Genomic DNA, 72,089 nt, shown 5'->3' on the forward strand with positions numbered 1-72,089 from the left:
TTAAACCTTACTAGTATTAATGGTGATAATTGGTTGACCTATGATGGCGGTTAATGTTTACTTTAGAGTTTTGCTTGAGGGCAAGCAAAAGATAAGTCTGGGGATGTGATGTTCAGTTTTTTTGTACATATTTTAGTATGTTGACTTAGTTGTTTTAGTTGTTTAGTTTAAGAACTTTGGTACTTCATACATGTTTATTGTGTTTCAGGTCACAGGGACTTAACACGTTTAATTTGGACCTTTAAAAGCATGGAATGAAGACCCGGGATGTCCAGCACGCAAACCAAGGCATTTATTTGGAGTTGCTGAGTGAAGCCACACATCGCGTAGCGCGATGGGTGTGGGAGGCAGGGCATCGCGCTACGCGATGCCATTCATTTTGGACTGCGTTGACTTTTGGTCCATCGCGTAGCGCGATGGACCAGGAGAGGAGACCATCGCGCTACGCGATGGTCCCCATAATCGTGAAAGTTAGGGGTTAAGTTTATATTTCGTTTTGATGAACCTAGACGCCATCATTCACTTTCCAAGCGATTTTCAGAGCAGAAAAGAGGAGAACCATCACTTCCAATCATCTCAAGGCCCCGTACATGATCCTATCCATCATAATCGAAGCCCAAGAGATGCCAAGACACGGCTAGATCCTTCGAGTCATGCCCAGGATGTAGAGTATTGTATCTTTCAGTTTTTCTCATGTATTAAGAACGAATTAATTGTAACCATCTTTGATTAATCTAAGAGTATTGACGTCTAGTATTATTGTGCACTCAGTCAGTTTAGGTTTATTTCGATCAGAACGATTATTGTGCCAATTGTTATGATAATTGCTTATAGGATTGTTTTGACTAGTTGAATATGATGAAGCATACGTTTGCCCTTAGTTGAGTCACACTGGCAGGGACCGTTTAATAACCAGTGCCGTGTGTTAGCGAACGTGGATGCCTAAGATTTATCTAGTTAGTCAGTCTGTGTTGATCATTGATTTTTAATATGTTAAGTTGCATGAGATAGCTGTTTGTTTGCTTGCTTGAATCCCCGGGTGTGACTTGTCTTTGTTAATTGCTTGAAAGTTGTTTACTTGTTTGATCAATATTAAAACCAAACTATTTGCTAGTGTGATCAGCACTTCGTTAATTGAATCACTTCATAATGTTAGGAATCAGTTTCACTACACACTGACTACATACTCCTTGTGTTCGACACCCTACCTACCCTAGCTTGCTTAGGTGATTATGACACTGAATTAATTGTTTTTGACTAGATAGCAACAGTCTAGCATCAGGTATTTAAGTCTACTAAATACTTGTTTTTTTATTATAGCACGGCATCTACATCAATGGCAACCTACGCTTTCTAGTACTCCGGCTTTGTGTCGAGAAGAACGAAGGTTTTCATTATATTATGTATTTACATTATGAATGGTTGTCTACATGTATGATATATGGGTTGTTATTTTTAAATATTGTATATTTACAACCCTATGATTGTTCACTAACCTTGTGTTAACAAACTTTATTTTTACAATGCTACAGGTTAAGTTGCTTGATCAAGTGAAGAACACCTAGATACGACTCTAACATATTTTAATAAATTTAAACTTGGAGTATTGTTTGGATTACTGATTATTTGTTTTTTTTAATTGTTTGATGTCATGTAATGGATGTTTTCTTTTAATATGAAATTTAAATATATTATCACTTTAATAGTGTCGTGTGCAATGAATAACTGTCTCGCCCCGACATATTCCGCCGTCGGTTTGGAGTGTTACAAGATTACAATCAATTAACCAATTAACCCTGTTATTAGAGAAAACTTAATCCATGTAAATAATTGAAAACAATAAATTGAGTTACACAATTTTATATGACGGTTTTATAAGCTTGTGTGTTAACGACTGAACCTAGAATATGAGGTTGGTTATAGAAAACGCGAGTTTATTGGGTTTTGGTTTTAGGGATAAACTAGTAAACTACTATTATAGTATTCACCAATGCCAGAAAACTCATATGAATGTAGATATTACAAGTCTAAATGCATGCTCAACATCACTATCCAAACCCGAATGCCAACCTACCTGCTTGGCCTGACCATAAAGACTTTATGCAACATACATCCTCACATGGACCCGTGTTAGTATGACACGACACGAAGCTAACATGAGATTCGCCGGTTTAGTTTTGATATAAATGGGTTCATGCCAATTAAGAGTCGAACCCCATAACACATTTAGATAAACAGCTCTGTTTCGGGTCAACCTAACGGGTTTGTTGGTTGACCCATTTAATTTATCACTTAATATTTTATTTTTAAAAAATGTGTTTATATAATACCAGAATTAACTATTAAAAACTAGGGAAAATTCCCAAAATACCCCATTCTAGAGAGAAAATCCCCAAAATAGCCCAAAAGTGTTGATCATCCACAAAGAATTTGTACTGAGGAGACACATTGGGAGAAGATCTTAATTATGAGGAAGCATGCCAAACTCTTAAAATATGGAGGGAGCAGACCAAATGTGGGAATAATGTTGATGGAAAATGCCAAAATTTTGAAAATATTGAGGGAGAAGGCCATATTTATTTCTTAACTTTTCCTCTCAAAAGACAGTCTCCACATACGGTTTTTTTATGTTTCTATCTGGGCCATACATATTTTCAAATTCTAGGAAAATGTGTTTATTTGATTTCATCTTGGAAGACGCATTTCAGAGAAATTTGTTCTAAGGAGACGAGATTTTTGTTTTCCTTAAAAATCATCATTTTCTTCCATTCTTCATGTTATATATACATACATATATATATATATATATATATATATAGGAAGAGGATCAAGAGAAAACTTATCTTTAGAGAGAAAACTTAAAAACTCATAAAGAATTATTTTTAATTAAAAATAAAAAAATATTTTCAAAATTCTGTTTTTGCTATTATTCTTATATTTTCTTACCCTTCACTCTAAAAAATAAAAAAAATTAAAAAAACCGTTGTAATGCACATACGTATTACTGTGCGAACCGTTGTACTACACATGTGTATTACTATGTATTTTTAAGTTCAATATTGTTTAATTGCATATAGTCAATATCTGTGTATTGTATATGTGGTTGTATTATATGGAAAAAAAATTATAATAAAATAAAAGTCGATGTAGTGCACATGTGCGTTAATGTTGTATTACACATACGTACTAATGTGTATATTCGATGTGCGTATTAGTCTTATATTGCATATATACAATAGTATGTATCAAATATATGCAATAGTGTTGTATTCTATGCAAGACAACACCTTTGCATATATGCAATGCACACCATTACACATGTGCACTACACCGACGAGGTTACCGACAAGTTTTGTTTTTTTTTTTTGGAACCAATAACAACATATAAGAATAATGGAAAAAAAATAAACTTCAAAAAGAATTTTTTTAAAAAAAGTTAAAAATAGTTTTTAGGAGTTTTTAAGTTCTCTTTAATAGGAGTTTTCACTTGAACCCACCCCTATATATATATATATATATGGGATAGTAAAAAGAGATAGTTTTCTAGAAAGAGTAAGAATAGATCTCTTGAATCTAGGATCTAGTGGTTAAGATTAGTAATTTCAAAAATATCAAATAGTTTTCTAGGATCTAGGATTTAGCTTACATAGTTCTCTAAATAGGCTCACATAGTTTCTAAACTCTAAATTTTATGTACTTCATACTCTTCCTAGAAAACTATGTATTTTTATTTTAACCCCTTTCTATATATGTGTGTGTGTGTGTGTGTGTGTGTGTGTGTGTGTGTCATATTTTACTATTTTTCGGTTTGGCCTCTGTTATTCCTCATCTATATGCCATCCTATAAGAACTCGTTGTTTTAATGCCAAGATACCGTATAAGCTCGATTAGAAAATTTAACAAATTATTTGACATAGTTAAACGCTTAAACCTGTCAAACCAACTAATTTGATTTTGTTTGATTCGTTTTAGTGTATGGTTCGAATCTTCCAAAAGAAATTTTGAGATTATGTTACCCGATATAGGATTATTTATTTATTTATTCTTATTGAGTACTGGAGTTCTAATAAAAAAAATGTAATTCTAAAAGTGTGATATTTTGAACTTTATATATATATATATATATATATATATATATATATAAAAGAATGGAAGAAGATGATGATGATATTGAAGAAAAGAAAAATATCGTCTCCTTAGAACAAATTTCTCTGAAATGCGTCTTCCAAGACGAAATTAAAAAAACACATTTTCCTATAATTTGAAAATATGTACGGCTTGGGTAGGAAACATAAAAAAACGGTATGAGAAGACTGCCTTTAGTGTCACACCCCGCCTAGCACAATGCAGAAGCGTAAAACGGGAATGTAACAGACACCTCTGATATCAACACATTGTTTATAAAGAAACATTACAAACTAATTTACAATATATTACATTTCTTTGTTCTATCATTGTTTTACAGTCTATGTGATACAAACAAAACTAGTTCGTTAACTATACATTCTTACTACTAACACCCTTGCTTCTATTCACATAGCATCAACCACACACTTCAGGCAAGTAACAGATCACCAAAATACTCCGATTTAGGTACACCTGAAAAGCAGTTTAAAACGGGTCAACTACTAGAGTTGGTGAGTTTCACGAGTTTCAAGAAAACAGTAATGAGTATTCACAAGTCAACACTTGTAATCATGAAATAAGTATGTATGTATGTAAATGATGTAATTATGCTAAGCTACAGTGAAGCCTTGACTGTACGTGCCGCGTGCATCCATTTCCCACGCTCCATCAACCACTGTGGCCCCTTTCCGCCCACAACATGCCCCGGTAGCTATGTCTAACACTACATAGCCTGTTTGTATAAATATGGTCATGTGCAAACGGCGCTATGTGACACGGCAACCAAGCCGATTCCGTTTGGGTTTGTCAAACCAATAGTACTATTCACAAGCCACTGGCTCGAAGTTAATCACTGTGATCGTGGGGACTTTCGTGCGTTAGCACTTAGATAATTCACATCAATACATGTTTCAGGTATGTATATGTAATCAAACATGCTTTTCACCCCAAAAATTCGTAAAACAGTTTAGAAGTGGGGTCATGAAACTCACAGTTTAGTAGACAATCAGAACTGTATTAGCTCGTGGTTTGTCCGGTCTGCTATCAGTAGTTCATATAATGAATATTATAATAATATTAATATTTTAATATTATTATAATCTCAATACTAAACTGGGCTACATAGCTAATCTGGGTGTAGCTGGAACGCCCAGAAAGTGGCAATAGGCTTTGGTTGTGATGTTGTTAAATGTCTAATACTTAAAACCGAACTTGGCTCAGATTCCCGTTTTTCCAGCTGGGCCAAGTTGTTCGTTTACGCGTTCAGAAAACAGTTATGGGAAAATAAGCTTGGGTAAATGTATTGGTTAACAAAATGATTAAGTTATAAAGAAAGATCACATACTGGGGTCCCGGATTAGCCACGGGGCCCGTTTCCGTTTATTCAGTTTGATTTAAGAAAAACGCGCACAATCCATCCGGATTGTCCAGGTTTCTCATAGAAAAGTTCGTTTTTACATAATTAGTCCAAAAATATGATTTTTGATCACTCTTGGTGTTTTGATTTTCCCGCAGATTCACTAGTCGCGAACTTGTCGGTTTTTATAAAAACTGAATTTGTTTAATATTCAGATTAGCATAATTAATTAACCGTTAATCATTAAATTATGAAAATTTTGCCACTTATCAATTAAAATATGTAGATTTTAATAAAAATATTTCTGGAATTTATTTACTGATTTATTAATTTATAAAAATTCATTTTCTCAGCTATATTTCGTTTGAAAATCGTCTGTTTACCCCAAAAAATTTTCAAAAATTCCATAAAAATTCCTGAATACTCAAATCATGTTCCAAAACAACCTGTATCAGTTCTAGAATGTAAAAAGCTCGTGCGATATTCTTTTCGGGCCAATTTCGGCTGTAAAAATTCATACGAACGCAAATAAACAAAACACCTTTAAACTTCTCCAAATGATCTCAAAATTCATATGTGATCAAAATACATCAAATCTGAGTTCCCAGAAAATTTTTTGAAGTATTTTAGCTATTTTTCCCAATTAAACGTCCCAATTCGGTAATAAATTCGCCAAATATTCTCGGATGGTCGAAAAATTACCAAATTTGAACAGGGACTCGTTGACATGGTCCCTGATGTCCCTGAAAAATTTCAAGTCCTAACAATATGCACATCACAACCTTAACCTAAATAGCCCGTAAGCGAGTGTTTCGGCATTACCTTAGCGGGTTTGGCTCGTTTCCGACTTTTTAATCAAGTTTTCAGGTTCTTGTGCTTCTAATCAAGCTAGGTACAAGTCCTATATCACAAACCAAGCAATTTTTCATCAACATAACAGCCCGTAACTTAGGGTTTCGGCTAGTGCACAAAAACGAACTTTTGAACCGTAAAAACGCCGTTTCAACCCTTTAATCCGTGTTTATGGCCAAAAAAAACTATCAAAACAGGTTCCTTACCGTGTTTAGGATCAAAACATGTTTATGGACCATTTTTAGGATTTTTACACGGTTAGGAATGATTTTTAGTAACCAAGACATGTTTTTATGGTATTAAACAAGTTTAAACAAGTACAAAAGCTACTTATTTAAGCACCTTACCTTAGGGTTTGAAGGTTTTCTGGCTGGAGCAGAACTTGTGTCCAGAATTTTCAAGAAAATGATGTTGAAAAGGTTTTGGATCTAGTTTATATGTGAAAGAACCAAAGGGGGGTGGGGGCTACTGTTGCGATCGGGATCCACATGGGCCCACCTTGGGCCCATTTTGGCCCAAGTTTCTGATTTCTCAAGCCCAAATATGAAAATCTCGGTCCAAATTTAGTTCGGGTTTGGTTTTTTGCGCGAAAAACTTATCGGGTGCGTTAAACAGCGCGAAAACGAGTGTTTTTCAGCTGGTTTTGTGTAAAATTATAAAAACATACTATATGTTTGTAAAAATCAAAAACATTTTCACGGATCGCTTAAAACATTTCAAATAAGTGTTTGGTAAGTCTTTTTCGGCTTAACGGATGATACAATGCTTGGTTTGTAACTATCTTTCGCGTTTAAATCTATAGCGGGTAGTTAAACGAGCATATTTTCGTTTAACTTGTTTGCTATCAAAATAAGGCCATATTTCTAATATTTTAGCTTGTATAGATCGTATATCACTTATAGATGGCCCCCCGAGATATCTGGGTCATAACTCGACCCGTTCGGTTAATCGTTCGTTTGTTACGCAAAAGGCGTTTATTTGCTTAATCGGTAAATACGTACTGAGGTGTACCTTGTTTTGGCTCAAATGTCACATTATCCCCCCGTTAGAAAATTTCGTCCCCGAAATTTGATTACTTAACTTTGTCTTTGTTTGGAAACATGTGCGGGTATTTCTTTTTTAATTCGGATTTCCGCTCCCACGTGAATTCGGGTCCCCTTTGTGAATTCCACCGAACTTTTACTAGAGAAATTTTGTTGTGTCTTAATTGTTTTATTTTTCCCTCTAATATTTCCACCGGTTTTTCAACAAAATTCAGTTTTTCGTTTATGTTTAAGTCTTTTAATGGCACGATTTCGGTTTCGTCAGCAAGACACTTTTTCAGTTTCGAAACATGAAAGACATCGTGAATAGAACTCAACTCCATAGGAAGTTTCAGTCGGTAAGCTACCAGACCTATCTTAGAAATGACTTCATATGGTCCAATGTATCGCGGAGCTAGTTTACCGGTTCTTCCGAATCGAATGACGCCTTTCCACGGGGATACTTTCAGAAAAACTTTGTCGCCTATTTCAAAGGATAACGGCTTTCTACGAACATCAGCGTAGCTTTTCTGTCGATCTCGGGCGATTTGCAATTTGCTTGTAATCTTACGGATTTTGTCGGTGGTTTCTTGAATCAAGTCAGATAGTGTAATTTGGGTATCTCCAACCTCAGTCCAGCACAAAGGTGATCTACATTTCCGCCCGTACAGTGCTTCATATGGTGCCACTTGAATGCTACTGTGATAGCTATTGTTGTACGAAAATTCAACCAGTGAAAGATGTTGATCCCAGTTTCCACCGAAGTCTAGTACACAAGCGCGAAGAAAATCTTCTAAGGTTTGAATGGTTCGTTCAGATTGACCGTCGGTTTGGGGATGGTAGGCGGTACTTTGGTCAATTCGGGTTCCCAAAGCTTCTTGTACGGCTTGCCAAAAACGAGAGGTAAAATGGCTATCACGATCAGAGATGATTGAAACGGGTACGCCGTGTCGGGATATGATTTCATTGATGTAGATGTGAGCAAGTTTTTCAGTTGTGTAAGTGGTTCGGATTGGAAGGAAGTGTGCGGATTTGGTTAGTCGGTCAACTATCACCCATATTGCATCATTTCCTCGGGAGGTTTTTGGGAGATGTGTTACAAAATCCATGGTAATTTGTTCCCATTTCCATTGTGGTATTTCCGGTTGGTGCAACATTCCCGAAGGTTTTTAATATTCAGCCTTAACCCTCGCACAAGTTAAACATTTACTGACATACGTGGCTATATCCTTCTTCATACCGGGCCACCAATAATACTCTTTCAAGTCCTTGTACATCTTATCTGTTCCTGGGTGAATGGAGTATTTGGACATATGGGCTTCGTCCATGATCAAGTCACGCAGATTGCTGAAAGTGGGAATCCAAACTCGATTTTTGTAGTATAGAATTTCGTCAGTTCTTTTTTCAAAATGTTGTTCGGTCCCATGCAAGTTTTCATCTTCCAAGTGATCTCCTTTCAGAGCTTCGTTTTGAGCAATACGAATTTGCTCGGTGAGACTGGTTTGGACGATCATTCCAAGTGCTCGGACCCGTAGTGGTTTGATCCTTTCCTTTCTACTCAAAGCATCTACTACTATATTAGCCTTGCCCGGGTGATATCGAATCTCACAGTCATAGTCGTTCAACAGCTCTACCCATCTCCTTTGCCTCATGTTTAATTCTTTCTGGTCAAAAATATGCTGTAGGCTTTTGTGGTCGGTGTATACTGTACATTTGGTGCCATACAAATAGTGCCTCCAGATCTTAAGTGCGGAAATAACCGCGCCCAGTTCCAAATCATGGGTGGTATAATTCTTCTCGTGCACCTTTAATTGTCGAGAAGCATATGCTATGACTTTGTTTCTTTGCATAAGTACACATCCCAACCCTTTCCGGGACGCGTCGCAATAACAACCAGATCATCAGTTCCCTCTGGGAGACTTAGTATCGGGGCTTGGCATAGTTTCTGTTTCAGCAATTGAAAAGCCGCTTCTTGTTCTTCTTCCCAAACATAAGCACGATCTTTTTGAGTCAAAATAGTTAAAGGTTTGGCTATGCTGGAAAAATTAGCAATAAAACGCCGATAATACCCAGCTAAACCCAAAAATTGGCGAATTTCTTTTGGTGACTTTGGGGCTTGCCAATTTTTGATGGCTTCAATCTTACTCGGGTCTACATGGATACCGTGTCGGTTAACAACGTGCCCTAGAAATTGTACTTCTTGTAGCCAAAATTCACACTTTGACAGCTTGGCATACAACTTTTCCTGCCTCAACAGCTCCAAAATAGTTCGTAAATGCTGCTCGTGTTCCTCCTTGGTTTTCGAATATATCAAAATGTCATCAATAAACACAATAACGAATTTGTCAAGGTACGGTTTACAAACTCGATTCATAAGGTCCATGAAAACTGCGGGAGCATTAGTCAGTCCGAACGGCATAACTAAGAATTCGTAGTGGCCATAACGAGATCGGAACGCCTTTTTAGACACGTCTTCCTCTTGAATTTTAACTTGATAGTAACCGGATCGAATGTCAATTTTCGTGAAATAGTTTGCCCCCTTGGAGTTGGTCAAACAAGTCATCTATTCCTGGAAGAGGGTATCGGTTCTTGATGGTAACTTTGTTTAATTCCCGGTAGTCGATGCACATTCTAAAACTTCCATCCTTCTTCTTTACGAACAATACCGGTGCTCCCTAAGGAGAATAACTGGGACGAATGAAACCCTTATCTAACAACTCCTGTAACTGGTTGGATAGTTCTTGTATTTCAGAGGGTGCCAGTCGATAAGGTGCCTTAGCAATAGGGGCTGATCCTGGAATTAAGTCTATGCGGAATTCAACCTGTCGGCTCGGTGGTAATCCGGGTAAATCGTCAGGAAAGACATCAGGGTATTCGCGTACAACGGGAATCTCTTTTATGCGTTTCTCATCAGGGTTCTTTATAGTCACGTTTGCCAAGAATGCCATACAACCTTGGCGTAAGCATTTCAACACTTTGAGATGAGACACGAGAGGTAACATCGAACCAGACTTCTCTCCTTGTACTACAATCAGCTCACCATTCGAGAAGGGAATTTTAACTGTCTTGTCGTTACACACAATCTCCGCCTTATACCTGGTTAACCAGTCCATGCCGACAATAACATCAAAACTTCCTAACTCTACCGGGAGTAGGTCAATAAGGAATGGGTGGTCATTAAGAATAATGGAACAGTTTTGGATTATTTGGTTGACAGTTATAGAGTTACCGTTAGCGAGTTCTATAGTATAGGGATTTGTTAGTTCACTAACTGGCATGTTACCCAGGGACATAAAACTAGTGGAAACAAAGCTTCTATCGGCATCAGTATTAAATAATACAGAAGCATATTGATCAGAAACAACAAATGTACCTGTTACTACGTTCGGGTCTTGTCGTGCTTCTCCTGACCCGATAACAAACGCGCGTCCCCGAGGCGCATTTGAAGTCGATGCTTGGTTCGGTCTAGCAACCATTCTTTGATTCAGCCTAGGGCAATTTCTTCTAATATGATCTGTACTGCCGCATTCATAACAATAACAGGCACGGTAGGTTGCTGCGGTTGAAGTTTGTTGGATAGGTTGTTGGCAGATTGGCTGAGGTCTAGGTGGCGGTGGACGACGAGGTTGAGTTGTTTGAGTTGATCGGTTCACAATTTCTGTACCTGCTCTGCAATTAGGGGCATAATGCCCAGTTTGACCACATTTCTGGCATACCGGCAATCTACACTCTCCCACATGATGGTAATTACATCTGTCACACTTTGGCGAGGGTCCCTTGTACCTGTCTTGCTTCGTATCTGAACCGGTTATAGCATAATTTCTTATTGTCGGACGTGCACGTTTGCTTGATTGTCCTCCTTGTGATCTCGTCCCATAGTCGGTTCGTTTCATACCCACTGATTCTCCAGCCTTTTTCAATACACCACTTCTTACTAAATCAAAAGTCACAATTCCGGCTTGGGTCACAGCATTTTCAAACGATGTGTGCCCCACGGAGTTCACCAAACTCCTCACTTCCGGGGCTAAACCCCAAATATAACGTTCAACTCGTTTATCTTCAGGAGTTACTAACCATGGTACTAAACGGGCCAATTCATTGAAGCGGTTTGTGTATCCTAAATGATCCGCTCCTCTCATCTCCAAACTCCAAAGTTCATGTTCTAACCTTTGAATTTCGTTCCTTGGGCAGAAATGTTCCAGCATCAGTGTTTTGAGTTCAGCCCATGTCATGCGATTCACCGTATCTTGACCTTTTATCTGTACCGTAGTGTTCCACCACATCAAAGCATGATCCGTAAAAGTGGAAGCAACATACTTGACAATGTTTTCGGGTGGACAATTGCTGATATTGAGGACATATTCAGTCTTTTCGATCCATTTAATCAGCCCGTTTGGCCCTTCAGTGCCCTTGAAATCAATCGGTTTACAGGCCATAAAGTTTTTAATCGAATATTCCCTTCGAGGGGGATTAGGGTTGTTATTGTCATTGCTTGGGTTCAGTGGGGGATTATTTGCATTGGTAGGGGTATTTGTATTAGGTGGGGGATTGTTATTTGTAACTGTTTCATTGTTGGTTGGGGGAGCATTATTGTTTTGTTGTTGGTTTGTTAGCATATTTGCGTTTACACCGGCAGTTACTTGTGTTACAATAAGCGGAATTACTGCTTGCATTTGCCGAGCAATCATCTCGGCTATTTCTGCCTCAGTCATAGGGTTTGCTTTCTTTGGTGCCATTCTATAATGATAAACAAATATAAGCTAATTAGTACTAATTCCAGTCTACGGCACTGTTTAATAATAATCACAATAAATGTTGTACAGGTAAATTAGATAACATACTGACATTTCACAAATTGTTCTGTACATTGATATCAAAAAGTACATAGACTTAGCCTGATAAAGGCCAGTGCTTATATGTATATATCAAAATCTGTCACTAAGTGACAGTTAGACTTAACCCTATAAGGGTCAGTGCTTGTAATAATGTATAAAATTGTGCTCCACGTTAACATAACATACTACTATATACATACATGAAGTATTAAAAGATCATGTACACCTAATTGTAACATTCTGCATTTATCCATACAGACGATAGGCTAGCCACAAACATAAAAATAACAACGCTGTAATCATCCAGTAACAGTTCCACAGTCGAACTGTCACCCTATCCAAACACCAGTGATGGTAGGCATCTGACTGCTGCAAGTTCAGTACTATCTGATGTAACGTCGATAAGTACTGGGTCATGTCCCTCCTCTCCTGGTTAATGTTAGCTATGGCTATCGAGTGGTCTATCACACGGTCAGTCAGGACAGCCATCCAAGAGTTGTTTCCTGCGTTTGGGAGGTCAGGGCGAGGAGTAGGTATACTCAACGAACGAGAAGATGAAGTATCCGCCCTAGGACGTGAAGGTCCTCCCCGGTCGTGAGTAGATCTGAATGGAATCGAGGTAGGGTCAATCGGGGTTACCCGAATACGAGCAGTCTGTCGAATTCGCGCAGTAGCTGAAGTCGTCGGTGACAGGTGAATGGGTGGAGTGGGTAATCTGACTACTCTAGCAGGTGAACGATACTGACTGTTAACTTCGTCTTGATCCCTGCGTGGTGACCTGGGGGGATAACTATCGCATCTGTAGCCGGATAGATCAGGCACATTCCTGGGTAGCTCTCTACATATAACTTCTTCTTCCACCTCTTCTTCCTCCTCCTCCGGTTCCTCTTCTGGGTCCTCCTCTTCTGGATCCTCCTCTGATTCTTCCTCGGGATCCTCCTCAACAGAGATTATCGGTTCTTTTTCCGGTACGTAGTCGTTATTCCTTGACATGACTCTGCACAAGGGTTAGTTATAAGAATAATAACTATTGCTATCGCTAACTATTGTCGAGGAGATTAATTAATTAAACCAAATTCAATATTAATTATATTATAATATAATATTAGTTTTATTAAAATTTTAGTTATTATTATTATTTAAATCAATACTGAATATAAATGAATATAATATTCATAGTAAATTGTACCGTCATCAACAGTATCGTACGTACACGTATTCATACACCTTGTTCCACATAAACACGTATGAGTGTTACATATATATATACTTTCACATTACCTTTTATACACATATGTTTCCACTTTTACCTAACCACACGTTCCGCGATTTCTCCCCGAATTCCCTCGTACAAGCAAATCTGTTATTATGTTCCGGACCACAATAACTCACTTGCCCTACAAGTTCATCCCGGCATCCATCAGTATATAATATTAATTTATTATTTAATTAATTTCCCAGAGTTAATCGAGCCTACGGTTATATTTTAGGTACCCTAAGGGATAACCTAATCCTTTATAACCAATGGCTCTGATACCAACTTCTGTCACACCCCGCCTAGCACAATGCGGAAGCGTAAAACGGGAATGTAACAGACACCTCTGATATCAACACATTGTTTATAAAGAAACATTACAAACTAATTTACAATATATTACATTTCTTTGTTCTATCATTGTTTTACAGTCTAGGTGATACAAACAAAACTAGTTTGTTAACTATACATTCTTACTACTAACACCCTTGCTTCTATTCACATAGCATCAACCACACACTTCAGGCAAGTAACAGATCACCAAATTACTCCGATTTAGGTACACCTGAAAAGCAGTTTAAAACGGGTCAACTACTAGAGTTGGTGAGTTTCACGAGTTTCAAGAAAACAGTAATGAGTATTCACAAGTCAACACTTGTAATCATGAAATAAGTATGTATGTATGTAAATGATGTAATTATGCTAAGCTACAGTGAAGCCTTGACTGTACGTGCTGCGTGCATCCATTTCCCAAGCTCCATCAACCACTGTGGCCCCTTTCCGCCCACAACATGCCCCGGTAGCTATGTCTAACACTACATAGCCTGTTTGTATAAATATGGTCATGTGCAAACGGCGCTATGTGACACGGCAACCAAGCCGATTCCGTTTGGGTTTGTCAAACCAATAGTACTATTCACAAGCCACTGGCTCGAAGTTAATCACTGTGATCGTGGGACTTTCGTGTGTTGGCACTTAGATAATTCACATCAATACATGTTTCAGGTATGTATATGTAATCAAACATGCTTTTCACCCCAAAAGTTCGTAAAACAGTTTAGAAGTGGGGTCATGAAACTCACAGTTTAGTAGACAATCAGTACTGTATTAGCTCGTGGTTTGTCCGGTCTGCTGTCAGTAGTTCCTATAATCAATATTATAATAATATTAATATTTTAATATTATTATAATCTCAATACTAAACTTAATCTGGGTGTAGCTGGAACTCCCAGAAAGTGGCAATAGGCTTTGGTTGTGATGTTGTTAAATGTCTAATACTTAAAACCGAACTTGGCTCAGATTCCCGTTTTCCCAGCTGGGCCAAGTTGTTCGTTTACGCGTTCAGAAAACAGTTATGGGAAAATAAGCTTGGGTAAATGTATTGGTTAACAAAATGATTAAGTTATAAAGAAAGATCACATACTGGGGTCCCGGATTAGCCACGGGGCCCGTTTCCGTTTATTCAGTTTGATTTAAGAAAAACGCGCACAATCCATCCGGATTGTCCAGGTTTCTCATAGAAAAGTTCGTTTTTACATAATTAGTCCAAAAATATGATTTTTGATCACTCTTGGTGTTTTTATTTTCCCGCAGATTCACTAGTCGCGAACTTGCCGGTTTTTATAAAAACTGAATTTGTTTAATATTCAGATTAGCATAATTAATTAATCGTTAATCATTAAATTATGAAAATTTTGCCACTTATCAATTAAAATATGTAGATTTTAATAAAAATATTTCTGGAATTTATTTACTGATTTATTAATTTATAAAAATTCATTTTCTCAGCTATATTTCGCCTGAAAATCGTCTTTTTACCCCAAAAAATTTCCAAAAATTCCATAAAAATTCCTGAATACTCAAATCATGTTCCAAAACAACCTGTATCAGTTCTAGAATGTAAAAAGCTCGTGCGATATTCTTTTCGGGCCAATTTCGGCTGTAAAAATTCACACGAACGCAAATAAACAAAACACCTTTAAACTTCTCCAAATGATCCCAAAATTCATATGTGATCAAAATACATCAAATCTGAGTTCCCAGAAATTTTTTTGAAGTATTTTAGCTATTTTTCCCAATTAAACGTCCCAATTCGGTAATAAATTCGCAAAATATGGATGGTCGAAAAATTACCAAATTTGAACAGGGACTCGTTGACATGGTCCCATATGTCCCTGAAAAATTTCAAGTCCTAACAATATGCACATCACAACCTTAACCTAAATAGCCCGTAAGCGAGTGTTTCGGCATTACCTTAGCGGGTTTGGCTCGTTTCCGACTTTTTAATCAAGTTTTCAGGTTCTTGTGCTTCTAATCAAGCTAGGTACAAGTCCTATATCACAAACCAAGCAATTTTTCATCAACATAACAGCCCGTAACTTAGGGTTTCGGCTAGTGCACAAAAACGAACTTTTGAACCGTAAAAACGCCGTTTCAACCCTTTAATCCGTGTTTATGGCCAAAAAAACTATCAAAACAGGTTCCTTACCGTGTTTAGGATCAAAACATGTTTATGGACCATTTTTAGGATTTTTACACGGTTAGGAATGATTTTTAGTAACCAATACATGTTTTTATGGTATTAAACAAGTTTAAACAAGTACAAAAGCTACTTATTTAAGCACCTTACCTTAGGGTTTGAAGGTTTTCTGGCTGGAGCAGAACTTGTGTCCAGAATTTTCAAGAAAATGATGTTGAAAAGGTTTTGGATCTAGTTTATATGTGAAAGAACCAAAGGGGGGTGGGGGTTGCTGTTGCGATCGGGATCCACATGGGCCCACCTTGGGCCCATTTTGGCCCAAATTTCTGATTTCTCAAGTCCAAATACGAAAATCTCGGTCCAAATTTAGTTCGGGTTCGGTTTTTGGCGCGAAAAACTTATCGGGTGCGTTAAACAGCGCGAAAACGAGTGTTTTTCGGCTGGTTTTGTGTAAAATTATAAAAACATACTATATGTTTGTAAAAATCAAAAATATTTTCACGGATCGCTTAAAACATTTCAAATAAGTGTTTGGTAAGTCTTTTTCGGCTTAACGGATGATACAATGCTTGGTTTGTAACTATCTTTCGCGTTTAAATCTATAGCGGGTAGTTAAACGAGCATATTTTCGTTTAACTTGTTTGCTATCAAACTAAGGCCATATTTCTAATATTTTAGCTTGTATAGATCGTATATCACTTATAGATGGCCCCCCGAGATATCTGGGTCATAACCCGACCCGTTCGGTTAATCGTTCGTTTGTTACGCAAAAGGCGTTTATTTGCTTAATCGGTAAATACGTACTGAGGTGTACCTTGTTTTGGCTCAAATGTCACATTTTGAGAAGAAAAGCTAAGAAATAAATATAGCCTTCTCCCTCAATATTTCAAAATTTTGGCCTTTTCCATCAACATTATTCTCATATTTGGTCTGCTCCCTCCATATTTTTAAAAGTTTGGTCTGCTCCCTCATAATTAAGATCTTCTCCCAATTTGTCTCCTCGGTACAAATTCTTTGGGAATAATCAACACTTTTTGGCTATTTTGGGGATTCTCTCTCTAGAATGGGCTATTTTGGAAATTTTCCCTAAAAATAATATAATATTTTGAGTTATTGGTTTTAAATATTCTCAACTTTCAGCATTTGATCGGGAACACTCCAAACTCACGAAATATTACCCACCCTCTCAAGCAATAAGAACATGTAGTATTTCGTGAATCCAGCTACTCATTTTACATAGACGAGCATAATTACATATTGAATAGTGAAAATAGAAAGTTAGATGTAACTTAGAAGCCAATCAACGACGATTCGCTCAAATTCTTCGAGTCTGACTTTTATGAGTGGGAGCTCAACGGTAAAGCGATAAAATTGAACCACCATTAGATGACACTGAAGCTTTCTTTTCTAATCTGATGACTTCCATTGCAATTAACGAATCGTTACAATAATCTAGTGGTGTGACTGCTCAAAGAACAGTAACAATTACAAGGAGTTTGAGAAAATGTAAATTGATTTGAAGATTTAGGGTTAGAAAGAATGAGAAATGACGGGAAATGGTTTGATGGGTGGCCGCAACTGCAAGGGGGTGATGTGGTGGCTGGAATACAAGGATGGGTGAAGATGGGTGGTGGTGTTGTTGGTTGGATGGATGGATGGTGTGGTAATGAGGATAGTATTTGATAGAAGAAAGATGTGTGTGTGGGGGGGGGGGGGTGTTGCGAGACTCACATGTTTAAAGAAAATGCCACATCACTCAAAAAATGTCACTTCAGCAACAAAACTAACGGGGTTAGGGTGTGTAAAGTTCGGGAGTGCGAAAAAAAATAAGATGATAGTTGGGAGTGGTTGGTAACTTTTTTGTGAGTCGAGAGTGTTCCCAGTCAATTGGTAAAAGTTAAAAGTATTTAAAACCAATATCCCTAATATTATCGAACTAAATGTAATTATGTTACATTAACATTTTTTTATTACGTTATGAAAGACATCTTAACCATTCAAACTTTTAAGCACCGGATTACAAACAACCATTTAGCCTGAAAATGTATATGTAAAATAACATCAAAATGTTTATAACGTATCACGTACAATTAATTATATTACATTATTTTTATTTAATAATAATAATAAAATTTATTTTTTTTATAAAAAAAATTAGAAAAAAGAATAATCGGAAAAGCTGATCATCAGTGTTCGTCAACCTAACGTCCCCTTAGTTTCTTCCTCCCTCCCTCCATAATCTTCTATCTCATTAATCTCCGATCGATTCCACGTGCACCTGATTATCCAATATCCCCATTGCACTCAAGAATCAATCAATCACTTGATAGATAGATATATATCCAATTCCCTAAATACTTATTACACGTTTCATCATCGCATTTACGTACCCTAATGATTACGATCCCCCTGAAAACCCTAATAATATTAATCCTGCTGTCACTAACGCATTAAATCTCATTATCATAACCACAATCACAATCACAATCACATTACCGAATTGGTTGATGAAGTTTGAAAGCGTTTTGGTGGATCACATTGAGGATTGGAGGCTCAAATGGTCAATATTAATTGACATCCGAAATTGCGGAAATAGGGAGAGGGAATCAATATTTGGGATCCGGTCGGTGGGACGGTAACAGCGCCATCATTAAATGGCGCTGTTCAAACGGTTATTTTTCCGTAAGCCGCCGGATCAGCTCCTTGAGATCTCCGATAGGGTTTTCGGTACGTACTTTCCCATGCATGCATGCACAATTTACCTATATGCACATATGTTTTGTGCCCAGTTGTATATTATGAGCTTGCTTAGGTTCTAGGCTGCAAAAACTGATGCCATTGCATTTAGAGCTGTAAACAAACATCTAACCAAACAAAATTTCTTGTTCGTGTTCGTCTCGTTTATTAACTTGTTCATGAACACTTCACGAAAACAAAACAATGTTTTATTTGATTTGGATAATTGAGAATAGTTAGTGTCAACGGTTTGATCCGGCTACCAAGTTTGTATTGGTTGTTTTATTTAACATTCATATTCATAAGTTAATTTTACTTATAAATTAACCACATAATACTCATGTCTCTTTGCTTAAAGGAAAAACAAACATTTACGAACACATTATCAAACATTAATGAACACAACTGAATGAACATAACCTTAATTTGTGCGTGTTCGTTCATTTAGTAAATCGAACAAAATTCCCTGTTCACGTTCGTTCACTGAGTTAATCGAACGAACATAAACAAGCTTCCCATCAAACATTCAATTCGTTTACATCCTTAAATACAGTCTTGATTAAAGATATCAATGGTCTAACATATGTTTCATTAACATCACAGTGTTTAATAGCTGCTTCTCAACTGATACAATGGAAGCAGATGCATACAAAACCTACATTGGTGGCATTGTACCTCAGCTTCAAGACTACTATCCCGATTCTTCTTTCATGGTTTTCAATTTCAAAGAAGCCGGTGATAAGAAGACCTTAATTTCTGATGCATTATCCACATTTGATATAAAACTCACAGAATATCCTTGGCAATATGAAGGGTCTCCGTTATTACCACTAGATATTGTCACTAACTTTTTAGACACTTGTGAAAACTGGCTATCGATTGCGGATCAAAAAAATGTGCTTTTGATGCATTGTGAAAGAGGAGGGTGGCCCATTCTTGCATTTATGCTTGCTGCGCTGTTTTTAGCTAGAAAACAGTATACCGGTGAGCTAAGGACACTTGAAGTGGTTTATAAACAAGTTCCGGCTCGTGATCTGTATCATATTTTTTCACCCTTAAATCCTCAACCATCACATATAAGGTATCTTCAATATGTCACAAAAAGAAATTTAGGGATTGACTGGCCACCTCAAGAAGCATCTTTAGCTTTGGACTGTCTTATTCTTCGGTTCCTTCCTAGGATTCATGGAAAGGGTTGTCGGCCCGTTATCCGTATATACGGTCATGACCCGTTTTCAACAGAATCTAGTAAAAGTTGTAAGCTTTTGTTTTCAACCTTAACCTCAAAGCCCAAGAAACATGCTCGCTGTTATCGAATGGTAAACTTATTTGGACCCATTTGGCACGTTTTCTTTTAAGCGCGTTTTGCTGATTAGACATGATATGCAACTTGGTATATAATATAATCTAGTAGTTTATAATCGCAGGACGAATGTCGGCTGGCAAAGCTTGATATTCATTTCCGTGTTCAAGGGGACGTTGTTCTTGAATGCATTCATTTAGAAGATGATCATGTAAGGGAGTTGATGTTGTTCAGAGCAATATTCCATACAGCTTTTATCCGAGGGCATGTAATGATGTTGAGTCGTGATGAAGTTGATCTTAATGTGGACGCTCGAGATCCAATGCCAAAAGACTTTAAAGCAGAGGTATGCGTTTGACTTTGACTTTGACTTTTCTATGCCTAAATTAGAGGTGTTGATTTCAATCCACTTTACTTAAGAATGAGTTGCAAACGGGTCAAATAATGCATGCTTATATATGTGGCAGGTACTTTTTGTGGATGTTGAACCTATACAGTCTGTTATCACTAATGACCGAGTATCGTCTGATGGAAGTGAGTCAAGTGGCTATGAGTCGCCTGATGAATTCTTTGAGGTTGAGGAGGACATGTTTAGTAATGAGTTTGATATCCATGATCTTGAAGAGGATGCTGCAAATTTACTTGAAGACAATAATATTTCAGGATTTGATGTAGAACCGCCTTCATCTCAAGATCATATATCAAAAGATGCAAATCAAAGTCAGGTTAAGAATGATTCGAGTCTCAAATTGGTAGAACAAGATGTCGACTTGAAGAGTAAAAAAGTCAAAGATAATGACTTGAAGAATACAATAGTCAAAGATGTTGATTTGAAGCCTAATACAGTGGATGAGCATTATTTGAAGTCCAAGGTGGAGTACCTTGAAGCAAAATTTAATAGTTTAGTAGAGGAAATGAAAAACAAGAGAGAAGAATCATCACAATCTTCGGATGTGAACCGAGTGACATTAACCTATGAAGGGTCACTTGAATTGCCAAAATCTTTTAGGAATTTGAAAATAACAACAGTTGATGTTCCTTCACCACCGCTGCCACCACAACCACCATCTGCTCCATCTTTGCCACCGCCACAGCCACTAGCAGCTCCATCTTTGCCACCACCACAACCACAATCTGCTCCATCTTTGCCACCACCAGTTGCTCCATCTTTGCCACCGTCGCAACCACCAGTTGCCCCATCTTTGCCACCACCACAACCACCAGCTGCTCCATCTTTGCCACAGCCACATGCAGTTGAACTAAAAGCTCCACCTCAAGTGCATGAAGAACCCGCACCTCCACCTCCCTCACGAGTTGCTGCACCACCTCCACCACCACCATCTATTCATGAAGTCCCTCCACGTCCGCCCATGCAAGAAGCGCCCCCTCCTCCACCCTTAATCTCCAAGGCACCTCCTCCTCCCCCACCTCCACCGCTTCCACCAATGTCTGAAGCACCACCGCCCCCGCCTCCACCAATGCCTATAGCACCACCGCCTCCGCCAATGCCTGTAGCACCACCGCCTCCGCCTCCACCACCTCCACAACCCGGAGCACCTCCACCTCCTCCTGGGGGGGCACCTGTGCCTCCTCCACCATCCGGTGCACCTGCACCTCCCCCAATGCCTGGAGGAAGAGGTCCACCAGGACCCCAACCCCCACCTGGGGCACCTGCCCCACCCGGACCTCCAGCTGGCCCTCCCCCTCCACCTGGTCGAGGAGGCCCGGGTAGAGGGCGTGGACGTGGACCTGCAGTGAAAAGGTCTAACTTAAAGCCGTTGCACTGGAACAAGGTTACAAGGGCTTTGCAAGGAAGCTTGTGGGAGGAATTGCAAAGACAAAGGTAGCCATCATTCTTCTGTTTCTATATTTTGTTGTTTCATTCTTCCTTTTTAAAATAGCTGCATCTTGCTAATCAAAATCATATAATTAATTCTTTAAGTCCAATATATACATATATGCATGCATGTATACATATATAATTTATTCTAACTACTAATGTTGTGCTATGTCATTCTAGTCCGCCAGAACTTGACGTATCAGAACTTGAGACACTTTTCTCTAACGCACCCGCCAAAAAACCTGCTGCTAAAGATGCAGATAAGAAAAAGGCTGCTAGTAATAAACCTGAAAAAATCCAATTGGTAATGCAATGTAAATTGAGTACCTCATACTTTAAATTATAACTTTTCATATTTTATTATACTCTATAATAGAAGCATGCCATTTTTCATTAATTTTGGTAATTACTATACCTCATTGTGTTCTTGATTCTAGATTGATTTGAGGAGGGCCAACAACACAGAAATCATGCTTACAAAGGTTAAAATGCCACTTCCTGATATGGTGGTAAGTGTGGATATTTGGATTACTATTTCAATAAACATATTATTCAGATGTAAAATGATAACTTTGTCTGCCATCTGCAGGAAGCGGTTTTAGCTATGGATGACGAACTTTTAGATGTTGATCAAGTAGAAAATATTCTCAAGTTCTGTCCTACAAAAGAAGAAATGGATCAACTCAAGGTGAAACCGTTAACTTTTTAGGCGCATTTACTTTATATTATACATTTTACAATTTCTTTGAACAGTTCTATAATTCTAGATATGAACCTTACTTTTCTTGATTCTTCCATTTAAGTATTGATCTTCTGCATTGTGACTGTTCAGAATTATACAGGTGACTTGGATAAATTGGGTAAATGTGAACATGTAAGTATCACGATCATAATGATCATAATACCCTTTTTTCCGCTATAGACTATTCATGTACGCACAACTTATTTCTAGCTATATTGCAGTTTTTTCTGGAGCTAATGAAGGTGCCACGTATGGAGACGAAATTAAATATTTTTTTGTTCAAAATTCAATTTAATTCTCAGGTTTGTGATTACGGGCGTAAATTTTCTTATCTTTGTATTGTGTTATCATGTCAATTCATTCGACTTTTCTTTCAGCTTGGAGATTTTAAGAAGAGTTTAGACATTGTACACTCTGCATGTGACAAGGTGGTCAATTATTATAAATGCTACACTCCTGCTTACACTCATGTTCTCGTTTTTACGTTTTATTTTCATTTGACAGAATCTAGTTCTGTTGTTTTATTAGGTCAGGAAGTCTGTGAAATTGAAGGAAGTTATGAAGAGAATATTATATTTGGGGAATACGTTAAATCAAGGAACTGCTAGAGGTAATAACATCACCAGACCTTCATTAAGATAAACAACATATGTATTTATTTATATGTTTCTCAATGGTATCAAACAATTACAGGTTCAGCAGTCGGTTTCAAGCTGGATAGTCTTTTGAAATTGACAGATACGCGCGCTTCAAACAGCAGGATGACCTTAATGCATTATCTCTGCAAGGTACATGTAAAATAATGAAAACCCCGTAAGGTGTAATGTATTATTGATCAACTATATTTGGGAGTACAATACATATAAACACAAGGAAACATAATCAAATACAATCTCCTAATTATGATAACAGTATAATAATCCAACACTAATAATATATTCTATAATATCCTCTAATAGTACAACAACCCTTTAATAGTTAACAATTTCTAGTTTTAATTCATACTAAATCAACATTTTTCTATTGTACAGCTTCTTGCCAACAAATCACCAGCTCTTTTAGAATTCCCAGATGATCTTGTTAGCCTAGAAGCTGCAACAAAGGTTTAAACGAATCTGTTTTTGCATAGACTTGTAAGTATATGACTTATGATTGCGTTAAACTGCAGATACAATTGAAAGTTTTAGCAGAAGAAATGCTGGCCCTTAGCAATGGACTAAGAAAAGTGAAGCAAGAACTAGATGCGTGTGCAAACGATGGCCCTATATCTGCAGGTTTTCACTCGGTAAGTAAACTTGCTATGAAGACTACATAATAATATAGCATTACTTTGTGGTTTTTCATTCCTTCCATGACTGAATGTTTAGAACACTGATTAAGAATTTATGACATTGTCAGACGTTGCAGCAGTTCATTGGCCATGCTGAGGCGGAAGTGACAAATGTTAAAAATTACTATTCCGCTGTGGTAAATATCAATACATTTTACTAGTGTAAGATTGTAAAATAGGCTCTTAATGTTGATTTTGAAAACATGTTCTCTAAAACAGAAATCAAATGAAATTAAGTTCGTTTCACATATGATTTTCTTTTATTGTAATTTGTAAGAAAGCTGCCTTTTGGATTATTATAATCCATATTAATTGTTTACATTACAGGGTAAATGTGCTGATGGGCTGGCCCTATATTTTGGTGAAGACCCTGCCAAATGCCCTTTCGAACAAGGTAACTTTCAGATAACTATTCAGAGTAGCATAAAACTTTGATGTGGAAGTATTTGCCTGTTGACGTAAAAGTGAGTCAGTGCAGGCATTATTTTATTTCTAACGGGCCTAATTATGCTTGTTTATTTTTGGGCAGCTACTCAAATCCTTTGCAACTTTGTGAGACTATTCCAAAAATGCCTTGAGGAGAATCTTAAACAGGCTGAACTTGAAAGAAAGAAAGCCGAAAAGGAGGCCACAATGGAGAAAGAAAAGAATGCAAAAAAGTAAACAGCAACTCAAATTATACTTAAAAAAAGATCCTTAAAAATGGATTTTATGTGTTCTTCATAAGATCATGCAAAAGTCAAAGCTGTCTGGTCAATGAAGAATTTGCAGGCCTGCTGCCTACCAGACACGATACCCAAACAGAAGCGATGATGAAACTGTCTGGTCAATGAAGATTTTACGGGTTCTTCATACAAGGCTTGCAAAACTCCTGCAAACAGCTGTAAATACATACTATGCAGGGCACAATGATGAAGGTGGTGTGCACCATTGAAGGGTTCAAGTTATAATCTTTCATGAAACCATGGATGATCATTGTTGCCTGTGTTCTCGGGAATCACACGGGCCCCATCTGGCCATAAGTTCTGGACTCAGTTGCCGGCTCGTGGGGGTCGAGCCAGGACAGTGCATTGCATAGCCATGTACAGATCTTTCTAACCCGACTAACTTAGTCATATTCGTTTATTCGTCATTGTATTATAGAACAGTTTGTTGTATATAGAAATAGGAATACAATAGAAGATAGAAGATAGAAAATAGAAAAATGAATGTAGTTTTTGGTAACAATTAGATTCAAAAATAGGTTGCATATTTTTAGATTCAAAAGAGGAATATGTTAGTTTTCCATTATCCACTATTGGGTTTTGAATGAGATTTTGATTGAGAAAGTTGATTATTTAGTGTTTTATAGCATTCGTGTGAGCGGTGTCCGTTTACATATGAACACAACTTTATGTGTGAAAGACGTTATTCTTGTATATAAAAAATTTACTTTTCCGGGACAATTATGGCTATCTAGATGAAATTAATTTTCCTATTTGAATGTGAGTCATATAGAATCGAAGTGATTTATACGTGTAAATTAAAGCGTATCTTTATTCCAAAAATTGCTGTTCATAAAGGTTAATCTTGAATTATAAATAAAGTTAAGGTTTATTTTGTTATATTTTATTTTAGTTAGCAGATTTAGGAAAGGTTTCGTCTTGGAAAAGAAGTTTAGTAGTTGACTTGGAAAGCAAGCTTAGTATATCTATAAATAGGGGTCTAGGTTATTGTGTATTGTGAGTCAATAAGTCTCTTCTCTATGTAAGTTTGTTATATTCATGAAGTTCGTTTGACTTGATTATATGAAAAGAATCGAGGGGTGTCACATCAATATCTCGTGTTTGTTTGTTTATTAGTTTGTTTGATCTGATTGTTTGGTCAATTATGCGATTTTATTCAAAAATCGTTTTATGTGTGACTGGACCATCTAGGTTTCCCACTTCTTATCAATTACGTCCAAATCATTAACTCAGTTTAATTTCATCGTTAAGGGTAAAACTGACTTTTCACCAAGGTATGAAGTTTATAATTGAAATAATTTATCTATCATGTGACACAGACATAACATAACATAACACAACATAGCGGCGCTCGAAATGTTTAATCGTGTACGAAAAGAATTTGTTGTTCATGTAAAGCATAATAACACCAGGGATTGAATTTGTCGTCACTAAAAACTCTATGGGCTGGTTAAAAAATCTAAAGTTTATGCATATCCATTTAGCTATGCTGACTCAGACCAGAGTTGAAATTGAAAATAAATAAATCTTGAAAATAAAAAAGTTGTAAACTTTCCATCAATTGCTGTTCTTCGTATGTGATCTTCACCTATTTTATTTTAAGGTATTATTTTTATCTTTAATTTCATTCTTTTTTCTTTTAATTATTTGTTTATCAGATTATAATTCTTGGGTTATGCTTCAAATATGATCTGTTAATTAACTGATCAACTCAACTCAATTTCTTGAATCTTGTGGTGGGTATAATTAGGGTTTAGTTTTGGTAATCCGGTTAAAAATTAAATCTTGATTTTGTATTAATTTCCCCAAATTAATGAGTTGTTTATGTTAATGGTGTGTTTCCTATGATGCATTTGCTCATGGTTAGCTGGTTTATTTGGAAGTTTGACTTTTTTTTGACTTTGTGTTTATGGTCATCGGTGGTCAACAAGTGTTAAGAGTTTAGAAGTCTTGAAAGATTTTGTTTTGATCTTGTGTTTGTGTTGGGATTTATGTAAATTTGTATAAAGATTAAAGAACAAACATGTTTGGGATGAAGCATGGTTTGTATCAGTAGTTATTAATAAATATAAAAAGATTGGAAATTTTGGAGAAAATGTGTTTCGGGTTAGCCCGAATTAACCGAGCCTACCCGTTTCCACCTTATAACAGATACCAAAATTTACCCATCATTGATTCTTTTGAATTATTTTTTTTTCATAGTTTTGTGACAGATATATGGATCGAGCTAATAGAGGTGGTAGTACCGATGCATTTTTACATAACTACAAGCTCGGGAAAACTCTTGGTCATGGTTCTTTCGGTAAAGTCAAAATTGCCGAACATACGTTGACCGGCTACAAAGTGGCGGTCAAGATTCTTAACCGAAGAAAACTTAGGAATCCTGAAATGGAAGAGAAAGGTATGATCATAATTCATATTTCATAATTCATTAGATTTTTTGTTTTATTTTCAGTTTCTTGATATTTCATGTAAAAAATCATGCTTTTATATGCGACGTGTGTGCAGTGAGACGAGAAATCAAAATTTGTAGATTATTTGTGCACCCTCATATTATTAGACTTTATGAGGTGATAGAGACGCCCCTTGATATATATGTTATTATGGAGTACGTGAAATCCGGAGAACTTTTCGATTATATTGTAGAAAAAGGAAGACTACACGAAGATGAAGCCCGCAAAATTTTTCAGCAGGTAAAAAAAATTATTTTTCTAAAGGGCTGGCGGCGCAGCTTGTTGCCCATTTGCATTCCATATTTTATGGTGATGTTTAACTCGAATAAGATTAATTTAAAGTCATCTAAAGAATTATAAATAGTTGTGGTATATTGGGATGGATCGGGTTGACTTTTTGCTGCCGGTCAGTCTTGAGATAATTGGTTAATGTATTAAGTATGGTTACAAAATCAATGTTACTATAATTAATAATTTTATTATGATGTTTACAACTTTGTTTATGTCAAATAGATAATATCTGGAGTTGAATATTGCCACCGGAATATGGTGGTCCATCGGGATCTTAAGCCGGAGAATATTCTGTTGGACTCGCGGGGCAATGTTAAGGTTGCTGACTTCGGGTTGAGTAATATTATGAGAGACGGGCATTTTCTTAAAACAAGTTGCGGAAGCCCTAATTATGCTGCTCCTGAGGTTATTCCTAAAGACTGATTGAATATTGGTTTATAATGTTATTCATAGTTTCATACTGATTCATACCTGATACGCAGGTTGTTTCTGGTAAACTTTATGCGGGACCCGAAGTAGACGTGTGGAGTTGTGGGGTCATTTTGTATGCTCTTCTATGTGGCACTCTTCCTTTTGATGATGAAAATATTCCCAATTTATTCAAGAAAATAAAGGTATTGTCTTGCATTGTATTTTATTTAGAAGCAGCAATTTTGGCCCGTTGACTTGTGAATCGGGTTCAAACGGGTCAAATAAAAAGGACACGTAGTAAAAAGGGAACCACCCATATTGGCCAAACCCTTTTTGGCCTGACCCATTTTTTTTTAATTTCACCTTTTTTTTTTCAGGCAGGAATGTATACTCTTCCAAGTCATTTGTCACCCGGGGCTCGGGATTTAATTCCAAGAATGCTTGTGGTTGATCCTTTGAAGAGAATAACAATTGCGGATCTTCGTAAGCATCACTGGTTCAAAAGTCAACTTCCTCGTTACTTAGCGGTCCCCGCCCCAGATGCAACCAAGCATCTAAAAAAGGTAAGTTCGGGCATAGCGGTTGTCTTGATATTTTGTTATTTTCAATTCATCTAACATTATGCTGCTTTTATTTATCAGCTTGACGAGGAAATTATTAAAAAAGTGATCAACATGGGTTTTGAAAGGAACCATTTGATACAGTCACTTCAAAGCCGAATACAAGATGATGTATTTAACTGTTTTCTCTCATTTATTTTGTTATAGTTTTGCATAAAGTTGAAATCTTTACTGGTTTACATCTTGAATTTGTCTTATATCAGGCTACAGTTGCATATTATTTGCTGTTTGATAATCAAACTCGTGTGGTTGGTGGATATCTTGGAGCCGAAATTTCCGAGTCCTTGGTGTGTTATTTGTATTTACAACTTATAGATATTTTGATATGGAAGCTTTTGAAGATATAAATATTTCCAACTTATCAAAAGTCTTGGAAAACTATTATCTTATAAAAACATGGTGTTTATATTAATGGCATTCACATTGTTATCTTGCTTAAAGTTTGATAGTTTGGGTGTGAAATTTGAATATTATTTGGCGTAGGAGGGTAATCGTGCTACTATGCATCTAGACAATGGCCTGGAGTGGGCCCACATGAGCAGGCTTACTCGAGAGAACTCTTTTAGAGCCAATTTGCCTGGTGAAAGAAAATGGGAAGTCGGGTTGCAGGTTTGCTCAACTTTTATTTTATTTTGGTAGTTAAGATATTTGTGTAAAGCGCTACAGTTTGACTTTGGAGGTCAAACTTGTGACTTTTCATACCCAATTCGATATGGCCTTTTCAAAAACTTAACTTTAAACTATAGCTTTGGTTATAAATTGTGCGATGCGTTTTGATCCAAAAAGCCAATGCATGATGCAAGCACCTCCCGTGTGTGAGGCGTTTGTTATAAAAAAAATATTAAAAAATAATTTATAGATTATACTAAAATAAGACTTTTAACTCTATGTGTACAAGTGTTTATGCATAAGGTACGAGTAATCTGTGTGTAAACTCACTTTTAACTAATAAATGTGCGCATTAGACTGCGTCATGCACATCACGTATTACGCAATATAGAGCGCACCAAGTAATCGCAGTGCATCGCTACTCATGATGTGATATCAGCGCATCGCGCATTATGCTCTCATGATGCGTGCATTCCAAAACCAAACTTGTGGCTTCTCTTATTAAAACTGATATGGTTCTGTTACGAGTTTAACTCTGTCATCATCTCTTGCACAACTGGTATAAATAAATAAGAATAAGTTAATTTTTAATGAAAAATAAAGTTATTTTTGTTCATTTCAAAGTCTGAAGATTGGTTCTTTTGACTTTGAAAGTCAAACTTTATGGCTTGTTTGATGACTAAAGCTTTCATTCTATATTTATTCATTGATTAATATGATTTACATGAAATTTTCTCTTTTGGTTTTTGAAGATTCCAGCGAATCCTCATGAGATAATGACACGTGTTCTTGAAGTTCTGAGAGATCTAAACGTCTGCTGGAAAAAGATCGGGCTTTACAACATTAAGTGTAGATGGGCTTCAAGCATCCCTAATTCTGAAGCAATCGCAGCCCACCATATGTATGATAACCATTACATCAATTCTGCTATTACCACTAACAACATTCAATCACAAAATGTTGTGAAATTTGAAATTCAGGTAAAATAACAAATTATTTCAAATCACTAACTAAACGGGCCGAAAACTGTCATTTTTATGTAAGTTAAATAACAAACTGTTTCGTCTTGATTCAACAGCTTTACAAGACTCCCGAAGACAGTTATTTGTTCGATATCCAGAGGATTAACGGGCCGCAGTTGCTATTTCTGGATTTCTGTGCTTCTTTGCTACTGCAGTTAGAGACTAGCATCTTCTAAAAGTACATAACTGCTTGTAAATGGTCTGGTTTTTTGTTCTGGTACTCTTTATTTATTTATTTTTTTTTTGGTGCAAATGGTTAACAGATCCTTAATTTCTGCTAATTCTCTTGATTTCTATTACAAGTCTTTACGATGAACACTAAGTTATTTGCTTAGTTTTACGTACTTGGATCTTCGATTATGCGTCTATAGTTTTGTCTAGAATCCTTTTAGTAATTAAGTTATTGGCTCTATTTATGGTAACTTGGTAAGTAGTTGTACATGAAACATTTTGAGGATTTTTGGATTTATGGATAAATATATTTATTTCAACCTGAAGCTCATAAAAGATCTATAAATATATAGATGGAAGAAAGAGACTATGATCATATGTGTTTTGACAAAAAAATATTTGAAAAGGCTGCTCCTTTTTCTTTCTTTCCGAAAAACGAGTGTACTGACCTGTTCTCAAGTTGGAACGATTTTGGTATCCGGGTGAACCCTTGAAATAGAACTGGTTTAAAACTTGTTATTGAGCACGTAAAGTGTGAACACGGTCTGGTAGGTGTCCATTGATGTCCGTCTAGCAAGAGAGGTGACAGGCTATGGCCGCTCTGCTAGACGGCAGTGTGAAGGAGAGAGAAAAAACGATGCTTTAATTTATGAATTTTGTAAAATTATTAAACATATTAATTAATTTTTTTTATATTTACTAGAAACAATTATTTGGTTTATAAAAAAAATTATTTAATACACCTAGAAGACCTTCACAAAATGTTGTTTTGTAGTAAATGTCTTGTCGCCGTATTCAAGTATTTGACTAAATCAAAAGGATGACTAGCCATGGCTATCCTTGTTTCCCTAAATTATTGCCCCAAATTAATCTTCATTCAAGCCTCACATGTTCAATAACAAGGGCCTTAAACTAACCCACCATAACAACTGCATTGTAATTTAACTAAGATATAAACAAAAAGAAAATCAAAAAAGAAAAATAATAATAATAATAAAGTATGTATGTGTTTGTATATGATTGATGGAGAGATGTTAACTTCACTCACCCAAAGGGTGGGCTACGGGAGGACGTTGGCGCTGGTAGGCGAAAATGGTTTGGCGTCGGCACGGTGATGGTGGTGTTGTGGTTTGGGGATAAATTTGGCATTAACAGAGTGCTGAGGTGGCTTTGGCGCCTCCACAACAACTAGCCTTAGTGGAAAAAAAATCATCAAAATGTTGTGTTTTAATTTTTTAAGAAAATTTTACAACATTGATCCTATTCTGTTAAAAATTTTCGCAAGTTTACGAACTAACGCTAGAGCATTCATAATGTCAATGAAATAAAACATGCTATATAAGCTTTTAAATGTTATTTATAAACCACTTTTAGTTAGTTTTGTAAACGTTTCCTTGAGTATCGTTTGCATATGTTGGATTGGTCTCCTATGGTTAAGCACAATCTCTTCTCCATAAATTTGGACGGTATAGGTGTGCAACGGTAAGTGGGAAACTTTATGGTTAAGCTTAGCAGAAATTTTTTAATATTATATTGTTTTTGACGTTTATACTGTTCTTTATTTCGGTTGGCTTCTTGCTTCTGTCTAATATTATGTGTATTTTAGTTCGGTTCTTGTATTGGCTCTGATGCTTATGCATAGGTTAGATTTACGGTTGGCTTCTTTATATCTTTTTAATATTATATAGCGGTTAAAAAAATCTCATGGACTAGCATGGATTAGTAGAGCTTAGTACACATTATTACATTACATTAGGGTATTTATGGTATTTTGGCAAAGAGCTTTTAGAGGCTTTTAATTACAAGCTTTAAAGAAAAAACTCATATTTAATAAAAAGTTTTGTTTAGTTGGAGTAGCTTGAATCTTTTAGGTTAGGAGAAAAAAGCTTGAAGCTAAAGTTCCAACTACTAGGGTTTGAGAAAAAACTTGTAGTTTTTATATTTAAAATTTTACAAGTTTGGTACTTGAACATTCATCAACTTTTGTTAATTTATATAGTAGGTACGCATTTAACTCTTATTCAAAACTAACTACCCCACAATTTTTTAAGAGGCCATAACTTTTTCGCACGTTAATATTTATTTTTTAAATACATCGTAAAAACAAGCATTTTATTCTATTTAATTTGAGTATGATATTGCTAAACTTCTTTAATCTAAAAAAATTAACATATTTCCTGATTACCGGTTAGGATCGGCAACAAGTCGAGTCAGACGAGCTCAGGTAATGTGTAAGACCAAATTAAGGTCGGAACGAGTCGATACAAAAATGGTTAATCTAGTTCGGTTCGTGCCGGTACGGTTTTGAGTCGAAAGGGAACATGTCAGAACATGTTTCAGATGGAACGGGATTCAAATCAAAACAGGTTGGTTTAAAAAATTATCTATTTGAAATTACCGTATATTTCAACTTTGCTTCTTGATTTTCGCCACCAGTTACACGCGTACTGTCTTTGCACGAATTGCATGCCTACATTTGGGTTATGTGTGCACTGTCATCAGGTGAATCATGTACCGACACTGATTATACGGTTGATGTCAGGTTGCACTCCCATCCTTCCGTACCGTGCGGGTACTCAGCTAGTTTTATTAAAAGTTCCAGCTAGTCTGCCAAACACCTAAATATATATAAAAACTACACTACCAGCTACTAGCTTCCAGCTATCAACCACTAGCTAATTTTGCCAAACATATCCGAACATAGATTTTTGTTCTGACAGCAAAAATGTTGTTAGTAGGTGGGGTTAGACGTGCACAAAAAAACCGGTTCCGGAACCTAACTGGTGGAACCGAACCGGAACCGGTTCCAGTTCCAACCCGGTTGGAACAATACCCGGTTTGGGTATTTTTGTACCCGAAAATCGTACCCGGTTCTCATATTTATATGTCAGTACCGGTTCCAAACCGGTTCCTACCCGGTTCTTAATTGGAACCGGTTTGGTTCGTACCCGGAATAACCGGTTCCGACGGGTTTTTTGAAGGGTCAAACAAAAGTCAAAACTAGCCGTTGGTAATATAGCCGTTGGAACCGGTTTTTTTAGACACCAATTAGCCGTTGGAACCGGTTCCAATGGTAATATAGCCGTTGGAACCGGTTTTTAAGACAATAGATCCGTTGGAACCGGTTCCAACGGTAATATAGCTGTTGGAACCGGTTTTTGGGCCAAACCTATATATAAGTTATTTCCATTACTTGTTTCACCACCAAACTCAAAAACAAACTACAATACTACTCCTTTAGCAAACCCGTTCCTTTACCCGACCATCCAACTAAATATTATTATGGCACCAATCAAAAAAACTAACAACAAGGCTAAGAAGAGTGTTTTTGTTGCCCCCGTTCCTGTTACGGAGGACCCAAGGGTTGTTACGGTAGTCAACCATAACCGCAACCAAGACGTATGGAAGAATTGGGATTTGATTGTGGATGACGAAGGTTATCAAAAGGCTCGTTGCAAACTATGTGGTTCAATATTAAAGCACGATTCCAACTCTACTTTGAGAAAGCACATCGAGAAGCCATATTGCAAGGCGTTGAAAGGGATTGGCGCGACCGATCAAATTGACTTGGGTAAAGATGGTACACTATTTCGTTACAACACGACTAAAGTTCAAGATAGAATGGCAAAGTTCGTTATTCAACGAGGTTTGCCGTTTAACCACTTTGATGACCCGGAGTTGACGTCGTTGATTCGCGAAACTCTACAACCGAGATACACACATGTAAGTCGTACTACCTTAAGACGTCATTGTATCAGGTTGTGGGAGTGTGCTAAAAAAGAGTTAATCGAGTCTTTTCATTCTTTAGAAGCCATGGTTAGTTTAACTACCGATGTTTGGTCGGCACCACACGGGTTGCCCGAATCATACATATGTGTCACCGCTCATTGGGTTGATCCGGTGACATGGCAATTGATGAAACGCACCATCGCTTTTGAAAACTTCCCGTTCCCACATACCGCCGAAAAATTGTTTGAATTACTTGATGAAGTTATAACGACTTACAACTTGAGAAATAAAATATTTTCGATTTCGTTTGACAACGCTTCAAACAATACTAAGGCGGCTGAAAAATTTATCATTAAATATTCACCACCTTGTTTCGGGGATTTTTTTCATGTCCGATGTGTTGCACATATCATCAACTTGGTTGTCCAAATAGGTCTTGACAATGAACACATTTGTGATGATTTAAAATACTTTAGACTTATGTTACAAGATGTCTTCAAAAGTGGTAAAAGAAGAAATCTTGAATATAAGAACTATTGCAAGTCGGTTGAAAGAAAGTATTTGGGGCCGAATTGGGACGTTCCAACCCGTTGGAACTCAACTTGTCATATGTTAAAGTGTGCTTTTGCCCAACGCCAAACTTTACAAGCTTTTCATAACAATCTTGTTGAAGAACGCGAGGCCGATATGTTTCCGGAAAGTGTTTGGGTCCAAGTCGGTTATTTGTTGGAGTATCTTGATGTGTTCAAAAAGTCAACAACAAAATTATCGGGAGTCTATTACCCTACTAGTTGTTGGGTTTTGCAAGAATTGTACTATATGTCTTGTGTTTTTAAAAGTTTTGCGGAGAAGAACAAACTCTTCGAAAATATTGTTGCGGTGATGAAAGAAAAGTTCATAAAATATTTTGAAATCATACCGCCGGTCTTTACTTGTGCCGCCGCATTAAACCCCTATTGGAATGTTAATGGGGTTGAAACAACGATTGAGGAAATATTCGACAACTTAGGTATGCACGAGATTGACCCGAAGTTGTCGACGGAAGCGAAGGACAAGTTCAACAAAAACCTTCAAGACCTTTATGACCATTATTTTCAAATGTATGGTCCAAGCACGAGATCGTCTTTTGTGAAAAAAACAACAACTGGTAGGCCGTGCAATGACCCACTTATAAACTTGATGAATGGGATTCGTGAATCGGCATCTAAGAGGCAAAGAGGAAACACACCAAGTAGCGAACTTGGTCGATATAGTGGAGCAAACTATGTTGAGGGCGCAACGGTCGACGAAATTCGCAATATTGATTTGTTGGCTTGGTGGAAAGGTAAACAAAACGAATTTCCCATTCTATCCGCCATGGCTCGTGATTTGCTTGCCGTACAAGCCTCAACGGTTGCTTCCGAATCGGTTTTTTCTCTTAGTGGGAGGGTGTTATCTATGCGAAGAACAAAACTAACTCCCGAGTCTCTAGAAGTTTGCATTTGCCTAAAGGACTATTTGGATGCGGTGGATCGTGTACAACACAAGGCGAACTTTGAAGACGAAATACCAATAGAGCGTCATATTCATGATGAGGAGGCGGAGGACGGGGTTTCTTCCGATAACGAAGACGAGGGTGAAGACGAGAATGAAGACGAAGAAGAGTTGTAATTATTTGTTTTGGTAAAATTATTTGTAACTTGTTCAACTAATATTTAGTTTTGATTTGTTTTATTATAATTACTTTTGTTACTTATGATTAATTGTTTGTTACTTTTTTAATAACGACGAACATTTTATTCATCTAAAAAATAACTATTACAAACATTATTAAAACATAAACGATACTAAACATAACAACTAAAACATAAAAAACAAAGTCCGTCGTTTTAATCCGGGAATACTTATTTTTGGGTTGTAGAGCCGGACGACTCTCCCACTTCCGTTTTTTTAGCTTCCATTCTTCTTTTCTCTCGACAATACTTATTCGTATGTTTTCGTAATGTCGAGTTGGACGCTGCTTTAAGAAACTTCGAGCAATATTTGCAACGTGCCAACTCATGTGAGTCGGTCATGAGACACAAATCGTAATGAACCCAAACATCGGGGTATCTTGTTGTTTCGATCACCATAACAACGTCATCATTGGTTGCCATTTGTTGTCGGTTTAAGGTTAATTGTGGTTTGGAGTGTGTTTTATAGTTTTGGGAGTGGTTTAACAAGTACACAAACAAACCTTGCTATTTATAGAAAGAAGATAACCTATTTATAGTTAAAAAAACCGGTTCCAACGGTCAAAAACGGCTATATAGCCGTTGGAACCGGTTCCTAACGGCTATAATGTTTAAATTTCAAAAAAAACCGGTGGAACCGGTTTTTACGTAAAAACCGGTTCCGGTTCCAACCTACCCGGTTCCTAAAAGTTTGCATTTCTGGGCATCGGTTCGGGTCGGGAACCGAACCGGTTCCTGACTGGAACCGGTTTCATTTTCTACCCGTTGTGAAAAAAACCGGTTCCGAACCGGTTCGGGTTTTCAAGGTGAACCCGATTTGTGGACCTCTAGGTGGGGTGGGATGCTATTTCTTTATGGCATTCGCATTAGCAGTTGAATTATGAAAGAGTATGATATACCAACAACTTGGGCTGCTCCACTTTTTTAAATGGGCCCTTTATGTTATATTCACTTATATATTCATCAACTCATCAAGTCTCACGTTGGACTCCATGACCATTAATCTGCACACGTTTACGGGTTGCAATAGTTTTACCATTTAATATTATCATGTCCTCCCCAATCTCTATTTTTTTCTTGAATTGTCAAAATTGTAAATCTTTCAACAAACGCCCCTCTCCAACGTTGTGGCCTTACATAGTTAGCCAATTTGGCAACTAAGGAAACAATTATGCTCTTTATACACATAAAATGAAATTATAAATCATAAAATTGGAGGCATAGGCTTTTTTTCCATGCCTATGAGAGCAACCCCTAACAACCATCTAGAAAATTGAGGTCATGTTTTGAAAATGAACTAAGAAAATTTTAAAAATTTATAAAAAATCACTTTTCATAAATATATCTAGTTTAACGTCTTTTTGTTTAACATATGTTTTTTTGTCCCACTATTTAAACGCCCTCCCTACTATTGCAACCACCTTTTATATGACTAGTTTGTACCAGACACTGCACAAAAATATGTTAGTGACCAAACTTTTATACAGAGTCGTACGACTAGACCTTATATGATTCACATAAAAGCAAAATTATTCGAAAGCATACAAGATTCTCCTCGGTTAACATGACGAAAATTATTTGATGCGATACAATATTTTGAATCAGTTGATTCGATATAAGATTCGTATGATTGTTTGACACGATACAAAATTCCATTAATTATTTGTCCTGACACAATATTAAACAGTTAATAAAACAAAGCATAAACATAACTTGGAAGCAATGACATTTAAAATCAGCCATTAGAAAACTATACGAGCATAAACATAACATGAAAATATAGTCGTTTTAAACTAACCATTAGGAAAATTGCCATGGGGAAACTAGTTTTATTAAACCATAACAAAAAAGAAACAAAATTAAAGTTGTGTAAGGTTATTGAAGTTGTATGGTGTTAGGATTAAACGCACACACGAAACTGAACACGACACGAAAGCAATAAACGAACACGAGGATTTAACGTGGTTCGGTCTAAACTGACCTACGTCCACGGGTGGCAACTAGGTATATCTTTTATTGAGTGACCAATATTACAAGTACATAATGTTGTTTATATAGAGACTGAACTAGGGTTAGTAAATTATTATGCAAGAAATCTAAACCGGGCCGGGCTTGGGCCTGACCGCCCACACCCGTCTCCTCTTTTGACGTCATATAATAAACCGGGCCAACAAGGCCTACGAACCCAACAATCTCCCACTCGGAGGCCTTGAGTACTCTCGTCTGCACTCCTGATTGTACTTCTGTAATCTGAACATTAAACTTCTTCTAGTTGTCACCGCCTTCTCATCAATTAACCTGAAGGCCCGTTGAAGCTCCCCGGAGCTCCAACACGTCAGTCATGGCTGAAACTACCCCTGACCCGTTCTCTGTCCCTACCGGCTCCCACTGTAACGAACTACCGGATCCTGAGATAACCTGAGAACAAACACTCTCCATATTCAGCAAGTAATTCATTGAAGAGACTTTTACAGCTGGAATACTGGTTTTCTTAATCCACTGTCGACCTGGAACTGTAACTGAAACACGACCTGTGCTCCCACTGTCACGATGTCCCCCAACTGATTTAACCTTCCTAGCTCGTTCATCCTGAATCTTCACTTTGGCTCTGGGTTTGTTACTTGCAAAACGAACCTTCTTCTGCCCACGAGATTCTGTGAACCGGACTTTGTCTTTCACCAAAACTGGATCCACTCCTTTCGGTGACATATCGACCATATACAGCTAACCCATTTTCTTGCCACGAGCAACCACAAGATTCCCTTTGACTACTTTCCACTGCCCATTCCCGAACTTAACATCGTGCCCTTGGTCATCCAACTGCCCAACTGAAATCAAACGTTTCTTCAAACTTGGAATAACCCTCACGTCTTTCAAAGTCCAAGAAGTACCGGCTGAAGTTATCAAATCAACGTCTCCCATACCCGTAACCTCTAAAATATCATCATTCGCTAGTCGAACCTTTCCAAAATCCCCAAATTTAAGATTCTTCATCGTTTCACTACAGTGAGTGGCATGAAACGATGCACCAGAATCCATCACCCAAGCATCAACGCTACTCTCAACACTACAAACCAAAGCCTCATCACTACTGACCCCGTCATCTGTGTCGTCTTCTGTAACGTTCACCTCTTTCTTACCATTCGGACACTGATTCCTGAAGTGTCCTTTCTCTTTACAACCCCAACATTCAATATCCTTACGAGTCTTAGACTGACTCATCTTCCTGCTCCCACTGCCTCGCTGTTTTCTCCTACCTCTACCTTCTATGACTAGCATATTGCCTGATGATTCACCTGAACTTCTGCGTCTTGAATCTTCTCCCAGAATCAGATCTCGAATCCCATCGAAAGTAATATTTGTAGACGAACTACAAACTGCAGTCACTGTTTGCGACCAACTGTCGGGCAAAGAGGATAATAACAAGAGGCCTTGAACTTCAACATCAAACTTAATGTCAACTGACACTAAGCGGGACAAGATCGAATTAAGATTATTGATATGAGTTGTAACTGACCCACCCTCTTTCATTCTTGTTGTCACTAGCTCTCGGATAAGATAGACTTTATTCGCTGACATTAAAGTTGGATAAGATAGACTTTATTCGCTGCCGAAGGCTTCTCATACATGTTGGATAGCGCCTCCATCATACCACGTGCTGTGGTTTCTTTCATGATGTTAAACGCCACATCTTCCGACAACGACAATGTAATACAAGCCCTAGCTTTCTTGTCTAACTTCTTCCAATCTGCTTCTGACAACTTTTCTGGTTTTTCATCCTCAAACACTACATCCAAGTCTTTCTGACAAAGTAGTGCCTCAATCTGCATCTTCCACCAACCAAACTTCTGTATCGAAACCTTTCCGTCTTCTGCCATAACAATGACTAAAACGAAAAACTGGATAAAAACAACAGAGACAGACACAGCAACACGAGCCTGAACTTAACGATTGTTCTACTGAACTCTGTTAAACAATCAACCTATTTAACGTGCAGCGGAATAACGAACTGTAAATCAGAAACCGAAACTTTAAACTGAAACGATAAACCTGACAAACGCAGTTGGCACTGGTTCTAAGTTTCTTTAAATTTCTTCTGACTTGAAACTGTTCTTCAACGAAAATAGGATCTTGATTCGTTGTTATTGACTCGTACTTTGCAAAGTAGGATCTCGACTCGCAAAACTTCTGCCTTCTTTTCAACCTTCCGGTCGATCGCTGGATACGTCGGCTAGCTGCCAACACCGAAAACCTAGATCGACAACCTGAATCTGACCTGTGCCAACTGGTGGCAGCGAAACCCTAGCAGCAGTTAGCGGTAACGCGGTGGAACCCTAGCCCCGATCACTGGTGCGGCGGCGACACGCGGAACTGGTTCACCGTGTTCTTCGTGTGATCCGAACCTAAGCTCTAGATACCACTTGTTAGGATTAAACGCACACACGAAACTGAACACGACACGAAAGCAATAAACGAACACGAGGATTTAACGTGGTTCGGTCTAAACTGACCTACGTCCACGGGTGGCAACTAGGTATATCTTTTATTGAGTGACCAATATTACAAGTACATAATGTTGTTTATATAGAGACTGAACTAGGGTTAGTAAATTATTATGCAAGAAATCTAAACCGGGCCGGGCTTGGGCCTGACCGCCCACACCCGTCTCCTCTTTTGACTTCATATAATAAACCGGGCCAACAAGGCCTACGAACCCAACATATGGAATCGTTCAACGAGCTCTCACGACTCGTATAGGTAGGATTAGGTGTAAGTATTTGACTTGACACAACATTAAACATTGAATAAAACAAGCATAAACATTAATTTAGAAAAACAGATAGTAAAGAAAACATACAAGCAAAAACATAACTTGGAAAAATTTTGTTTTAAACTAGCCATTTGGAAAATAGCTATGAGAAACCTAGTTGTTTAAACCATAAAGAATCAAAGTCATATAGCAATATCAGTTTATACGAGTCGCATGGAATCGGTCAATGAATCTTGACAAAAGCTAAAACTCACATAGGGATGAGCTCTGGATACTACCGGTACCGATCCCGAAAATCCCAATCCTGAAAATTTGAAGCATTTGGTACTGATATCGAAATGTTCGGTTCGGTACCTGTATCAGTTCGGTACCGGTATTTCGTGCAGTTTTCGGGAAATACCGATACCGAAAACTCAAAACTTGGTACCGATTCAATACTGATAGTACCAACTCGATACCGGTACCAATCGATACAGGTACCAAAAACACGCACCCTACACTCATACGAGTCGTACAACCATACACAACCCATATAGACGAGAACATGTGTCCAGATAATACATACAATTTTCCAATTTTCAACTTTTCAACCCAACTCAAGCCAAACAAGTCAATCACATTCACCAATTCCCGTTACAATTACAATTACAATTACAATTACTCATCATTCATCAATCCACCCCGTTGACTCATTCTCCTTTCCACTCTTCCCGTCAACGCCGCCCCACTTTCCATTCCAATTCCAATTCCAATTCCAATTCCAATTCCATTCCGTCTTCTTCTTCCCACTCAAACCCCCCAATTCCAATCCTCTCTCTCTCTCTCTCTCTAAACCCAAACCCTAACCTTCTCTCTCTAACCTCCATGGCCATGGACTCCAACCTCCAAGCCATCCTCTCCGCCATCGCCAGCTTCTTCCTCATCTCCCTCATCATCACCTTCATCTACTTCATCTGCCGCTCCGCCACCAAACGCCGCCGCACCTCCGCCACCCGCCGCCGCACCAGATCCGTCAGAAACTCCTCCGATCAACCTACTTCCACCTCCTTCATCAGCATCGCCGAAAGTCAAATATTCGATCCCACTCTAGTCAAAATTGAAATGGTTGACCTGGTCAACGCCACTCACAACTTCTCCCCGGACCTCATCGTCGGCGACGGAAGCTTCGGACTCGTGTACAAAGCGAATCTCGAAACCGGCGTCACCGTAGCCGTTAAGAGACTAAGCGCGGATGCGTTTCAAGGGTACCGAGAGTTTCGGGCCGAGATGGAAACCTTAGGGAAGATCCGACACGACAATATCGTTAAGTGTCTTGGTTATTGTGCGACCGGGTCGGATCGGATATTAATTTATGAGTTTATTGAAAAAGGTAGCCTCGACCAGTGGCTTTATGACGTGTCATCCATTAATAATGACACGTCGGTGTTGAGGATACCTTTATCTTGGAGTACGAGAATTAAAATAATGAGAGGTGTAGCTAAAGGGCTAGCCTATATGCATAATTTGGAGCAACCAATAATTCATAGGGATATTAAAGCTAGTAATGTTTTATTGGACACGGATTTCAAGGCACATATTGCGGATTTTGGGTTGGCTCGGACGATTCAGGGTGCGCGTTTGCATGTGTCAACGCAAGTGGCGGGGACAATGGGGTACATGCCGCCGGAGTATATTCATGGGGCACCTGCTGCTACTGTTATGGGCGACGTGTATAGTTTTGGTATACTGATGTTTGAGATTGTGACATGTAGGCGTCCGAACTGGCCGATAAAGGGTGAGAATGGAGAAGAGATTCGGCTTGTTGATTGGGCGACGAGAATGGTGTCCCAAAATCGAGAAATTAAAATGTTGGATGCTGGTATATCGAAAGAAGATTTGAAAGAGAAAGAGGTTTTAGAGTTTTTCAGGATTGCGATGCTATGTACTGGTGAAGTCCCTAAAAACCGACCGAAAATGAGTGAAGTTGTGGAGTTATTGGATCAAATTCAACATGAAACTACAATATAGTGATTTCATTTAAGTTTAATTTGATTTGTTTATTAGAATTTCAAAGAGTATTTTTTGGTTTATTATTATGAAAGGGATGTAAGTAGCATCCAGTGTAAAGTATATAATAGCAATAAGAAGCCCAACTCAAATTGTAGAAATAATAAAAATTTGATATTTTTATTGCAGTTGATCTTCATATTTTATTTCTCAAATTGTAGAAATAATAAAAATTTGATATTTTTATTGCAGTTGATCTTCATATTTTATTTCTCAAATTGTAGAAATAATAAAAATTTGATATTTTTATTGCAGTTAGTCTTCATATTTTATTTTAGTGTATTCTTCATTCATGGTTTGTTTTTAATTTCAATTAGTAATAAAAACTTATTTTTAAAAGTATTTTAAATTATATTTAGGGGATGGTTGTATTGAGGCACCTAAATATTAAGCACCAGCCACTGCCCACTAACCTTAATGTGGACATTTAATTATTTATTGTAAACTTTAATAATAATATTTTTATATGGCTTTGTAAAGGAAACTAATGCAACCAATATCTATAGGTTAATAAATAACTTAAAGTTGTTTATTAAAATAGTAGATATAATCCATTTTAAACAACACATTAAGAAACCTTTTACCAGTCATCAAAGTCAACACAACAATTGAACAACAAATTATTTCATCATATATTTTTGGGATTAGGTATTTGATAAGGTTGTGTATTAGGAAGGTGTCATCATGTATGTGGACATGAAAGGCGTCATCCACACTTTGTCGTGCAAAACAGGGATGGCGTTATAGGGTTCGGCATCACTCACATAACGACGCCATTATTTTTCTTTTTCTTTTTTTCTTTTTGAAAATTGAAGGTGAGGTCCATCTTACTAACAACTATTCCTTTTTTTTAATAAAATAATATGGTTAAACCTAGTTAATCCATAACAGTATAAATTAATGTGTGATTAATTATTGACTCACTGTCTACATGGCAGTGATGTAGCACGACAACTAGCTCTTGCCAGTTATCCCAGAACACAACCTAAAGTCTTAACTCTTAATTATTAACAATATGTAACTTTTTGATATTTTGTGATTCACAATTCTTAACGTGTCATGTTGAACTTAACAAGGGTTTTAACTTATATAAGCTCAGTCAACTCGCTTCAATGATCTTATGTTGCATATTTGTAATGTATTGGAAATGATAAGAAACAATTAGCAATACGTTGTTTCTTTTGGGTTTGTTTAGAATTAATAAACTGACCGACCACACATGTTTACATCTGACCCACTTTTGCCACCCCACAAAATTCCTTGACCCGTAGCCCATAATAGATAATGGGTTACACTAGAGCAAATTGGGCTTATGGATTGTGGGCTTTAGAATTAATAAACTGACCGACCACACATGTTTCATCGCTACCTTCTCAATCCACGGGATACCCTGGCAATCGACCTTCCAGGCGTGAGGCTGGTACGTAATTCAAATGCTTAGTTTTGTTTAGGCTACAAAATAGAGGTCATCTATAATGTTCAAATCACAAGAAGTTTCTATTTCAATCAGTTTCATTTGATTTGGTTTTTTGGACTAACTTCGGATTCTTATTTTCAAGTATTGTATTTCCTCTTTTCATAATTTTGTTGGCAATTCTTTATACTACCCAAAGACATAAATATAATTATGTTTCATATTATTGTATACATGTTTATTAAGTTATATTCTATGATATCTTTAAAAAAGTACAAATTCGTGACAATTTTTAAAAGCACATGGATCATTTTTCTAAGAAGATATAGTCTACATCTTTAGAGAAAAGTACAAATCCATCCTTGGGGTTTACAAATATTAGAATAAAGACTATTTTTTTCACTATTTTGTAGATGTATTTTTTTTTTGAAAGTTGGTATAGTATTAAACACAGACAACAAGCAAACGCTAGTTATAAAAAAAAACAAAATACAATTGTATGATATAGATAATTATATATTTGTTATATCAAACCTACACCAATTTATCCAATTAACATTATAGTTTTCAGACCGTGCTCCTTGATGTGTTGGTAAAAGAATATGTTTTTAATGTTTCATACTTGGTGTTTCAATTGTGTATATATATCAAACACGAGTACTTTGAGCGGTTTTATGATTACAGGTGCTTGGGGCTTAAAAGAATTAATTTGGAGCATTTAAGATGGTGAGAAATCAAGTTACGGTTAAAAGGAAGCAATCGGGGACTCAGAACGACAAATAAGCATCAAGAAAATGCAAAATAATGAGTATGATGTTGAAGCCACCATAAGCTACGGTGGCTCCACCGTCCACCGTAGCTTACGGTGGAGACTGGGACAAAGAGACCGTAAGCAGAAGCTAAGAGCCATAAGGCTCAGGTCTGCCTTAAGCTATGGCAGCCTTGTCGTAAGCTATGGCGGGCCTAACGTAAAGAGGCGGTTTGGTTATTTTTCTCCATATTCAGTTAAACCCTAGAACGATGATTCATCATACCCTATCATCCTTGGGCGAATTTAGAGCCTTCTTTCACCACCATAACACCCTTTAATAACCATAATCATCCATGCTCTCATCCTTCCACTTCATAAAAGAGATTTCAAGATCAAGATGCAAGGCTAAATCACTTGTAAGTTGTAACCATCTTTGAGAGTAGGGTTGTGCTTGTAGCTAGACTTTTGGTATTTTAAACGTCTATTATTGGATTTGGATTTGGATTTGATCAATCATTCGCTTAGTTAACTCTTGATGTTTGTTTGTGCAATTAAACAGTTTTTCGTAATTGAATGCTTTGACGTTTTATCAGTTAATTGATTTGTGGTCATCAACCTTTAGGATTAGGTTCTTAGAGTCAGTAACCCGTTTATCTTTAATCATTAAGCATATTGCATTTATCAAACCTTAAAACTGGTAATTAATTAGGTTATTATTCAGCTAAACCAATGTTCGGATTAAATTCTGACAATCAGTAAGGTCAAAGATTTAGTCTTTTGATTATAGGTGTATTCAAATGAGTTTTACAAATAGGTTTGATCAAATGCTCTAGTTTGCTTCATAACTTGAAACCTGAAAATTAGCTATTTTCTCATTATTGTTTACAACAGTGTTTTCACTTCACAAATCTTTAAAACCGCTTGACATCGTCTGTCCGCTTAGTTTAATAATTAATAAATCATGAGTCTAACTTGCACTTTCCACTGATTCCTTGTGATTTCGACACCTTACTTTCCCTTGCTAGTAAAGGTAACTTATACATATTTTTGATTGACCTTTCGACATCGATCACTCCTACCCAAAGAAAACTCAAAACCTTTATTTCTTCCATTAACATGATCGAGCTTGCGTTGACCCATTAAATGTCTTTTTGTTGATTGCATTCCATTTTTCCGTGGTATTGATCTCTCCCCTTAACACAAGTGCTACTCTGCAAGAATAAACTCATTTATTCATACTTTTCCTCTATTAGGAAACTCAATAGAAAAAAAAACACTCAAAAAGGTAATTGAAGAGATGATGGAGCATGTTAGAATGGGTTGAGATCAAAACCCTCCAAAAAATATTAAAAAAAAATAAAAATATCATAACTCAAAATATTTAAAAAACATGTAAAAAACAAAATGTTTCATTCGTTTACTCACTAAAAAAAATTGACCCGAAACACGTTCTGACCTGGACCCGTTCTGTAACATCCCGAAACTTTCGGGCCAATTTTGCCAACTTTCAAAAGTTAAAGGACCAAATCTATAAAAAATTGATTCTCCAACCCGTCGTGCTACGCGATGGACAAAAATAAAGTCTATCGCACTAAGCTAAGCACTTGGGAGAAAACTGATAAATGGGCGGCGTCGCGCTACCAGATGACCCAATTCGTCTCTCCATCACGATACGCGATAACTATGTTAAATAATCGGAGACATGTGGCACAACGTCACAGGACAGTGTCACCACATGGCAGCACCCGGAGTAACAAACGCGTTGCGCTACACGACGACATAATATTTAAGTTGTTGCGATGCGCGACGGAGTCCAATATTTGCATATAAAATGGGGAGCACGGCTCATTGCAAACTCATTCCTAAAATACCTTTTTATACACACACTTAGTATCGGGAAGCATGCCCGAGTTCAGGAATTCCAAGGATTTGATCCTCGATACGCGATATAAAGCTGAAGTGTTGTCCAATCAACCTTACGCGTTAAACTCCAAGTACTCGTGTAAGGTAGGGGTTCTGCTTAATCTATTTTGTTATATGGCTTAGACCATTGTTGAGTGTATAGACTAACCTTGAAGAAATTAGAAGTATACATAGCTCTCATAATCAAAGGTTATAGTTAGAATAGTGTTTCTTTATGATTAAGAAACATAAAGTTTTACATGCAAGGATATAGTCAAATTAACGTTTCTTCAAGACTAAGAAATGTAAAATTTTATATGCGAATGTTATGGTCAAATTGGCATTTCTTCTTGAAGAAGAAACATAAACAAAACATTTCTTTATGAAGAAGAAACATAAACAAGACGTTTCTTCTTGAAGAAGAAACGTAGCACATAATTGAAAAATAAACATAAAGACTATAGGTCGAAACTGTCACACCCCAACTTAAGGCGAAAATGCCGGGACACGAACTGTTGGTTCACGGCTCACAAGGTACTATAATCCAATTTAAATATGACAATATCTAATTATTTATTTAGTATAAAATTTCAATCAAGTAAAAAAAGTTTAAACAAATTACCAAAATAAAATAGAACACAAATATCTTTTATTTCATTAACTAAGGTCTCTCAAAGTGTTTCTTCACCTTAAGTTCAAACCAAATGATAACATACAAATGCGTACAAAATAATATAGATTTGTCAACATGAGGTTGAGTGAGAAAAGTTACTAGTTTTGATATAATAATAATAATAATAACAATAATATATAAATAAAATGAGCAAAACTGATATTGTGAGTATAAATCAATCAAACCACGAGCAAATAGTTGTGTCAGTTGACCATTGCGTAGCGAATCAGGCTTTGGCTACTATGACAAGCAAATACAAATATGGGTGTCTGTTGACCATTGCCTAGTGAATCGGACTTTGGCTACTAAGACAGCGTGTGATCATACTAACATGCTAGACTGTTGATGGACCTCTCTGAAAAACAATGAAATAAAACAACTAAACAAATAGTAATTAATCATTCAATTGATAATACACAACACTCACTGTTTTCTAGTGCGAATAATATATAATATGTAAATAATGATAAGTACGCAAGTGTCCCCAAAATGATCAAAAGCTGTAAAAAGTGGGAAATGACTTCTCACCTTGACGATTAAGCGAATAAACCGAGAGATAAAATAAACGAGCAAAGTTAACATAACGAGTGTTCTAATCCAACCAGACCTGATACTTATACAAAATAAAATAGAGTCAAAACTGAGAATATAGCTGCTGGAATCAACCAAAACGGATGTATAGAACTCTGGTTATGAGGTTTTCAATAAATAAGCGAGTTGGATCTGAACAGCGAGTCGGGAGTCAGGTTTAGGTCAGTACACTCAAATTTCAAGATAAAACTAAAAGTCTTCTATACTGAAAGCTAGTTCCATACAGAAGTGATAGAAATTGATTGATCAACTTTATTAACCAATATGCCCTTAAAAGGGTCGGAGTCTAATTGGCCCGTTAAATCCCCTCAATCTCAAAAATTGATTGAGGGTTATTGATCATTTAACAACAGAGAACAAATTTACAAAAGACAACTTACCCAGAATGTAAATGGAACAAGGAGACAATCAAGGTCAAAAGGGTCTTGAACACTAAAGTCAAACTAAAGCTTAAATTTCTTGAAGAAACTTGAAGAAACCGACAATGGAGGAGAGGGATTTCGAGTTATGGAGGTGATGGCTGCTGTTTTCAATAGATTTTAAGATTTAAAACATGTTTTGATTAAATACAAACCCCATATATGCTTTATTTAGTTACTAACTCGTTTAAGGAAAACCGAATAATCAATTTTTATGACAAAATCATGTCCAATATCTTAAAGATCACGTATTGAGCATCAATAAAACGACTTGTATAACATTCATTAATTTTCAAACCCGAAACCCGACCCGTTTAAAATGTTTGATGTAATTCGAACTTTCAGTTATTATTAAAGACGGTTAATTTATTGAATATGATCATTATGTTGTATATGATTATCATGATGTTTTATTAATATTGTTATCTCAAGCATTAATTTAATTCAAGTTCAATTCAATTTATTTATGTTTTGATTACATTTCAACTATTATTATTTTTATTAATTATGATTAATTACATATTTTTAATGACATTCAACTATATTTATTTATTTATTTATTTTGACAAATTCCATGACTTTTGCCCATAATACTTGTCTTTTGACTTGGTTTAGGAGATCTTTAATTCACATAGACTATATAATGTATAACATCTTTACCTTTCATCAATTCTTGGTCAAACCATTTAATTTCAACATTAACTTTTGCTTAAGACTAGTCTTTTGACTAGTTCTTGAAGTTAATTCTTTTTGCCTTGCTATTAACGATTTTATGGCTATATAAACATACCACCATCTATTATTTCCCTTTCCCAACTCATTTCTCACTCAAAGTCTATATTGCTCTCTAGCTTGTTGCATTAGTGTTAAAGTCCAAGTTCGACCAAGAAAGTCAAACCGTTCAAGTTCTTCTTTTTCTTTGTTATTCCATCCTCGGGTAATTTATTTTATGTACAACACATCATGTTGTCACCTTATGTCGACATTCATGGTTATGTTTCACTACCGCTTGTCGGCTCGTTTAATGTTCGGTTATAAAAGTTTTATGTTAAAAAAAACTAACATTTGCAAAACTAATAAAACCAAACTAAACCTTTCCAACATGTCATTTCAGCTTATCATTTCAAGTATGTTAGACACAAACCCGACTCAAAACCGAGTTCATGTCCGACCAAAAATGAACCACTCGATTAACTTGCTTGCTTAAATAATAACCAGTTCGGCAACAAACCGAACTCATTAATATTAACTCATAAAATTATAACCTCTATTTTCCCAAAAACCAAAATAAATTGACTAAAAGTATATTTTTAACAAACTTTTTATTTATGAATTTATAAACCGAACATGTCGGCCATTTTTTTCTTATCTTTCCTCAAACTCATTTTGACCATAGTTATTTTCTTATCTAAGGTTGCTTGTTGACCGAACTTTTTCGGTTCACTCGCTTAAGACATCTTCGCTTACTTTCTTTTTTTCCCGCTATTTAACATGTGAGTTTTCATAACCCCTTTTTACTTTTACACGTTTTGGGGTGTAGCACGTTCCAAACTTTGTTTCATGTTTCAAACTAAAATTCACATGCGTGTCTTGTATGTATTTGTTTCGCATCATATTGCTTGTAAATTATGTGATTATGTCTATTTGCTTATTATTTTGTTGGTGGAGACTCATACACATACTCAAAGTGGAGGGTCTGACGGGACGTACCTGCGCCGTCCATTGTTAATAAATGGTGGTATTATTATCATATTCTATACTCCAAGTAGCGTGGCGAACGGGGGTTCCTTAGTAGATTTGACTTATGTCAAGCGAATGGGAATATCATGTATTTACGTTTCTTTTACAATATGATTGAGACGATACATCTTGACTTGTGAATTTTACACTTTTCGTATTATATATATGCAAAACTTATGAATTCTCACCAACATTATTGTTGACAAAATATATTACTTTAAACGTGCGGCATGTTAAAGTTTAAGGATTGAAGACTAGATTAGTTGGACCATTAGGTTATTAGAAACATATCATAATGAAATTTCAAAGTTATTGTATTGTGTATTTGTGATGTAATGAAATGAAATGAATATAATTATTGTCACTTTAATAACGTTACGAGCTTATGAATGATCTGTACGTTACACCCGAGCGTATTTCGCTTAAAGCCGGGGTGTTACAAATTAGTATCAAAGCCGTAACTATAAGATAGGTTGTTAGAAGTATCGGCCAAGTATAGTTATAGTTTATTTTAAGGCCCAAACTGTATGTATACTCTATGTGCTATGTACCCGCACTTACAAGTTCATTCATTTGCTTTTATTTATATTTATAATATTTCATAACGTCGCATGCACACATGTTCACACACAAACTCCAAGGCTTAGGCCTAAAACGAAGATTTTCAAAAACTTTCAAATCGATTTTTTACTTGGGTTTTTTTTCGATATTTCTTCCTCATAAAAAGGTTCTACGTGACCATGTCCCCTTTGTGATAAGGATATGGTTGCACTCTTAGGATGTCACACAATTCATGGTGATTCATGCGACTGTATGACTCCGACCCTCAATGTTTTACAATGTGTGTTAACTAAAAGTCTGACAAGTTGTGGTGATATATGAATACCCAGCTTTTGGGTCGATTTGATTTCGCATTTTGATTTATGTGTTTTAACTAAAAGTCTGACAAGTCGTCGTGATACACGAATAACCAGTTTTTGGTTCGATTTGATTACGTTTTTTTTACAAGATATGATAATTCATGCTCAATTGTTTATATTGCGGTTTCGAAAAGTCATTGGGTTATGCGAATAGTCGAGTTTTAATTCATTTTTCTGTGTTTATATATTCAAAGAAATTTCTAAAATTTATGCTATTACGCGAATTGTTAAGTTTCAACCCGTTTTCTTTATTTATAAATTCTATTATTATAATTTAAAAATTCGAAAGGTCATGGTGATACATGAATTGTCGAGTTTCAATTCGTTTTCTTTATTTGTATATTCAATTACTGTTTTGTGTTTAGAATTGAAAATACGAAAAGTCACGGTGACACATGAATAGTCGATTTTCAATTTGTTTTCGTTATATAATTCATTTATTATCACGGTTTTAATTGAAAATTCGAAAACTTATGAACACTCGATTTTCAATTCGATTTCTCTACATATATTAAGTTTATGTTAAATTCATATTTTATTTAAAAAGTTGACATATCTTTCATATGTTATTTAAAAAGAAATTTTTACGAGATTATTATTGAAACGCGAAAACTCATGATGGCTCATGAGCATTTCAATTTCGATTTCGAATTTTGTTTCATGTGATTATTTCTTTATTTATAATTTATATAGATGGATTCCGAATTTAGGAATCTTTCAAGAAATATTTCTTTTGGTTATTAAACAAATTTCATATTTATGATTCATGTCATATGAAACCTTCATGCTTCACGACATGTCTTCTCGTTCTCTCAAAACTCGACCCACAAAACGACAAACCAAATCATCAAGCAAATGACCATCGCAATCCCGACCATGATTTCCATTAACCACAACCACAAGAGCAAACACCAAATCTATGCTCTAACCAATCCAGAACCCAAGATACCCAAGCACACCCGCTATGCTAAGGAAGGGCTAACTTATTTTCGTCATGCAATACCTTAAGCCGCATTCCATAACCAGTTGAAGCTTACACGTAGCCTTGCACCAATACGTAGTCCCATCATACTTGTCAAACATATCTATTAAAAAAATAATGCATAATTTTTGGCATTTATTTATTTATTTTCTTCTTCTTCTTCTTATTATTATTATTATTATTATTATTATTAATATTATTATTATTATTATTATTTTATGAACACCTTATCCTGTAATTTCAAATCCTCGATTATTTTAGAATAGTTATGTAATAAGTATATAATTAAGTTGATTTTCTTCAAAAGGACTTTAAGTCAAACCAAAAGGTTTATTATTATTATTATTATTATTATTATTATTATTATTATTAAGTATACATATATATTTTCAATGTTAAATAAATCTTTAAAAAAAATCTTATGTTTCAAATAAGTTCTAAGCCTTAGTTGGTTATTATACTACCACTATTATATTTCTACCTTCAAATAATCATTTTATCTTGCGATCATCTATAAAGTTTACATAGGATGCCACCCAAAAGAAAACATTTTACATCAAAAGTTTTATAAATTTTCTCAAGCGTTAGTGCTAATTTAGGACTTTCATTCATTATTAAAAAAATTGAGTTATAAAAGCATCAGGTTTTTGTAACTGATTTTCACAAACTAAAATGAATTTCGAAAATCATTTTTTCCTCTCCCACGTTTTTGTCAACGCCAATAATTTCGGTTAAGAAATCATGGCACCACCTGTAACACCCTGTAACCGCAGCGGAAACGTAAACGGGATGCAACAGACACATCTGATATCAACAGCATTGCTTATAAAGAAAACACCACTACATTAATTCACATCATATTACATTGTTCCGAGTTTAGTTCCCGTCTAAGCGATAGCACATAAGTTTTACCAACATTACATTATCATATTTAATACAAAACGATCACTAAACTTCCACAAACAGCACGCATCATCAAGCATGTAGCACTTACTCCAGTTTGGGAGTACCTAGAAAGCATGTAAAGAAAACGGGTCAACTACGAATAGTTGGTGAGTTTCACTAATTTAAATAAACAGTGATAAATCATTATGATAATCATATATTAGAGACATCTGGGGACACTGTTAACCTAGTACTGTACCCATTCCGGGGGCAATGTTAACCCAGAAACACTTCTAGAGGCATCTGGGGACACTGTTAACCCAGTACTGTACCCATTCCGGGGGCAATGTTAACCCAGAAACACTTCCAGGGACATCTGGGGACACTGTTAACCCAGTAATGTACCCATTCCATACGATTCCCGTACAATCAAATATTTATAAATACACGCAAATCCATGCGTTCAGTATGTACTTAAACATTTTATTAGCAACATGCTTCCGCCCCGGGAAAATATTTGAAAACAATTCAGAAAAAGGGGCTCGTGAAACTCACCTTATCGTAGGCAATTTAGTAATACAATACTCCAGCTACTAGTCCAAATCTGTAATACGATCCCTAAGTTCGTTACTATACAATCACTATTAACATAACTTTAACCGTGTTAACCGGTACATCTGGGGACACAGTTAACCCAGTACTGTACCCGTTCTGGGGGCAATGTTAACCCAAAAACACTTCACCGGACTCAGATTGTGATATCGTTTAGAGTTCACTAGTCAGATTTACTATTAGGGGGTGTTTGTTTTTTCTTCAAACATCTTCAAGGGAGCTTATGTCTGCAGGCGCGCAGACGTCACCCTTGAAGACTGTTTGTTTTTTTTTTAAACAGATCTGAACACATCTTATTTCCTCTTCAAAAATAAGACATGATCTCATTCTTATAACATCTTCACAAAACCCTACTCCCTCATATACGCACACAACATCAGACGGCGCTCCTCCTCCTCCTCCTCCTCCGATCATTTTTCCGGTGACCTCCCTCTTCTCCTCCGACCAGGTACCTCCCTCTTCTCCTCCGACCAGCCCCTCCCATGGTGTTGATTGAAAAACAAAACCCTAAACTGAGAGATAATCAGGGCTATGTATATGTATAGTGTGGTTTTGTGGCGCACAATTGAAAAACCCTAAACACACACGCAACACCATCAAAATCAAACAAGGGGGGTCGGGTTTAGGTTCAAATACGAAACTAGCATCTGTTGATTCATATTTGTTTGTTGGATTTTTATTTATTCGATTGCTTTTGTTCAGGCAAGTTTGTTATGTTGTTTTTTGAGCTATTTTGTGCTGTTTATTAGAGCAGTTTTGCTGCATGTTTTGTGCAGTTTTTTGAGCTGTTTTGTGTTGTTTATTAGAGCAGTTTGTCTTGTATGTTATGTGTGATTTAATTCTAGATGGAAACTAATGATGGTCGACAACATCTTCAGTTTATGCAGACAGTATCAGCTTATAAAAACAAACAGTCTTATATTTTCAGCTTGCAGATCTTCAGACCACATCTTCAGTTGCAGACATGAAAACAGATGAAATCAGCTTGCAGACAGTTTATGTCTGCAAAAACAAACAGCACCTTAGTCATTTTTCCTGTTTTGCGTGCCTAGCACGGTTATACATTTTTATGTTTCAAAAATGAGTTTGGTCACACACGACCCGAAAATAGTTGTTAATTGATAATTTAACTAAATTTGTGAAATTAGGGCTCGGTTTAGACGCCCCGATTGGCCGCGGGACCCGTTTCCGTTTTTAGCGTACCGGAAACTGTTAAAAATTACTCAAATCATCCGAATTATTTTCGGATGATTCATTTTTACTTGTTTAACTCAATTATATGAAAATAGTTCATTTTTAGGGTTTTTATACATCAGTCAGCTCGCTTATGCGAACTTTACCGGTTTACGCGTTTTAAGCTTTAAAAGTTTGTTTTAGCACAAATAATTATCCGTTTAGTCTCGGATCTTGAAATTTTGCACAAATCACTTTTTGACAGTGGGGAATTTTATAAAAATATTTCCAGAATTAATTTTTATATTTAACATTTATTTATCTATTTTTAAACACCATTTAAACACTAAATATGTCGTAAATACCAAACGATTTTAGAAAAATCCCAAATTTTTTCTGGATGACCCCTGCCATCTCCATAGTCCCCTGTAATTTTTCCAGAACCAAAATCCCTTTTTAAATGCCGTTTTCACTAAAACCGAGCTAGAAAACCCTAGAACTCGTTTAACCGAAAAGCCTACTTAGACTTCTCCAAATGATCTCAAATTTGTGTGTGACTTATACATGTTATAAAAAGCTTATCTGAAATTTTCCAGAATTTTTCATGATATTTAACTATTTTTCACCATTTTTGGCCAAAACCAAGCATTAAATTCACCAAATATTCATCTTTTGTCCAAAAATTACCAAAAATTCACAGAACTCATGTTTTCATATATCTAACACCTCTGTAAAATTTCATGACCTAACTCTACCCGTATCACAATCTGTCCAAAAATACAAACATCACACAAAACCGAACTACCTTGTGTTTCTAGCTTCAAACCGCAAGAATCTCGCTTTCTAGCCCTTGCTAGCAACTAGATACAACACCTACAAGCACAATAACACCACACCAAGCAAGTTACACCCACAATCAAGCCATTTCTTTCATGGTTTCGGTTATGATATAAAAACAACGATTTAACCGTAAAAATTCGTTTTTGGTTCGTTTAACTCCTTTCTTGGACCAAGATCCCTTGTATAACCCGTATACATCACTTGATCGTGCAAGAATCGGTTCCATCTCGGGTTTTCACCCTTTTTCACTTGGAAACCTCATTTCCTTGCAAGAACACTCAAGAAACGAACTTAAACACGTACATAACAGGATTTTACCTCAGTTTTTCTTGTTAAAAAGCTTGGTTTTTGGTTCTTGATCTTGAGAGAATATGAGTATTGTTGAATTGTGTTGTGAAAAAAGAAAATGAAATGTTGTTTGGGTGAGGGGGGTCCGATCGGACCAAATAGATGGGTGGGGTGGGACCCACAACTTCATTTGTGGCCACATATTCAGATTCTCGTAATCCGGATAATGTTTTGGATAATCTGGTTCAGTTCGTTTTTCGATTAAACGTTTAATTCGGCTTAAAACGAGGCTAAAACGATCGTTTTTCGGCTTAAAAATGAAATTTATATAAAACCGATATAAAAAACTTAAACCATGACATTTATTAACTTAAAACATCATATTATTAATAATTGTGCATCTTTTTCGGCTTGATCGATCGTCTCTTGCTCGGTTTGGTATTAAAGGTTTCGTTTAACGTACCGACGTATCATTAAATCGAAATCCTTTTTCTGTGCTTTAATTCACTTATCCCGAAGCTTTAATACTTCGTAAACATCACTAAATATTATATATTTCGTCTATAATGCAATCCCCGATCGTTCGGGCTTCAATAACCGTTAATCGGTTAATCGTATTTCCAATACGATTTACTGTATAATCGAGTATAATTCGTACTATGAATCATACATACTCGTATAAACGATCATAATTCACATATTCATTATTAAATAACACATAAATAGTATACACCGGTTAGGGTATACCTGATTTTGCCGGAATTGTTACACCACCCACCCTAGCCTTCATACCGCAGACCCACCTACATTCGAGAAGACAAGCATCGCAAACTCCACTTTGTTTTCCTTCCTTCCTCTTCTTGTATTTTTTTTATGTTTTTTTATATAATTCTATTTGGATATAATCGAAATAATTCTATTCATTTAATTTCTTCAAAGGTTGTTATGAAATTTATATTTGATTTTGGTTATTTATTGATTGTTGAGCTATTTTCGTTCATATTACTCTCAAGCACGAAACACACAAAATACTGAATCATCCATAATACATAATCGCATTGTTGAATTTGTTTACTTTTTGTTATCTCAATTTCGCGATCTATGACCGATTTCCTATAAACATAATCATTTAGTGGAAATTGGGACTATGAACATGGTTGTTTACATTGTTATCTAATAGAAACCGTATTCTTACATTAACTATCTATGACCAGAGATCTCTAAATGTTTTCTTAAAACGAGGCTATGTTTATAGCTATCTAATAGAAGTCACGTGTACATGTTAAGTTTATAATTATTTTTTTACACGAATTGTTTTGGTTATTTGTTTGGTTCTCTTTTCGCTAAATGTTTAATCGAAACATCTTGTTATTCTTGATCTCAACGTTTCATCATTTTGAGGTCAATGTTTTTCTTTGATCTCGAATTTTCAATTATTTACTTTGCTATTCTTAATCTCAATGTTGCCTTTATTCACATTGATATTTTATTTATTTATTTTTTTTATTAGCGTGTCATTATAGACTACAAAAACGTAATCTATTTTGATATTTTGACATCAAAGTTTCGTCTATCTATTTTATTCTCGAACCCCAATAATTTATCGACTCACGTGTTTATATTTTTATTAGCTTAATGTTACATCTATTTACCCTTTTATTCTCAATCCCAATACTTCATTTATTTACTGCGATGTTCATGACCTTAACGTTTTCACTTATCATTCTCATTATTTTGTGTTACTCTGGAATTTCGTTTATATCATTTTAACCTCAATAACATCGTTTATTTTGTTTTAACGTCAATAGTTTCGTTTATATCGTTTATGCCAATTTAACTTCAATGGTTTCGTTTATTTCGTTTTAAACCTAAATAACATCATGCATGTTGTTTAAACTTCAAAAGTTTTATTTATTTATTTTGACATAATATTTTCGCGTTATCCTTAACCTCAAGGGTTCGCTTATATATTTTTGTTAGTTTTGATCCTTTTAGTTAATTGTTCTTGATTTCCCAACTTTCATATAAGATTTTATTTTATTTACTAAAACCCATAAAATGGTAAGGATTATGTGGACCATCCGACGATAAAGGTAATTACGGGTCGACACGTAATTATCAAAGTCCTCGCATGTAAAACATAATAAGTATGGTTGTGTGGAATAACTCGAAACTTAGAATGATTTTGAGAAACAGGACAAATGTAGTATGATAAGGGCACGGTGGATACGCGCTGGTACATCCTATATATAAGTGTCCTTGCCATATTCCCATTTCGGGTCATTCAAAGAACGACGTTCTTGTTTTTTATTTAATTATGTGTATATGATAGTTAAAACTTTTAACAACACTATGCATTAGTTATTTTCTTTTAAAAATTTATTTTTATTTTAATTTCAGGACGAAATTTCTAAAAGCTGTGTGATGAGTGGGTTAATTGGTATGTTTATAATGCTTTATATCATTTGTTTTAACTATTTTATTATATCGAATGTGATGACTTGGTTTAGTTTTGTAATTATAGGTAATGGAGCTTAAAAGATGCAAATTTGTTGATCATCACATTGATAAATGTTACCGTCAACGAGTCAAAGTTCAAGACGTTTCTATGGATCATTATTACTTTACTCTTTAAGTAAATTGAGAAAGAAAAGAAGAATTAAAAGAATGAATAAAATAAGTTAATATATATGTGTCAGTACATTCACGAAATGGATATATAATTCATTTATAATGCACAAGGAAATATTTGGAAAAGAAGTCAACGTAGACCACAACGAAAGGAGAGCATAAGCCCATCATTATTTTTATACCAACCTACACAAAGGCCCGTAGGGATTTTGGTGGAACAAAAAGGGTTAGGCTGGTATGAGATGGCAGGAGGATTCTTTTTTAAAATCGACAGTTACATGATCAAGAAAAGCTAAAGAAAATTAATTTCTTTGGGGGGTTATTGACTCACAGAAATTAAAAAGAAAGACAACAGTTACGAAGGGGAGGAGAGGAAGTTTAAAAAGAAGCTTTTTACACCATTAGAGGGAAGGAAGTTTTGGAGGTTCAAGACCATTGGAGATCACCATTCTTGAAGAGAGCAAAACAAAAGTGAAGATGGTCTCCACAATCATGAGCGGCTAATCCATCCGTAATCATTTCCGGGTGTAGGGTTTTGTAAGTTTTAGGGGTTTTCACATTCATAATTTGAGACAATATTTTATGCAATTACTTGGTTTGAAAGACATGAATTAAGTAATATTTTATTATTATGAACTTGCGTTGTTAAGATTTCCTTGCGTCATTGACTTCGTAAGATGATAATTGCTATGATACTTTATTTGTGTTCAAGGTTGTGAATGTTCTTAATCTATATTGCATATATTTGTCCATAATTCATATTGTGAAGGTTTTTCTTGCCCCATTTACTTGTGATAGACGAATATTGATGCCTTTGGTTATGAATTATTTGCTACCTAAATAACCATTGTGATTACTTGAGCTCATTTTTATAGTGTGTGTAACCCGAATTGCTTATAAAATTTGAAACCCGGGTTTGATTCTTTTCACAATCATTGTTTACAATTCAATTATATTTCTTGAAAATTGTTACTTTTTTTCATTAAAACTAAAAAATAATTATTTTAAATCTAAATCATATTTGGTTTGTACGACTACTCAAAATAGCTTAATAATTATTAATCGATTAAATTTAGATCACTGACCACAAACTCTTCGTGGTTCGACACCCTTCTTACCCTAACTAGTTAAGGTGATTAGGAACACATTTTCTCTATCTTTGACCGGTCCGACGACGACCGATCATTGTAAATCCTGTAACATTCGTTAATTTTCAAACCCGAAACTCGACCCGTTTAAAATGTTTAATGTAATTCGGACTTTCAGTTATTATTAAAGACGGTTAATTTATTAAATATAATCATTATGTTGTTTATATTTATCATGATGTTTTATTAATATTGTTATCTCAAGCATTAATTTAATTCAAAGTCAATTCAATTCATTTATGTTTTGATTACATTTCAACTATTATTATTTTTATTAATTATGATTAGTTGCATACTTTTAATGACATTCAACTATATTTATTTATTTTGACCAATTCCATGACTTTTGCCCATAAGACTTGTCTTTTGACTTGGTTTAGGAGATCTTTAATTCACATAGACTATATAATTTATAACATCTTTACCTTTCATCAATTCTTGGTCAGACCATTTAATTTCATCATTAACTTTTCCTTAAGACTAGCCTTTTGACTAGTTCTTGAAGTTAATTCTTTTTGCCTTGCTATTAACGATTTCATGGCTATATAAACATACATCCATATTATTCCCCTTGCCCAACTCATTTCTCACTCAAAGTCTATATTGCTCTCTAGCTTGTTGCATTAGTGTTAAAGTCCAAGTTTGACCAAGAAAGTCAAACCGTTCAAGTTCTTCTTTTTCTTTGTTATTCCATCCTCGGGTAATTTATTTTATGTACACATCATGTTGTCACCTTATGTCGATAGTCATGATTATGTTTCACTACCGCTTGTCGGCTCGTTTAATGTTCGGTTATAAAAGTTTTATGTTAAAAAAAACTAACCTTTGCAAAACTAATAAAACCAAACAAAACATTTCCAACATGTCATTTCATCTTATCATTTCAAATATGTTAGACATAAACCCGACTCAAAACCGAGTTCATGTCTGACCAAAAATAAACCACTCGATTAACTTGCTTGCTTAAATAATAATCGGTTCGGCAACAAACCAAACTCATTAAAATTAACTCATAAATATTATAATCTCTATTTTCCCAAAAACCAAAATAAATTAACTAAAAGTATATTTTTAACAAACTTTTTATTCACGAACTTATAAACCGAACATGTCGGCCATTTTTTTTCTTATCTTTCCTCAAACTCATTTTGACCATAGTTATTTTCTTATCTAAGGTTGCTCGTTGACCGAACTTTGTCGGTTCACTCGCTTAAGACATCTTCGCTTACTTTCTTTTTTTCCCGCTATTTAACATGTGAGTTTTCATAACCCCTTTTTACTTTTACACGTTTTGGGGTGTAGCACGTTCCAAACTTTGTTTCATGTTTCAAACTAAAATTCACATGCGTGTCTTGTATGTATTTGTTTCGCATCATATTGCTTGTAAATTATGTGATTTTGTCTATTTGCTTATTATTTTGTTGGTGGAGACTCATACACATACTCAAAGTGGGAGGGTCTGACGGGACGTACCTGCGCCGTCCATTGTTAATAAATAGCGGTATCATTATCATATTCTATACTCCAAGTAGCGTGGCGAACGGGGGTTCCTTAGTAGATTTGACTTATGTCAAGCGAATGGGAATATCATGTATTTACGTTTCTTTTACAATATGATTGAGACGATACATCTTGACTTGTGAATTTTACACTTTTCGTATTATATATATGCAAAACTTATAAATTCTCACCAACATTATTGTTGACAAAATATATTACTTTAAACGTGCTGCATGTTAAAGTTTAAGGATTGAAGACTAGATTAGTTGGACCATTAGGTTATTAGAAACATATCATAATGAAATTTCAAAGTTATTGTATTGTGTATTTAAGATGTAGTGAAATGAAATGAATATAATTATTGTCACTTTAATAGCGTTACGAGCTTATGAATGATCTGTACGTTACACCCGGGTGTATTCCGCTTAAACCCGGGGTGTTACAACTTGGGCTATTTTAAAACATTAATTGACATATCTTGGAGCTTAAGTTTCGTTAATTTAGTTGAAAATATGAAAGATTTGGCAAAATTAGTCCCAGTACTTCCATAAACGCGATTTTTAGCATTTTAAGCAATTTTGAAAGTTGTTAACGACTATTTGGCATAATTAAAAGTTATGAAATTATAAAATAAGTTAAACCAAGTTAAATACTAATAAATATAAGTTTTAAATAGTTTGAAAGATCCGAATTGCATTCCCGAATCGGTTTAAACATAAACGAATACAAATACGAAAAATCCGAGATGTTACAAAAATGTTTTATTCAACAAATAATTTGTTAAGGTTAAAGCTATGCAAAACAAACTAAAGGTCTGAAACTAGATTATATCTTGATATTTATACAAAGTTATTCTCGTAACTACAAGTTTGAGATAACGTGCACGAAACATAAATCAATGAGACACGTTGATCATAATAAAGGTGAATATGCTTAAACTTTTACAGCTCTTTAAACAAGTCATATGAACAAATGTTTACATGGGATTATGAATCCCTAAAACTTTATTAACAAAGGTAGTTGCTGACTCTTAAGCTATCGTATACGTTTGTCTGGATCCTTACATATGTGGTCAGTCAGTGGGCATACCGCACCACACCTGGTTATTCCTTCGCCATGACGGGATGGATCTAAGTAATATTCGAGTGGCGGAATGGTCTTGTGTATATGGGTAGCTGCTAAGTACTTGAACGTTGCGGTGTTTGATGAGCAGTTTCGAGCCGAGCTTGATTTTATAACAGTATTTCAGAACCTGATTGTTTTCTTTGCCATGATGGGTCGGGAATAACTAAGTAAATAGAATGTTTTAGAGTCAATGTGTTCACTAACACATAGCTGACGTATCCCCCCCCCCATTTCAGGAAAAACAAGTTAAGCGGTAGTATTAGTAGTAGGGAATTAGAGTCACTTATGGAATTAGATGTTAGCTATATGAAGATGACCCAGTTTTAAAATGTTTATAATCAGATGTAACATTTTTGTAAATCAAACACTCAGGTATTTAATATCCGAAAAGTTTCAGTATAAATAAATATTATCAGCGACAAGCGACAGCGGTGAGGTCAATGTGACACCCCGACTTAGGGCCTAGGCATATGACCCATAGTTGGTACCTATTTTGTAAATATAACAGAGTTGCGGGTTATTTAACGGAAGACTTTGGTTATAATAAAATATTCATTTATTTTGAAAACTTCTCAGATAATAAATATCAAGGTGTTTGATTTACAATCCTTGTTTGATCTTATTTGTAATATTTTAATAATTGAAAATTAAGCCATCTCCATGTAGCGGGCATTTATTCCATGAATGACTCTAATTTCTTGCTATCTGTGCTACATATGCTTCCTTGAAATGTGAGGAAAAATACGTCAGCGATATGCTGGTGAATCGTTGATTCTAAAACATTTATAAATCTTTGACTTAACAAGATAGTTTTCTTGAACATACTCAGCAGAAACGTCTCTTATTTCTGGGACTTGTGCCACTTGCCATACACACGCAATTATGGTTCTCCGGGTGCTGATGCCCATTGGAGAACTTTGGTTATGACTGTTAGTCTGCGGCCACATAGCCTTGATTGATAGGCTAGACATATGTTTAGATCCAGACATATGTGTACTCGATTTGAGTTGCTTTTAATTTTTACCTTGTGAATTAGGGATCACGTAATCCCTTAAATTTAGATATCACGTAATCTCATATAACATTTGTCTGACTTATTAAGGTAAACAACTTGTTTATCTTGATGACTGGTTGTAAAAGGTTTAACGTATTCACTTATGACTGTCCTTTCTGAATGATGTGGTGACCTCGTTTGAAAACTTTTATGAATGAATGATGATTAACCTATAATAAAATAGGTTTATATAAATATCTGGATCGTCTCTTGATCCAGCTACAGACCTTTAGTCTGGTTTTGATAGCTTTAAACCTTGAATGATCATTTGTTTGAATAAAATATTAAAACACGTAGTCTTTCCATTTATTTACCAATCATGTGTTGAGTTTCTTCTTCATAAAGAAACATTTGTTTACGTTTCTTCTTCAAGAAGAAACATTAACTGACTATAACCTTTGTATGAAAAATCTTATGTTTCTTAATCATGAAGAAACATTAATTTTAACTATATCCCTTGCATATAATGTTTCTTAATTGTGAAGAAACTATATTTGATTTATCCTCTTGTATGTAAAAGCTTATGTTTCTTAGTCATAAAGAAACATTATTTTAGCTATAACCTTTGTATACATAAAACTTATGTAAACATAATTATGATCAAGGTTTGGGCTATACCCCTAACTATGGTCCAAGTCATACAATATATTAATAAAATAATAACTTACGCGAAACTCCTACCTCACACGGGTATTCGGATTTCATATGCTTAAGCTTGTACGAGCAACACTTCTACTCTCTATCACGTATTGAGGCTTAAACTGTTGGATCCTTGGGGCTTGGCACGTACTACGAGGTCCGGCACGCAAAACGAGGCTCAACGTGATGGTGTTTCGGTGTAAAATGGAATGCGCCATGAACCTTTCTATTTATAGTCATTTTTAGGTTGCTTCGAGTAGCGCGAAGGAAAAGTATTTAAGTTGTTCGCGTCGCGCAAACCGACTTAAAGTTTGCTGAGTCACCAGCGAGTTTGCCACGTATCCACATGTGTCGTACATGCATTATTGTTCCTTTGCGTAGCGCGAAACCATTCTATGTCGGTTTATGTACTTTGTATTTCGTGTATTGCGAAGACTTCATTCCTGATCCGTTCGTGTAGCGCGAAGGATCAAAATTAATATTTTCACTTTTAGTCCTTGTACTTTCAAAAAATACTAAAGCGGTTCTCATGTGGCTCGAGGCGATGCGAGCGTGCGAAGTGCAAAGTGCGCCATCAAAGCGTCACATTGCGCCTATCACCTGAGCCCGTGCCCGTCAGGTGCTTCGTACCCTCCGCTATGATTACCGGGTGTATCTTGGCATATAAAATATTACTATGGAAATTTTCTTTCTTATAAAGAGCTTCCAAGTTTTATCATTTTCCAATGTGGGAGGAAACTTTTCTTTCCTATTTATATTATGTGGAATGCTTCCACTTTCTTTCCTCTTTCCATGTAGGATGAACTTTCTTCATTTCCATGTGGGATGAATCTATTTTTCTTATTTCTTCAATATGGATGTTTTCACCTCCATATTTTATTTTCTATTTATTTTGAAGAAATTTTAAATCCCTAATCTTTCAAAGTTGACATCTTTGGCCCTAAACTAATATGCAATTTTTTGGGATGTTACAGTCGATTAGTATCGACGAAGACAGGAACTAGTGTTATCAGCAAGATGAAGGTCGAACCAGCACCACTACCGACGAGATGAAATTATGAAAGTAGAACCAGTTGTCGGCGATGCGGAAGAAACGAAGGTCGAAGATGAAGGGTAGTATGATAGCGCGCGTGAATGACTGGATAGTTGGATGGGTGATGTTAGGGTTTGCAAGTCGCAACTGGTTATTCTGTTTAATGTTTTAAATACAATAAATAATTAGAAAACCAAAATTTAAATTTTCGGATATTGGATATTTGAAATATCCAAAAATTTTCTAAATCACTATCCAAATCTGAAAATGCGGATATCCATATATCAGATATCCGGATTTTTAGATAATTTGGATTCGAATTTTTTTAAACACCCTTAATTATGACCAAAATAAGTTGTATGAGTCACAGTTGTCAGTCCTAGTTATAACAGACAAATATTAGACAAAATAGCAAAAAACGTCCTTTATGTTTGAACGTTTTTTCAATAGACGTCCTTTAGCAAAAAAATGGCAGAAAGCATACTGTATGTTTCAAATTTCTTTAACGCTACATCCTTTAACCCTAACCCAGTTAATTTTTCTCTTTAAATATGGTCATGTGCAAGGCACATGAGGGTAGTTTAGTAAATTTACATATTTATTTAATAATTAATGCTTCAATTTTACAAAAAAATTAAGTTAAAATAAAATATGTTATATATCACCTATACACCTCTTCAACCCAGCCCTAGACCTGCCGCTAGCCACAATCATCAATACCACGATCTCTGGTCATTTTCTCCGGTGGAACTATTTATGAATCGAGTATCACCTATAACTAGCACCACCACCACCCCCACCAAGAAACACCTCAACACCTCACTCCACGACGACATCAGCCCCTCAATTCAAACCCAAAAAACCCTCGTTTTTGATGACCAACTAGATCTAGACTCCGACCCCCCTCCTCGAAGTCTTTTCCCACAGCTCCAACCACGATTCTAAAAAACCATGGTCATCATAACCATCTTCGGCCACCACCACAGCCATGTTTGGTTCATCGTTCAAAATTCCAATCCCTTATTCATTCTCAAAACTTTCAATTCAAACGAAACCCTAGTTCTAGAAATTCGGTTTGGTCTTCTTTGATTAGCCCTTGATTGCCATAGTTCACCAAAATCGGATCTTGGATTGGTTAGACTCTCAATGCCCTCTTCGGTCTGTTCCAGTTGTGTGGGTAGTTTAGGAACGATGATGGGGGTTGAGGTTTATCGGCTATGGAACAATGGTGGTGGAGGATGTTGAACGGTGAGATGGATGTTGAACGGCGGTGGAGGATATTTTAATTCCAGACAGTGAGAGAAGAGTGATGAGGATGGTGGAGGATATTTCAACTCCAGACAGTGAGAGAAGAGTAGCAAGATGGATGTTGAACGGCGATGGGGGTTGAGGTTTAACGGCTATGGAACGACAGTGGTGGAGGACTGGAGGTAGGTAGTGGAATTTGAAACTGATGGGGTTGAGGTGGGTGTTGAAGAAGACAATGTGTACAGGTGGGATCATATTAATATATTATTTTTTCTAAATTTTCTTGGTTAATAATTATGTATATTTACGAAACTACACTTATATTCCTTGCACATGACCATATTTAACGAGAAAAGTTAACTGGGTTAGGGTCAAAGGACGTAACGTGAAAGGAATTTGAAACATATAGTATGTTTTCTGCCATTTCTTTCGACGCCTATTTAACAAATATCCAAACATAAATAAAGTATTTTGCTATTTTGTCTAAATATTCCGAAAATGAATTATACCTATAGCTTAAACACTATATCTCAATTTCCATCCCTTACAATTGACAACCTCAGTCTCAGATTACATACTCCGGGAACACCTTCCTCCGCCCACCAACAATGACGGAGGAAGAAGAAAACCAACAACCAAAACATAATAATATTTTATCCCCAAACACATTCATTGCTTGGGAAAGAATCCACCTTCCTTCACTTCCCACCCAATCTCCACTCATATCATTACCCGATCCAACTTCCGGCGAACCAACATGGTCAACCACCACCACCGTCGTATTCCCTCCGACGAACCACGAAGGCCTTAACCTTCACCAACAGTTCGATGTCCCGGAGACCCATGTCGAACCAGCCAAAGTCAAACCCTCACCACCGGTTGTTAGATTGAAACCGCCGGAAATTGGGTTTTCGGTGAAGTGGTGGTTTTTGCGGTTCAAGTTAACCGGAATCCTCTCGGGGGGTTTGGGTTTACTTCGGTCGATTAATTTCCGGTTGGTTGGGTCGACTTTGGTGGTAATACTGTGGTACTTCAGGTTCCGGCGCCGGCGGCAGCGGCGGCGGTCACGTGTGGAGGCTGTGGATGAGCTTCTTGGTGTTATTAAGGAGAAAGATGAGGTTTGATTTTTTGGTTTTTCAACTGGTTTATTGATTGCACACCAAGTGTTTGATAAAATGTCTAGTAGAAATAATAGCATTTTACTCGGTTATTATGCGCTTTAAACCGGTCTATAAGACTGCACACCAACTGTTTGATAAAATGTCTATAAGACTGCACACCAACTGTTTGATAACATTTTACATGGATATTATGTGCTATAAACTGATGTATAAGTCTGCACGCCAACTGTGTGATAAAATGTCCAGCAGAACCAACAACGTTTGACGTGGATATTAACTCCATTGCATCTCGTTCGAACTGTGAATTTTTATGTTTCTGACTATTTTAATATTGGGTTTGCAGAGAATTCATCAGCTACTGCATCAGATTGCTCGAATGAACGAGTTGCTGCTTGCTTCGCATCATGGAGTCCCTATGATATCCAAGGCTACATCCAGTTAGTCAGGTTAGTGCACAGCCACTGTTGGGATCCACAAGGGTTGCTGATGGTATATATGTGTGTTCTATATTGTAGTGTAAAGATTAAATGTTGGCTAAGGTTGTTGAATGCATACTATTGTGGAATAGTTTTATCTTTGAAATTGTTCGTGTTTGCCAAATTTGAGCCACTGTTTCACTATATCAGACATATAAGAGCTCCACTTGAATCAGACTATTAGAGTTTAGAACACCACACATGATATTCAAATAGCAGCTGTCACAGGCTTATACAAACGAGTAGTAGTTAACGAAGGTGTTTTGTGTATAATCTTTTATAGGCTCAACTAGTGAGTCCATGCTATTTGTAAGAACATAGAGGGGTATATATTATGTTAAACTTGTGATTACTTTTTATAAGATTCATTTGATTGCAGATGAAGTATTTTGTGAGGAGTCATTTGCAAATTACCTAACAATAGATAAGATTTAAGGGTAAGAGAGATATGATTACATAAATAAGAGGATGTATAGTGGTTTGGGTGGATGCTAATTAATCCATGTTATGTTGATTATGATGGATATTTGAATATCGCAAGTTAGTTCTAACTAACTTGTTCTTGTGTTATATTCTATGATGATTGTGATGGGGGTTATGAACATAAAATCAAAACCGAAGACCAGACTGATGTATGGTGGGTCGGTATCGGCCTTTCCGGTGTTGGTTGGATGCTTGGGCCGGACTGAATTTACAATCTTGGGCCAGTAATCTTCTTTTATTGGGTTGAGTATGATTTTTGATGATCACCTTGTTTCGGTAAAATATTACAATCAATACAAAAATGAGTTTTGCTAGGCTAATAGATTCAATCATACAATCACTGTGGCCTTGTCACAGTTCATACAATAGCGGTGCACAAAAGGTGAAACTGGTTTGGGTTCGTTCGAACAATGATGGTCAAGCCTGGTTTTTGAGAAAATGATTTTCAAATGGTAAATGATCAGTTTAGTTTGAAACCGGATTAATTTTGTTCCAAATGGGTGATATCAAAATAGTGGTTTGGTTTCAGTTTAGAAACCAATAACGTTCAGCCTAAAACATAAACGAACTTCAACAACAAATCATTGCGTTTATCAACAAGTGCTAAATATCTTTACCGACGGAACTTGACATGCATCCACCATCATCGATAACAAGCGGACCCGATGGGTAAACCAAAACCTGGAAGATTACTAATGAACATTCGGTTATGAGGGGTTAGAAATAGTTTAAAATTCTCATGGGTATGAGATCACTAGGGTAATAGGTGATACTCAACTCGATTACCTGAGAAACGCATAACCGTTTATCCGAATAATACCCATATGTTTTTGTTCTAATTCACCAATTTTTGGAGATTTTGTATTTTCTAATTTCTTTCAGTAACAAAACTATATGAAAATTTTAAATTAATAGAAGTTTCAATGGGTAATTTTTAACAAGTTAACGGTATTGGAATGGATCTTATATATAAACTACGCCATATGTCTGGGCGACACACGGCGTTGAAAAAAGAATGATTGAAAGAACTTCGATACGAGTCTAGTACATTTCCATTGTACTGAATGACGAGTGTAACTGTGTAAGCAACTGTTGAAACATGAGTTTCCTAATTATTTAAATGAATTTAAAAAAAAAGCGTATTTATATAGTTAAAAATAAAATATGTATCTTTTATCAATTTTGAGAGTTTGATATTTAGACGCAACTAGTCTTATGCCTTGCGTGTTGCTGCGACAACATGACTCTGTTCGTCAAAGAACTTAAATCATAGTAAATACGTGTCAAGAAATACGTGTCAAGACATGTGCGTCAAAACACGTGTATTCCGGCGCGTTAGAATGTCTTCTTTGAAACTATATAAAGAAAGTATGTGTTGTAGTATGTAATAAAAAATAAGCAACACCATTACGCATTGCGTAATAGTATGAATTATTATCGACTAATGAGTGATTGTTTAGATTATTAAACTTCATGTCTCCTAAACTTACATAAATAATATGATTGATAAACAATAAGTTCTTTAGTAAGAAAATCTTCAACAACTATTGATGATTGACTGTAGTATATATGGTCAAAGTCTCGAAGAGCTATCTATAAATGCGAGTTTTCTTCTTTGTAATTAAATCCATGCATGGTCTCTCTCCCTTGTGTCGAAAAAAAAAAAAGTAAATTAAAATTCAATGAAAACTAGTTTAATTAAAATTCAATTAAAATTAAAATTCCAACAGCCCGTACGTTAAACCGAAGCTATCCGAACTAAATTGGTCATTACTTACTTCATCCCTCGCGTTAAACGCAACAAATCACTATTCTAGACAACCGAAAACTAGTTTTCAAACTACAACTCGAACACCAATGGACATGATTTTAAAGTATGTAATACTAGACATACCTAGGAAGATGTTGGTGCAAAAACTCACTTCAAACAGCCCCGACACGATCACAATTGAACATTCACCGGTTAAGCCTAAAACGAACTTATCGATCAATAACAAGTAAAACGTGCAGATTTTAGCATGCGAAGATGCATTTAATTACATAGGATAACCTTTGAAATAAATTATTAAATTTTACCAGACTTTAATAAATGTCTTACGTTTATAAAAATATTTTTATTATATTATTCTAGTGGACACAAAAATCATAAAAATTCCTCCAACACAGAAAGGTATGTGCAGCTATTTCAGTGCGCAACAAAATGCTTTCATTTTTATAAAAATCATTACCCATCCAAATTAAACGATTCCAATTGGGTTTGGTTCCTAACTCAAAATATTAACTTCCAGAAGTGGAACCAACCAATTTGGACTTGTCGAAAAAGAGTTATGATGTCGGGAAGACAGACCAGAATCCGTCATCCCGCATCAGCTTTGACACTCGATCTTATAAAATCATAAAAACCTTTTAATTCTCGTCCAAAAATTACAAATTATACCTTTCTGGAAACTAGACTCAAAGTAGAACATCATAGAAACAAGAATCGATCAAAAACAATTTATTTTCATCGAGTTACAGACCGAGCAATAAACGAGTACGAATCTGTCAGAAATCGTTATAACCAAAACTCAACCCTAACGACCAATAAGCGCGTTAATATGATCAATTAAGGTGTAAAAGACTTGGGGGAACATAGAATTAACCTTTGATTGAAGTTTTAGACCTTAATCTTGGCCGGAAAAAGAAAAAAACGAAGGTGGGAGGGGCTGCACATCTGCCGATCGGACCATTAAGGGAGGGTTAGGGTTTTCTTTTTTTTTTTTTATTATAATAAAGAATGTTACACTCTAGCCCCTTAAGTTGGAAGGTGTATCAACTTGAATGAAAAGTCAAATAATTCAACTTACGGGTATGACAAGGAGGTCCCCGAAGTAAGCCGGTTCAAACCCGATAAATATACAAACTCTACAACGTGCGTGCCGTTAAACGAAAATGTCGGGTGCTACATACTAATATAATACTTTAAGTCGTAAGAGGGGTTGTTTTGGGAAAAAGCATGGATAAACGGACTTTTAAAACGCATTACAAGGCTCTAAATTAGAAAGATGAAACCCCGGCTTTTTGACAAACATTTATAAATGATCGAGCCGATTAACGAAATTTACGGGCGTTACAAATTTTATCCTCAATATTAATAATTTGTTACATGTACTGAACTAAAAGTTACATTCTAAGTGAATATTTAATGTCTATGCGGATAGCAGATCAGACAGCCACCGGTACCACAACCAACTGGTCTTGGATGTCTTGTTGGTTGTACGCGTCTTGGTTCTGCATCTTCGGGTTCATCAGCAATTGGTGGACTGGAGACTTCAGGTTGACTCAGATGTAGGTCCAAGCTCAGTTGAACCAGAGTTAAATGTTGGTAACGCGATTGTTGTACACTAGGACCGGTATAATCGTAATTCTGGAAAGGTCCCGGCTAGTTTTGCGTACATTGCAGGAATCATATTACTAGAAGGAGTGTAGTCAAACAATGAGGATACCCAATTGTTGTTAACATTTGATTGGTTACCTAATTCAACATTTTCGTGTCTATGGTTCCAATTTTTGACATACGCTGCATGATAAACTGACCAGTCTGTGGCCAACCTCCCTTTCCGCATTGTTTTACGGAGTTTGCGAAGCACTTCACGTGAAAAGGGGAATGGGGCAGGGACCTCCTGAAGAAATCCAAACTGCCTCCTCATCACCCTTTCCACCGGATGATATTCAACGACGTTCCAATAGATTAGAAAACATCGTGACCTCCAACTTTGTATGCCTGTTCTACACATTTCCGGGATTCTTCGCATCACCTTCCGATAAGGCATCCAATCAAACTTTTAATATTTATAATTTAAAACATTTAGGCTAAAGAAAAAAAATACGCCTCTCGTAGATTTTGTAATGTTGTCCGGTGGGCCTTAAGCACATGTGCAAGAGTCTCTGTGTTACTAATGGCATGGTCCCCATGTTAACAAGTATTAGAATATTAATATTTATATTATAATTACAATAGTACGC

General features: G+C 36.0%; 2 protein-coding genes and 1 pseudogene across 2 annotated transcripts; all 3 read left to right on the forward strand.

The window, feature by feature from the left end:
* The first annotated feature begins 18,579 nt into the window (after positions 1 to 18,579).
* Positions 18,580 to 24,810, forward strand: LOC143594931 (formin-like protein 20). The gene is made up of 18 exons (XM_077074111.1): positions 18,580 to 18,652; positions 19,265 to 19,980; positions 20,089 to 20,310; positions 20,432 to 21,807; positions 21,985 to 22,108; positions 22,242 to 22,313; positions 22,394 to 22,492; positions 22,637 to 22,678; positions 22,768 to 22,848; positions 22,924 to 22,974; positions 23,075 to 23,156; positions 23,240 to 23,334; positions 23,578 to 23,649; positions 23,715 to 23,831; positions 23,945 to 24,013; positions 24,204 to 24,270; positions 24,406 to 24,535; positions 24,648 to 24,810. Exons 1-18 carry the CDS (start codon positions 18,580 to 18,582, stop codon positions 24,808 to 24,810), a joined length of 3,651 nt encoding a protein of 1,216 aa, XP_076930226.1.
* A 1,978-nt stretch (positions 24,811 to 26,788) lies between these two features.
* Positions 26,789 to 30,233, forward strand: LOC143594933 (SNF1-related protein kinase catalytic subunit alpha KIN10-like). The gene is made up of 10 exons (XM_077074112.1): positions 26,789 to 27,002; positions 27,110 to 27,294; positions 27,568 to 27,750; positions 27,828 to 27,959; positions 28,134 to 28,319; positions 28,398 to 28,487; positions 28,580 to 28,663; positions 28,860 to 28,985; positions 29,738 to 29,965; positions 30,064 to 30,233. The coding sequence occupies exons 1-10, from the start codon at positions 26,819 to 26,821 to the stop codon at positions 30,181 to 30,183; spliced, it is 1,518 nt and encodes a 505-aa protein (XP_076930227.1). The 5' UTR covers positions 26,789 to 26,818; the 3' UTR covers positions 30,184 to 30,233.
* A 10,967-nt stretch (positions 30,234 to 41,200) lies between these two features.
* LOC143594927 (leucine-rich repeat receptor protein kinase EMS1 pseudogene) lies at positions 41,201 to 42,455 on the forward strand (annotated as a pseudogene).
* Positions 42,456 to 72,089: the final 29,634 nt, after the last annotated feature.

This window comes from Bidens hawaiensis, unplaced genomic scaffold, assembly GCF_021521415.1.
Source record: "Bidens hawaiensis isolate Kalapana, Puna unplaced genomic scaffold, B.hawaiensis_p1.1 tig00044327_1, whole genome shotgun sequence".
Taxonomy (NCBI): domain Eukaryota; kingdom Viridiplantae; phylum Streptophyta; class Magnoliopsida; order Asterales; family Asteraceae; genus Bidens; species Bidens hawaiensis.

Coding starts and splice junctions, on each gene's coding strand:
- LOC143594931 (XM_077074111.1), top strand. CDS start 18,580: ATGGCGCTGTTCAAACGGTTATTTTTCCGTAAGCCGCCGGATCAGCTC. Junction 23,335..23,577: donor TAATGCATTATCTCTGCAAG/GTACATGTAAAA, acceptor TCTATTGTACAG/CTTCTTGCCAACAAATCACC. Junction 23,832..23,944: donor TATCTGCAGGTTTTCACTCG/GTAAGTAAACTT, acceptor TGACATTGTCAG/ACGTTGCAGCAGTTCATTGG.
- LOC143594933 (XM_077074112.1), top strand. CDS start 26,819: ATGGATCGAGCTAATAGAGGTGGTAGTACCGATGCATTTTTACATAAC. Junction 27,960..28,133: donor ATTTATTCAAGAAAATAAAG/GTATTGTCTTGC, acceptor TTTTTTTTTCAG/GCAGGAATGTATACTCTTCC. Junction 28,664..28,859: donor CCGAAATTTCCGAGTCCTTG/GTGTGTTATTTG, acceptor TATTTGGCGTAG/GAGGGTAATCGTGCTACTAT.